The sequence below is a fragment of the Quercus robur genome, chromosome 5 (genome assembly GCF_932294415.1).
Source record: "Quercus robur chromosome 5, dhQueRobu3.1, whole genome shotgun sequence".
Taxonomy (NCBI): Eukaryota; Viridiplantae; Streptophyta; class Magnoliopsida; order Fagales; family Fagaceae; genus Quercus; species Quercus robur.
In genome coordinates this window covers 20,761,912-20,834,000 of record NC_065538.1, presented here as the reverse complement: position 1 = coordinate 20,834,000, position 72,089 = coordinate 20,761,912, and the positions used below count along the sequence as shown (strand labels likewise).

General features: G+C 33.5%; 2 protein-coding genes, 1 long non-coding RNA gene and 1 pseudogene across 3 annotated transcripts in view; 1 reads left to right on the top strand and 3 right to left on the bottom strand.

Annotated features, from left to right (window-relative positions):
• LOC126725469 (uncharacterized) overlaps positions 1-8,150 on the bottom strand; it is a 12,290-nt gene extending 4,140 nt beyond the window's left edge. Inside the window, exons 1-13 of the mRNA XM_050430228.1 lie at positions 7,669-8,150; positions 4,147-4,534; positions 3,867-4,044; positions 3,587-3,726; positions 2,263-3,496; positions 2,056-2,156; positions 1,767-1,911; positions 1,382-1,450; positions 1,122-1,167; positions 865-1,035; positions 656-789; positions 440-519; positions 166-301 (exon numbers count right to left, since the gene is read on the bottom strand). Coding sequence (XP_050286185.1) covers positions 166-301; positions 440-519; positions 656-789; positions 865-1,035; positions 1,122-1,167; positions 1,382-1,450; positions 1,767-1,911; positions 2,056-2,156; positions 2,263-3,496; positions 3,587-3,726; positions 3,867-4,044; positions 4,147-4,534; positions 7,669-7,780 — 2,934 coding nt within the window. The 5' untranslated portion in view covers positions 7,781-8,150. The remainder of the gene's footprint in view (positions 1-165; positions 302-439; positions 520-655; positions 790-864; positions 1,036-1,121; positions 1,168-1,381; positions 1,451-1,766; positions 1,912-2,055; positions 2,157-2,262; positions 3,497-3,586; positions 3,727-3,866; positions 4,045-4,146; positions 4,535-7,668) is intronic.
• Positions 8,151-20,475: 12,325 nt separating this feature from the next.
• On the top strand, positions 20,476-54,049 carry LOC126727965 (proline-rich receptor-like protein kinase PERK1; annotated as a pseudogene).
• A 3,490-nt stretch (positions 54,050-57,539) lies between these two features.
• Positions 57,540-58,325, bottom strand: LOC126727964 (uncharacterized). Its single transcript, XM_050433860.1, has one exon. It carries the CDS (start codon positions 58,323-58,325, stop codon positions 57,540-57,542), a length of 786 nt encoding a protein of 261 aa, XP_050289817.1.
• Positions 58,326-60,087: 1,762 nt separating this feature from the next.
• LOC126729030 (uncharacterized) lies at positions 60,088-62,981 on the bottom strand. Its single transcript, XR_007656461.1, has 4 exons — positions 62,828-62,981; positions 62,193-62,263; positions 61,974-62,044; positions 60,088-60,372 (listed from the first exon to the last, which is right to left on the bottom strand). It is a non-coding gene; the product is annotated as an uncharacterized LOC126729030 (long non-coding RNA).
• Positions 62,982-72,089: the final 9,108 nt, after the last annotated feature.

The following is a 72,089-nucleotide window of genomic DNA, read 5'->3' as shown; positions in this document are numbered from 1 at the left end:
CTAAAATGAAAGTTTTGAATGGAAAGGGTTCAGATGAAAGCAACCTCAAACTTTAAGGGTCAAAACTATACTTTAGTATAAATTTAAAGACAAGAAACAATAATAAACATAAATACAAATTTTTTTTGAAAAAACTCTAGAGAGCAAAGCAGCTTCAAAGGTTACCTGCTCAACCCGCCTGATCCCTGAAGCAATCACTGATCCCTTACGCAGAAGCTGGATTTTCTCTATTAACCAATCATCAAAGGCATCACCCATTCCTAGTTGTAATATCTGTTTGGCCACCCAAAAAGCCTTCCGTCTGTAAGGCACAGCAGATAAGCATTCAGCAGAAGTAGTTAATCAATCAGATCAAGACGTGATTCTATTAAGCTGAAAATCAATAATATGTTATGCCAAGTTGTAAGGACATTAAATAACAAATATATTTATTTAATACCTGATCCATCCACCATCATGGACCTGGAGGATGACGTCTACCAAATCTAATATGGGGACACTCAAATTTGGTGGTACCCACTGCAAGGAAGAAATGCGCATTGTGAACTTAAAATAACAATTCCAAAAATAATAATAAATTTTGTTAAAGAAGGCATAACCCAGCACATCACTGAATTATGCTCCACATCAGTTCCAAAGCAAAGATTAGGGTTACCTCTGTAGGAAGCGTAGGATCAGTAGCAGCATCAAGATGCGACTCAGATGCCTCTTCCAAACTATCACCATCTCTTCCTCTTGCAGTGTTCCCCAAGTTCGCAAGGGAAGCTGTACAGTTTTGCGTCCTAGAATCTGAATCACAGCAAAAATTGTCAAATGAATTTCTAAATTCTTAACTAAGCTTTTCCAGAGGAGAATAAGAGATACCTTTTTCGTTTGATCTTAACCCATCAGCCACAAAATTATTCTTAATTTGAAATGCAGACTCCTTGCTTTCAGTGCTCAAATGTTCTCTCCTCAAAGATAAGTGATCGGTTACAGGCCCAAGAAAATTTGGAATCATTTTAGCCTTTCCAGATGGCTTATCCTCAAGGTCAACTAAAAAATTCCAGAGATATGGAAAGATAGGATGAGTCATAGGAAGAAAAAACAATACAATGTAAAACTCAACATTTAAAATATACCTGACAAAGTTTCGATGACGGAAAAGGAATTCGAGAATAGATAAGTCTGCAAGATATATATATATATTTTTATAAGTAAACAAAACTAATTAAGAGCACAAAAGGGCACAATCCATGTACATGGGAAGTATACAAGAGATACACCAAAATCAATAAAATTTAAAAAAAGATTAAGAAATTTAAACAGTTTAGAAACAAAAGAAAAGAAAAGAAAGAAAAGAAAAAAAAAATACAGTCAAAGAGAGAATAAAATAAAGAACCTGAGAGTCAACACTGAGAAAGTCCCAAACTTCAATTGAGCCAGAAATTGTTGGAAGCTGCATAAGGTTCTGAAATACAACAAGAAATAAGGTTATTGAGTGATATGAAGCAGACAAGGACATTAACAGCCAGCATGGTACGAAAAAATGGTTTATAAAGAATAAACCATTTACATTGCCAGTCCACTCATAACACAATTGAAATCAGGGATACTTAATTAAACACATTGAACTAGAGGAGCTGACAATAAACATAATCCCAACGAGTGCATTAAAAAAAAAATTATTACATGCTACTGACAACACAAGTAAAATAGATAGTACTTCTAAAGAGGTTGACATTCATACTCCAAATAATGAGAAAAAGTGAGATTCAATCTTTGACCTTTAAATATTTGTCAAGCAATTTACACCGTTCTTGAATGACAGGTACATCTAAACCTGTTGATAGAAAATGCTTCGGTGGCAAATGAAGATCATACTCTGGAAACTCTTTTAGACGCCGATGTAGCTCCTCAAAGTGACGAAACCTATTTAAAAGAAAAGCAATAAATCTCACTTACAGAAGCCATAAGTTATACAAAATATCTTAAACAACAGGTTTGACATGTTGGGAAATCACAGAACACATCAATGAAGGCTAAAAAGAAAGTTTACGGCATAATCCTTGGCACCTTCTTTTGATTGACCAACTATTGTTATTTACATCTGTAACAGATACTGAATAAACAGCAAATTGTTTTGAGCCACTCTTCACAATATTTGCACCCAATACCTGCAACATTAAATGAGCATACATCCTTTAGATATATCAGCAAATCAGAAAACAAAAAATTAAGCATATTGAAACAAGACAAATTCCAGAGCTTTATGGTAAGTACCTCACATCTCAACTTAAAAAATGAATTCACCGCCAATGAATTTTGCAGGGATTTAACAGCCGAATTATGACTCTCTGGTATAGAAAAGAAGGACGCAGATGAAGAAGCAGCTGCTCCACTGTGAATTCTACCCAAATTTTCAATCTCAGATTCCTCACTGGAGTCCTCAACATTCGCATGTTCTTTTGCAGAATTAAGTATATCCTGTCCGTCACCAGACAAGAAGCTTGATCTCTCAACCTCCTGCCAAATTGGTGTCTTCTGACTGCTTGATCTAGATCTTTTACGGCCAGATGGGGGTTTGACTAACCTTCGATAGTTAACATGTCCTTTACTGGTCTTCTTTGCAGTACGGCCTTCAAAATTTTCAAGTGGATGATGAATGTGAGAAATAGCCTGATTTCTTTTACTTCTACCATCCCAAACTTTAGTACCTGGAGAACCAAGGCCAGTTACATTGTTAATTTCATCATCTTCAGAAGTATAAGAAGTGCTGCTCCCTGAGTCAACCTCCAAAGGTGTGAGGTTGTGCTCATCATCTTCTTCATATGAAGCAAATGAAGAGCGATTTGATACGTTCCGATTTGTAGGGTGGAATGAGTTCTCAGCAGAAAGTTGATCAGTACATTCAGAGTGAACAGTACTACTCTCAAAGTGATTATTCTTTGTTACAGTGTTTTCTTTGGGCTTGGATATTGCCTTTGAATGATCCACTTTAACTGACTTTCCAGGTGAAGAATTCTGTGGTACTTGCTCAATTACCCGATTTTCACCTTCCTTCTTTTTGTAGTTTCTCCCTTTTGCCCACATGTTCTCAAAATGTTCTGGAGCAAGGGCTTGAGTCTTTCTGCGAGAAATCAGATCTAACATGTCACCCCATTCTCCTCCTGGGCGCTGGCTTTGAATGCCTGTTTCTTCACTAGTTTGGGAGTTGAAGGGCAATGAGTTCCATGAACGGGTTGATCGAGGATCAACAGAAAGCAGTGGATCTTTGGAAAGATTTCCATTCACATGATCTGTTACAGATGTATTGGCAGCAGTTCTAGACTGATTGGTTTTTAACTGCACAAGTTCAACACCAGTAACAGTAGGATCTAAGAACCTAGAAAAATGATCAGATGGAATCCTTGAAGACTCTTCTGGCTTGGATTGAGATGCCCCTTGTGCCGTGGAAACCCCTTTATTAGCTTTGGTCATTTTAAGGACTAAGACTTCAATTCTTTCATTAATAAATCTGCAAACAAAGAAATTGAAGAAAAAAAATGAAAGCTGAAACACATAGCAAAACAAAAAAAGTGAAGCAAGTAGGGAAGCAATTTTATACTTTGGACTAGCAAGGTTGAGGACAGGTCGCATTACTGCAGAAGCAAGAAGTTCCCTGCCTATATAACGAAAGAAAAGGCACTGCAGATCTTCAGGCTTGAATGTCAAAGGAATAAGACCATCCATTAGATGCTGCAAAACCTGGAAACAAAAGGTACAAAAAGCACTGTAACCACATTTGAAGGCAGATGAAGTCAAGAAACGATACAACCTTTTTAGGTAAGACCTACAAATTCACTGACTTTTGCATAATTTGAAGACGAAGGAAGAAAGTAAACAACCTTGTGCTCAGCTTCAGCTGAAAATAGAGCAGGGTGCAATTTGTCCTCGTTAGCCAGGATACGTCTTAGATGCACATCTCGTTCCTCAATTGTTAGTGGTCCTGAATGTTGTCTTTCAATCTTTGCTTGATTGGCTCGAAAAAGCTCCAAGTGGGTGCAAGTTAGATTAACAAGATCCCTGCATCATACAGAGAAAATTAGTTCCTCAGTTAATCAGCTTCTAAATTAAAGCAGTTGAAAATTAAAAAGAAATGGTGTGGGGCATCTTGGGGACTAAAACCTTGTCAGAAGATCAATTAAATTTATATTTCTCATGCGCCCTGAAATTTCCCCAAGAGCACCATTCATGATGTTCAGCAGTTCCTCCGGACCTTCTTTATCAGGTGTCAAGCGAGAGTACCAGAGATCTGTAATCCACTCAGAAACTAGATGTCTTGTAAAGTGATCTATTGCATCCTCAACAACAGGAGAATTCACTTTCCTTCTCCACTCAGACTTTTCAACAATTTTAGGACGTTCAGGAGGTTTCTTATGAGGAGTATTAGAGGATGGTTTGCTGTTGTATGCTGCAGCTTTTCTCCGCATGTCAAAATCTAAAGATAAATAACGAAGGCCGATGATTAAGGAGGCAGCAGCAGGCAAGTTGATCCATACTGAGGAGCTTGTCACTGACAATAGAACAACAACAATAAGTAGCATATTGAGACAAAAGAAAACAAGAACAAGTATGCACACATGAAAGCTTTATCTCCCAAATGACTGAGACACTTGAGAAGCATTTTAAGCATACAAATCCCCAGTACTGGTCTAATTCCTTGAGGCTGCAAATCAAGAAATAAACTTCCCAGCATGATGTTGCAGAAAATTTTTCACCAAGCTTGGCACCAAACAAACTCTTTTACTAATGCAAGTTCGATAAATAGAGAAGGAAAAAAAAAAAAAAAAAAAAAATCTCGAATCCAAAAGGACTCGAGCCCCTTTTTTTTTTTTATTTTTTTTTTTAAAGTGTCATTTAAACCAATAAGTAATAGCAGAGAAGTGTGAGAAAAGTTTAAAAAATGAACAAAATGATAACATAAAAACTGAAAAATACTTACTGTTTACTTGGGCTATGCCCCTCATTTCTATTAAGTGGGCGTTTGGATTGCGTCTGGTGCAGACGCGTTTTGCGTTTCAGCCGTTTTTTTTAACCAGCGCCTATTGCACTATTCATGGGACATGAACAGTGCAAATAGGAAAATGAACAGTGTTTTTGGTGTGAACAGTAATCCGGAAATTTTTTTTTTTTTGTTTTCAGTTTTCAGCAAAATAAGCGGTATCCAAACACACCCTAAGTATCAATGAAATATTATTTTACTCTTAATGAAAACTGAACAAAATATTTACATAACCATGAAATTATTATCCCCAAGAAACCTTCAAACACATTCACAAATGTGATGCATTTCTGTCCAGTTGTTATAAACATAAAGTACAAATTTTTGCAAATATATATGAATGAAACATGATAAATCTACCCAACCTTCATGGTGAAACAACCATTAAGAGTGATGGAACCATAATGAGAACAGTAAATCAATCTCAACAGTTGTCATTAAAATAATCAGAACCCTTATGGCAATGAGTGAATATTGAAATAAACTTAAAACATAAAATAAAAACAAGAAAAGAAAAGTAAAATCAGATAAGACAACAAAAACCATATAAAATCTGATAAGTTTATATTAGTGCGTGGAAGGAAGCATTGAGTATATGTTTTCTTCAAATGGAAAATGAAATGGGTTCAATCAAAGAAACAAACTGGGATTTTACACAAATATTAGCTAAAAGCCTAATACAATACACATCTATGGAAAGACATCATATAAAAACAACCAATTATCCAATTTAAAATTTTAAAAAGTTCACCATACATAGATCGATTGAATTAAACACCAAAACTTGAAATATCCATTAAGATTTCCCTAACGTGACCACCTATATCACCAACAGTGAAGTTAATACTTGCAGCACAATAGCAAGATTCCTTTGTTCTTCAATGTAGTAAAAGCCATCCTGCTATACAAAGAAGACGAAGAGCTTCTAAGAAGGCCAGTTGGGATTCTAAAGGCTAAGTTGTACTTTTTGGCATAAAAAGAAGAAGAAGATGTTGGTCCGAATTAGACGAGGGAATAAGAAAGTAAACTAATGCATCTTAAGATATCCGTCCTCATCCACAGATCCACATTTCTATTCAAAGACAAATTGTGTGGTTACCAACAGGGCTGAACCTCACAACATAAAATTATTTCTTACTGAAATTCTCAGAAAAAATAAACAAATAAAAATTTGGGTGTCCCATAGAAAAGCCTTTTTGAAGATGATTGCATAGCAAGGATTGAAAGATGGTGAACTTTTGGAGGGGCAATAGGATGTCCCTAATAAAGACTGTAAACCCTCACCCAAAACCCTATCACAAGCAAATCCATCTCTAATTGCAATTAATGATATTCACAACTCATGAACCTGTAAATCATTAGTTAGAGCAGACTAAAGTCCACTAACTGCTTTGTCACTTGGACCCTTACAACATAAAAATGTTTTCTTACTGAAATTCTTAAGAAAAAATAAAAAAGCAAAATTTGGGTGTCCCATAGAGAAGGCCTTTTTGAAGATGATTGAATAACAAGGATTGAAAGATAGTGAACTTTTGGAGAGGCAAAAGGCTATCCCTAAAGACCATAACCCCTCACCCAAAACCCTATCACAAGCAAATCCATCTCTAATTGCAATTAACAATAGTCACTACTCACAACCCTGTAAATCATTAGTTAGAGCAGACTAAACTCCACTAACTGCTTTGTCACTTGGACCTCAACTTAATAAACATTAAGGAAATGAGTATAAATGTCAGCGTGCCAACAACACATATCAAGCACACAATAACACTAACAATGAGTTCCTCGCAACTTGAAGATATTTTTTTGGGTATTTAGGCATGTGAAGTACACATGATGCTGATGATTTCAAAGGCAAGACAGATTAAATGGACTCCTAACCAAGATGCATCCATAACCCCACACCTTACACTGCCTATTCCTTATTTGATAGAATGTGTCCATAACTCCACAAATTACATTTCAAAACTTCAATACCATGTCCGACTAAATGAACTCAAGGTACATCAATAAAAACTTCAAACCGACAGACTCCTTATCATGGGTTCTCTATACCTCCAAAAGCCGTATCAGAAATTACAAAGATTAACGGCCATGCTTCAGCACCTCAACACAACATCATAAATAAACACGACAGAAATGGTAGAAAGCAATCCTTCAAACAGTTATAACTAATGAGTCTAGAGTAGTCGTGAATTCTATGGCTTTTTCTATACCTTTCTTCATGTGCAAACAAGCTGATCACCTCCTCCAACAGGAAATGAAGGAAACAATGAGTCTTAAAACACGATTCAAAGCCAGCATTGACGGGTTCTAATGAAGAAAAGTAATTCATCTAGAACAAACCCAATAATGTGATGTTTCCACACATTAAGCAAACCAAAAATGCAATACCCAAAAAACCCATTACCACACTGATCAAAGACTGTTCAAAACAATTGTCTAGAGCTAAAATCAACAACTACCCAAGTAACCAATTACAATCAAAACAACAACCAATCTAAATTCTCACTAAATAAACATAAACAAGTAACTATAATTGAACTTAAAAACATATAGAATAAATAAATAAATAAATAACAAAAACGTAAATCACAAGTAAAATCGAAATTAAAAAAAAAAAAAAAAAAAAACGTAAAACATACACGACATGAGGTAGGACAATCCGACCACGCATATGATGAGAACAACAACTCGCTTCTTGGCTTCCTCGGCGAGGTCACGAATATTCACATGTTGCCTCTGCTGCGTGCTCATTTTCTTCGCAGCGTCTTCCAATTCCAATCTCACTCATTCACAATCGCACAAACCCTCAAAAGACTCATATTTCCAACAACAAAAACAAATGTATTTTGTTTTTAATTGACCCAAGAAAAAAATATTGGGAAATCAAATCCAAAGATGAATCATGTAATGCTAGGGAAAACAATTTCCCGAGAATTGTGGGAAAATGGAGAGTTCAACGAACACGATCAGAGAAAGGGGTAGAAATGGAAAGAAAAAAAAGACGGGGAATTACAAATCCAATAGAGATTCAACGCAAGGACCGTTAGGTTTTGGGTTTTGGGTGTGCGTGCTTGCGTTGCGTTTTGCGTGTGAGTGCTTTGCTTAGCTCTCTCTCTCTCTCTCTCTCTCTCATGCGCACACATACCCACACTTTCTGTCACTTTCACTTATAACACTTTTCTTTCTTTCTTTTTTCTTTCTGGGTGTGTTGGATAATTTGGGGGTTGTGGGATTTCTCATCTGCCAAGTCATTGCAGGTTGTAATATGTTGCAGAAAATTTTGTTTTTATTTTTTATTTTTATTTTTGCTTTTTATTTTATACTTATTTTACAATTTGTTTTGGAAATGCAATTAATACATATATTTAACAAATTATTATAAATATTAATTTTTTTAAGATTAGATAATTTGTATATATGCATAATATAATTCGAATTTTTTATAATCTAATTAGATTTGTTAGAGAAGCTCAACACTAATTAATTTAATCATAATTTATTTAGTGTTGGGTTGTTTTATGAACAAAGAGGGTGAATTCTAATAAGTTTTTTCAGCATTGTTTGTAACTCTAAAAATTAAAGTAATATATATATATATAACAAAGAAAATGTAAGTTTGGGGGATTCGAACTCTAGTTATCTCCATTCGAAATATTAGAAAGTACGAATTGAGATACAAAACTCTAGACTCATTTTATATTAGTGTTAATTAGTCACTAAACCATAAAATGCATGGGAAAGTTCCAAAAATATATTTATATACGATACCTAGTTAATATGTAGTGATAAATAAGAAGTTAAATTAATGAAGTTGTAGAAAATGACATACCTAATTTAAGTAGTCACTAACCCGCGCAATGTCTGAAAAATTTTGCAATTTCATAGTGAAATATTAAAGAATCACATTTTTGTCTGATACAAACATTTGATTAGTCAATCAGACTCTTATCATTTGTGTCACTCATATAGGGAGGAAAACTGTTGTGCGGATCTCCTTGCAAAAGAAGGTTATCATGCAGTTGGTTCATTTGTTTGTTTGTTTGTTTTTTTTTTTTTTTTGTTTTTGTTTTTGTTTTTGTTTTTGTTTTCCTCTTAGTTTTGTTCTAAGCCAATTTGAGGCTATTCTCGACCTATCACAAGCTAATACATCATACTACCAAGTCCACAAAGTACGGCCAATTACAAAACGTCATGTACTACAACTAGTTTCTACCATCACCATTTAGGGACCAACAGAAATTTGCCAAGTGTCATGAAATAAAAACATAAAAAAGCAAGCAAAATGCCAATCACACATTAGTACGTGTAAGCAATGACACATGCCACACATCAGCACGTGTAAGCAATGACATCCGACGTGTGTAAGTGATAACATAAGTGATCCAATCAATTGTTGACATGTGTCACCTTGAAAATCTAGACATTTTTGCCAATCAAATGATGCTACGTGTCTTGGAGAAAAAGTTTTAAAACTCCTTCAATCAGACTGTGACATATGTCACCAATCAGACTTTGCCACGTGATGCTCACCCATCCCCAGACTCCTATAAATAGAAGCCTTCCTAAGATATTTCTACACACACCAAGACATCTTGGGAGATATCTTGGAAGACACCAAGGCATCCATGCCACAAGTAGGATCAAAGAAGATTTAGAAGTATAGAAACTCTGTTGGAATCAAGCCCTGAAGCCTCCAGGAACTTCAAGGACTTCAACCTCGAATATGAAGAACATTCAAAGTAGAATCATCCAAACTACTTGCCTAGATCTTAAAGTTTGTTGGAATTAAGCCCAAAAACCTTCAGAAACTTCAAGAAACCACATATCAAAGAAGCTCTACGGATTCAAGCCCCAAAAGCTCCAAAGAACTTCTACCACAAACCTTCGAATACGAAGAACATTCAAAGAGAAATCATCCAAATTATCTTCCTAAATCTCAAAATTCACTGGAATTAAACTTAAAAGCCTCTAGAAACTCCAAGAAACCACAAATTGGTGAAACTCTACAGATTCAAGCCTCCAAAGCTTTGAAGAATTTCCACCACAAACTTTCGAAGACGAAGAACGCATGAAGAACATGAAGAACGTAAAGAACAAAGGATTTCTGACAAGCTTATAGCCAGAGATTCGTTGTAATTATGTTTCAAAGATCTTCAATCCATTCCTTAAACAAATTGAAGGATATTTGATGTTTGAGTCAAAATCACATTACCACAATTCCAATTAACAAGTCTATCAATGAGATTGAATTAGAGAATCACTCTTTTGTAATCACAGAGAATTGTACCACACATTCATCAATACAAATTCATATTTGTGAAACTATTTTACTTGTTTGATTTATTTCAAACTCAAAATTTAGTCGTCCATGGTACGATTGTTTAATCAATGTTAGGGTTAATTACATAAATTCACCCTAAACTTTGGTTGTATATGCAATTTCAACTACAAACCACAAAATTTCTTATAATTATCACCCTAATTATGGCAATCCTTGCAAATATCACACCATTGTCCTATTTGTGGGTTAACTTTAATAGTTTGCGTGCATGTGATCATAAACCGTGCAAATGGAAACCAAAAAAAAAAAAAAAAAAAAACTCATTTACAATTAAATTTAATTAAATGATCCTCCCTCTCCCCTCTCCCCAATATGAAATTATACCCAAAATCCTTCAAAAATTTTCTCCAAAAAACCCCCACACTCACAAATGATCGACACATTGACGAGATGAAATCCGAAGGAGCACCCGATTCGAAATAAAATTGCTATGATTTTTAATGAGAGATTTTCTGAGGCTAAGTCCATGGAGCAGAGGCTTGAGTTGCATCTTGTATTTTTCTCTGTGAATAGTGAAATTCCTGCAACTCAATGGACGCAGGCAAATTGCCAAACCATGTAAATATTGTCTTGTGTGATTATTTTCTTTAATGCATATCTTTTCTCTATTTTTGCATTTCACAAATTTGAGAATTTCATGTATATTTCCTAGAATAACAAACTGAGCATCTTTGCATGATAACAAATTATTAGATTGCAATAGCAAAATAAATAGAACATTACACTTCAATAAACGATAGAGGTATGAAATGATTTTTTATTTTATTTTTTATTTTATATTGTGTTTTCAAAATATAAGAGTGGGTTTGTTACATCCTGTTACATAAGTAGTACATCATGGTTAGCAAATTGAGATCATTACATTTTTATGCAATAGTGTTCGTTAATTAAACATGCTTGTGTTGTTTGTAGTAGGGATTTCATGTTTCCAATGGTGAAACATTACACTGTTCTCGCCTCTAGATTTTGTGTTTGCCTCCGGATTTCTTCTTGTCTTTTTGTGACATCTCATTTGGTGTGTGGATCGGTTATTGGTATGGTGTTTATCGGAGAAAAAAATTTGAGGGGACTATATTTTCATATTGGGGAGAGGGGAGGCAAGAATGGGGTCGTTTAAGTAAATTTAATTGCGAATTAAGTATTTTTCTCATTTAAGGGTCTATGATCACAAATACTATTAAAGTTAACCCCAAAATAAAGATTGGGTTCTATTTGAAAAGATTGTTATAATTGGGTTGGTAATTGCAAGATTTTATAGTTTAAGATACAAAGTACAAGTAATCTCAAAATTTGGGGTGAATTTCTATGATTAGCCCTTTGTTATTATGTTTCATATAAACAAGAAAAAAGAAAATTGTTAGGATGACATTGGAAAACCTCTAGTGAGTACAACAGACATTACACATGTGAATGATTGTGAAAGATATGTGTTTTTTTTTTTTTTTTGAGAGGAATTAGTTAGTTAAGTTAGCATTGAAATTCTAGTGTACTAACAGGTTTAAGATCACATAGCATTCTTCCAACCAACATTGACTCTGTAACATAGGTTCTCTACACCTCTAAAGATACAGAAGACATTACACATTTCATTAGTTAGGTGGCAAACAATGCCATGTCCTGGCAACTCACTGCAACATATCTTTTTAATTATTTTTTAAAAAAAACCACAATTGAAATTTCTCGTACAAATATAATTTATTTAAGTTTTTTTTCCCCAATAAACCTCTATTGGTCCTTCTTAATCACACCTCCAAAAGTTTCTCTAAAAAGATCCGTTCTTGTAGGCTTGGGCTACAAGAGATGAGAATAAGATTTATTAGGGGTGTCAATGTTCGACCCAACCCGCGAACTCGACACGAACCCAACACGGTTTTTTTCGGGTTAGGGTTGGGCCTTAATGGGTTTGGGTCATAAATGGGTCGACCCGAAAGCGACACGATAAGAAACGTGTCATAAGCGGGTCAACCCGCGTAACCCGCAATAGACACGTTTGACACGCCAATTTATTTGTGTCAAACCCAAAATGACCTACTTAACACAACCCGTTTAACTCGTATAACAAATAAATAATTATTTTATTTTAGATTTTTCAAATACCTTTTATATCCAACATATATTTTAAATTTAAAAAGAAAAGTAAGTAATTACAAATGAGAAAGGTAATCTTATTTGTTTCATTAGTTATTATTACTCTTACATTATTATTATTTAGTTCTTGTCAAACTGTTGAGGCATGATTATATTTTGTAACTACTAATACTTTTTTTTTTTTTTTGGCATAGAACTTGTACAAATGAAATTGGATGAGCTTGTGCAAGATGTTATGAACTTGGACATCAACAAAGAATCTATGGATAATAATCGTGGTCATAGTCAGGATTAGTCTACTATTTGCTCAAATTCTTTCAATATTGATACTTAGCATTTGGCGAGTTCCAAGGATATTATATTTTTGTTGAACTATGTTATTTTATTTTTGTTAAACTATGTTATTTTGAATTTGGGTTGAAGTGTTGCACTTCTTTTGGAGTGTAAAGAACTTATTTCTAGATGAATGTTATATTTTTATTGAACTATATTATTTTGAATGTGGGTCGAAGACATAAAGTGTATGCACTGGTTTTTGGGATGTAAAAAATAATAAATTATAGATGGATGTTATATTTAATATTATGCAGGTTGAAATGGGTTGTGTTACATTCGTGTCAACCCAACACGATTCGTTTATTAAATGTGTCAAATGGGTTGGGTCAGGTCAACCCGCCTTATTAACAGGTCGGGTTAGGGTTGAAGGATCTTGACACGATTATTAAATGGGTCGGGTTAGGGTTGGGCCATTTAGTCTAATACCCCTATCTCGACACGACACGAACCCGACACGTTAACCCGAATTGACATCCCTAAGATTTATTTATATTTTTTTAAAAAAGGGCATAGACTAGAGATTGCTTAGATTATTTTGTTAACTAGGACTAGGATACCCAGGGGACCTTTGCGGAAAAAACAAAAGTTGGTCCTCACAAAATCCAATCATTCCCTAAAATTAAATATATTTTTTTTTTTCCCAATCAGACATATATGATAATCCTAAAACTAATACATTATTATTATATTATAAAAGCCATGGCAGTCTATAACATTATACAAAAACAGAATATTCAATATCTATTCTATAAAAAGAAAATTTCTCATATATCCTGACATATTCCTTACATCAATTTTGTGCCAAAGCACTAGCCATTCAATTGAAGTAAAGAAACAAAGATATATATATATATATATATATATATATACCAATTTTTGTTTGTTAATGTAATTGTATCTATCCCCATGAAATGGAGAAACTAGAGGAGAAATCAAATTGAATAATTTCTCATTCTGCTTTTTTGCTTTCAAAGAATTGAATTATTTATCTTTAATTGAGCTGGTTGACTGACTTCCATGCTAACATTTTAGTTGTTAAAGCAGGGATTGATGACATTGAAAACTAACTAAAACCGGGTAGGCAAATCAAATTAGAGACAAACCACAGGTGGGTAAAGTGTAATTATCCCTTATTTTTCTCTTGTGAGTAGTGACTCTTTTTTCGGTCTATTTACAGAGAGGAACAGGGGACCCTACTCTACTCTTTTGCATTTGCTCGTGAGAAATATTACATTTTCCAATATTTTTATAATAAATTTTAAGTGATAAACTATTATTGGTAGATAAAAAGGAAAAAAAGTAGTGATAGATTTATATTATAATTAGTAATAATTTATCACTTAAAATTTGTTGTGAAAATGTCGTGTATGTATCATTACTCCTCATAGTTATATCAAGATCATTTGTCGAGTACTATATTATAGCCTTATAGGGACGGCCTTTGGCTGGCTTTAGCCGACCCTCTTAAAAAAAGATAAATCTTATACGAATTATCTAGTTCTATTATGTTGTATGAATTATGTGGTTCTTTTATATTTAACTAAAAAAATGTGGATCTTTTATGTTGGCAAGGACTTAAAGCTAACAAGGACTTAAAAAGATAATTAATTAAAAGTTTGAAACAATGAGTCTTTCATTTTCATATATATATATATATATATATATATGTGGGGGGGGCCGGTTAATCAATAATTATTAAAACCATGTTAACTAAGCCTGAGGCCCATCTGAGGACGTAAAACTGTCCGAGGAGGCCCATATCAGGTTATAAGGGTAACCAAATGAAAAGAAGAGTAGATATCACGTGAGATGAATTCAGTATTCATCCGAGGTCAAAATCCTTCTCGGCAATATGTGTCCAAGGACGACCTGAATGCCATATTGTTACAAACACACTTCAGAACTACATTACCACTAAAGGTGGGACATGGGACCAAGGGTAAGAAAGAAAAAGGTAAACAAATATCTTTAACAACAGCTGCCTCCGCATTAATTGCCTCTCAACCAACTCTCTGGCCGCATTAATGTGGAGGTGATGCTTGAACAGTGATGAAGCAGCTTTACAGTTGCTGGTTGGAGGTTCCAGAAGGTGTTGGATGGGACATGAAGGGATCCCACGAACCCAACCTACACGTGTATGGTGAAGATGACACCAAGAGGGCAGTATATAACATGAAAGAATGCATTGAGAAAAAGAAGGATCGGGACTTCTAAACAAGTAGTACTTAGAAGAAAACCTTAAGAAAGAAAGAACTTAACTGGTTTCAAGGAGAAATTGATCGTTATATTAGTGTTAATTTATCTATAAACGTTAAGTTTAATCGTTTTTCTTTAGGAGTTAATCTAGTTCTTTGACATCCACGCTCTACAAATTTATTGTTTGGACCTTTAACGTTCGAACCCAATATGAATTTGGGATCGTTACAAATTGAGTCCTTACAATATATATATATATATATATTTATTTATATCTGGACTGAGCCTGACATGTATGTCACATTTATGATATATTCATTAGATGGTTCTCCATATTTAACAAATTATTTTATCCGCATGGGGCCTAAGGGCTATAGCGTTAATTATGACCATTACTGGAGATTGTTATCTTCACGCAAGCATAAACATCTGATTTTTTTTAGTAATTATGGTGTATAAAAACACATAGTGGGCTCACAAATTGTGAATGGTTGTGATTGATTACCACTCACAAGAATTTTCACATCTTGTAGAATCCCTTCAATCCTATGAGTCTGACCTACCCAAGTCTAGCAAATTCAAATCTATGGTTTTAAAGTCTATAGATCATTAAGATGATTGTGGATTTAATGATGAGATCTCTTGTACAGAGATTGCTTATCTTGCTTAGAAATTTAGAAATTTTCTAAGAAACAATAATAGAAGGACAAGAAATCGAAAAAATGCTGACCCTAAGAATGTGAAGAAGAATAAAATAACTAAAAACAATGTATCTGAAAAATAAAAAGATAACATTGTTCAATCTTCTAACAAGTCTTTAGGCCAATAGTGTTTTGGTTGTCAAGGGTATGGTCATCTTAGGTTAGAATGTCCCACATATTTGAGGTCAAAGGGTAAAGCTATGACTATTACTCTTAGTGATGATGAAGGAATTGATCACGAGTGTGAAAGTGATCAAGTAGGAAATTTTATGGCTTTCATTGCTATAACTGTAGTAGGTGAAACTGAGACTGTTGATGAGAACCCTACTGATGAGGAACTCTTTGAAAACGATAACTTGTAAGAGTCATACAACAAACTTTGTAAGATTGCAGCAAAAGATGCCATGAATGTTGACCTAGGTTTGAAAAAGATAGAAACTCTTGAACATGAAAAGAAAAATCTTTTGGTCAAACTGTTTGATGCCAATGAACTTATAATTACTGTTAAGATTGAGAATATGTCTTTTGTCACGCCCCGAACCCAAGTAAAAGCTAGGTACGTGACAATAGCTACACACTTTAAAAGTTTACACCCTACAAGTGTGAAAGACCTTCTTAATAACTAAAAATTATCCTCAAAGAAATTTCATCAATAAATCCAAAAACATCTTCAATAATACAATTCTCAAAAGATCTCCAAATGATAATCTTCCAACATCACAAAGAAAAATAGACTAAATCTTTTAAGACTAAAAGTCTAAACAAAAGATAAATTTAAACATAAAAGTCCAAATTTGATTTCAATGATTCCTAAACTTCACTCATGCACATCCCAACGGAAGTCTAAACACATGCTACTCTTCCTAATCAGAATCTGAAAGGGGAAAGAGGGGGGGGGGGGGGTGAGTTGATAATTGAATAAGTAACCAAATACGAAACTAGTTGAAACAAGTAAATAGATTGACAAAATAATATAGATTTATGAGATCAAAAGTTTTCTCATATGTAAAAAGTTATCACATATGTCAAAAGTTATAATATGCTATGGATTTTCAAAAATATACTAAAGATATTTCATAAACTTAAAATAATTCATAAATCCAAACATATTCACATTCTCAACAATCTTATACAATTATGACTATGGTTACGCTATATCTTAGTGACTAGGCATTAGATTTAGAAGAAACTAGTTCCGTGCTAATGTATATTCCCCATTAGTTGGATCTAGAAACACGATAGGCTCGTGATGTCCAGATTGAACTAGTTTCGATACCAATGAATAACCCCCATTGGCTGGGTATCAGAGTTCAAAACATAGTCATATTGTCCAAAATCATATATATCAATTTAGAGTTTAAACAAAAATATATCTTATTCAAATACATATATGTAAAATTATATATTTAGTAATCAAATATATTTGTGATAATTCTTTATTCTTTACTTTAAATTAGTAATACAATTGAAGTAAAATTGTAATAAGTATAAATAATTTTCAGTGATTAAAATATAGTAGTATAAGCAAAATAAAACCAATTAGGATAAAGTTACTTACCTCGACTAAGTCACCATAAAAGAACTTCTCCCTTATACTTCCTCTAAAATCCTTAGATATTACCTCAAGTGTGCAGTCAATCCTTCTCTACTTGAGTATTTTGGATAGTCTCATTTCTCAAAATATCTGTCATTATACGTTGACTTAATTAGCTTATATATAGCTAAGGTTTCAACCTTATTTTCTAAAACTCCCTTAGTAATATTAATTATAAAATTGACCCCACAAAAGATTTACTTAAATACCCCACCTTTTTAAGTCTTTTCTTTTTTGGGGTATTACATCTTTGATTGAAAAAGTTAAAAGTTTAGAATCTGAATTATTTGCTACTAGAGAACAACTTGATAGAGCTTCTTCTTCTAAACTTGATATCATATTGAATGTTCAAAAATCTTCATATGATAAGACAGGGTTAGGGTTTGTTGAGAGTGGTTCATCTTCTGTTGTGAGCCCCACAAAGTTTGTTCCTGCTATATCTATGCCTAAACCTGATGTTTGGGTACCTAAGAAAGAGGTTCTAGCTACTAGGAAGATTAAGATAGATCTTAGTGAAATAAAACCCAAGAAACTTACTCAATCTGGAGGTAAGAAACAACTCAAGCCTCAGTGTTTTTGTCACTTCTATGGTGGAGCTGGGCATACTTGCCCAAATTGCTTCATGTTGCAAGCAACCAAGTAAGCAACTAAACAAAAAGTATCTGTGTCAAAAGCACAAGAGTAGTCATTCACGTTGCAGAAAAGTGTAGAAAGCTTTACTGCACAGCAGAAGGTTTTATTGCACAGCAGAAAACTTTATTGCGTAGTAGAAAGTTTTACTACACAGTAGAAGGTTTTACTGCACAGCAGAAAGTTTTATTGCACAGCAAAAAGTTTTACTTCACAACAGAAGGTTTTACTGCACAACAAAAAAGTTAGTCCTACGGCAGAAACTGGAGAAAAGTTCATTCTGTAGCAGAAACAGAGGATAAGCCCAATTTTCAGCATCTTCCCTTGGACTTTGGACTCAACATTTGCGCACAAACTGGTAGCAGCAGAATGGTACTTTGGAGCCCATTTTGTGGAGCGCTAGGCCCAACTTCCTTCTTAGAAAAAGCCTAGACTAAGCGTTGTCCAATAACATCAAGACACGTGTCTAAGGTACAAAAAACGTAAAAGAATTCTTGACAAAATAGACATGAAATCATTCTCTCTCTCTCTCTCTCTCTCCCTCTTTTTCTCCCTAATTAACTTATCATTTTTTTACCTTCATAAAATAAAATGCATAATGGAATATACATAAATAACCTCTTGTAACAGATGCTTTGAGAGCAATTGCATCAATTTGGCCAAATTTTTCTGTCTATTTTAGACTAAGAACCTACTTTTTCTATTTTATATTACCACTTTTCCAAAGAACCCGCATCAGTTCATCTATTTTACAATATATTTTATTTAAATAATATATTTTTTTATTATTTTATTAATATCTATCTTTTCAAATATCTTTTTCATCTTAACCTCATCTCAACCGTGTCTCTCCCTCTCTTTCTCAATTCTTCTCTGCCTCTAAGACCCCTTAACTCTCTTCCTCTCTCATGTCTCAAACCAACACGTCTAGTGCACTCTAAACTCCCCTCCTCTCTCATATAAACTCAGCAAATTTGGGTAGCAGCAGGGTAGATCTGTGGCAGCAACATCAATGTAGATCCGGTGGTAGCAACAGCGGCAGATCCGGTGGGTTTGGCTTGATTTTAAGTTGGGTTAATTTCTGATGGTTTGGTTTGATTTTCTATTGATTTTGGGTCAATTTTGTGGTGGATTATCAATTGTTGACATGGGTTGCATTGGTGGTGGTGGTTGGGTATTTCTCTTCCTCTTCTTTTATTCTTCTTTTGTTGGATTTTTGTGTCCGTTGGGATGTTGTGTTTCTTTTGCTGGGTTGCTGTGTGTTGGGCTTTGTAAAACCTAGTTGTGCTTGATCCAGATTATGACCTGACTCGAAATAATATTTTTACAATTTTTAATGAGAGATTTTTTGAGGTTTAGTTCATGGAGCGGATCAAAAGGGGTGAAGAAGATAAAGAGAATGTAAATTCACAGGTAGATCAGAGTATACCCGTAGCTGAAGTCCATAGATCTTCCAGGATCACTAGACCTCCACAGCATTATTCACCTACTCTAAATTATCTCCTGTTGATTTATGGTGGTGAGCTAGAGTTTTATATTACTTGGTATATGTTAAGGCTTATAAAAGTGATATATATAAAATTTAATTTATATAAATTATTGGATTTGTATACATTTTATAACTTCTAAAATTATTTTTATAATCTCTGTGAAAATTTTAATTTATTGAAAAAAAAAGCTTGATTTAAAAGTTAAAACAAAATTAATTATGATTAATATAATTAAAGGATAATTACGCCTAACTTCAAGAAATAAAATGGTTTTCTTGAATTATATAAAATTGAATTAATGAATTTTCAAATATATGAGAAAATAATATTTGTGTGTACATGTATGTGTGAGATCTTTTGGATTTAAAAATATTAATAAATAAAAAAAAGTAATTTAAAATTTTCCAAAAAAATTATGTATTTTCCTTTTAGAGAAGACTAATTATATTAAAATCATACCATGAAAGACTATAAATATAATAGCAATGATAAAAATGAAAATGAATGTTTATCTATACTATATATGAGAGGATTTTTCTCTTTGGACTGAACTTTTATGTGGTTTAAAAATACTTATAAATTTTAGATTTAATAGGAAAAAAAACTTAAAAACAACCCGGTAAAAATATATTTCTAATTCCATTTAAAATGTTTACAAAATAAAATACTCTCCTACTAATCCATGTTTTCAAAACAAACTTATCCATTTTTTTTTTTTTTTTAAAGGGAAAAGTATGACACTAAACCAAAAAAAAAAAAAAAAAAAAAAACCTTATTGCATGTTCTATATCAATTAGAAACTTTTTAACTTGATCTTCATCGCTTGAAATATCTGATCCTTATCTTTCTAATCTTTCAAATATCTGATGTAAATCTTTAATTTAATTTTAATACTTGGCTCATATAGCATATGTATTCTTATGAAACAGCCGCTTCTTCGTCATTATGTTTTGGTTGTGCCACTACCACCGAACTCATGGAACACATTATATAATTATTCAATTTTCTAGATGATGCCAATCTTTTAATTAATTTTCCAGTGACCCATGCCAACTTTTTTTTTTTTAATCATGGTTTCTCCAGATGACGAGTGGCAACATATTCTTCAATCGGCAATATCCGGTGGACCTTTTAGTAATTCTGGTTCCCTATATACACTTTCATACGAAGAACTAGCCAAAGCAACTGATTGTTTCTCCTAAATCCACTTCCTTGGTGAAGGTGGCTATGGTTCTGTCCATAAAGGAGTCCTTCCAGAAGGGAAAAAAGGTTGCAATCAAGCAGCTGAGATTAGACAGTAAACAGGGGGAGAAAGAATTTATGGCAGACGTTGAGATCATTAGTCATGTCCATCACAAAAACCTTGTGTCACTGGGTGTATACTGCAGTTCTGAGGAACGTAAAATACTTGTTTATGAGTTTGTCCCGAATTGTACCTTGCATTTGCATCTACATGGTAAGTCCTTCAGTGATTAAATTTTATTGTTTCATCTAAATAATTTGGAATTTTCTTTTCCTTTGTTGAGATAGTTGTTTATAGTTCATGCCTTTTTCTCTTTTGACTGGGAACATGATAACATTTCATTGAGAAAAATTCTTAGTTGTACACGCTTGCTTAATCTATAATGTAAGATTTACCTTGCGAGTATAATGCAAATCTATAATTTCCATTTCATTAAGATATCAAGACAAAAGACTGTTATCAACATATCAAATTGAAGAACTAATTGCACAATACAATCCGTGTGAAAGTTTGAAAAACTACATATTAAACTGTTAAAAATGTATAATGGTTTGCCTTAGTACATGTGTATTGTACAAGTATAACAACTGATCTACAGGAAACCTATAAGTATTTATAATAGGCTAAACCCTGGACTAATTACAGTGAATAGACTTGTTGCCCATTTTGTTTAAGTGTTTGAGGTTGTAATTTTTAATTTTTTGACAACACTAATTTTTTACTTAAAAGAATGTTGGACTTATAATGATTTGGCTCCCAAAGATGAAATCATAATTCTATCACTAATTGAAGGAAAGGAGAAACCAATTATAGATTGGCCAACTAGAATGAAAATTGCTCTAGGCTCTGCGAATGGCTTGGCATATCTGCATGAAGATTGTGAGTTTCCTTTATGTACTATGTATCTTTACATTAAAAACTTTAATATTATTTCTCGGTTATATGTTTACTTTATTCTGAGCTAAATTTGTCTTTAATTAGGTCATCCTCAAATCATACATCGTGACATAAAGGCAGCAAATATTCTTCTTGATGATAAGTTTGTCGTGAAGGTAGGGTTTCATAAGAGAATTGACATGATTCTTTATGAAGTTTCAAATACGTATACTACGTATACTTGTGTGAGATATGTGTATTTTTGACTCGTTACTCCATCTATATTTGTGATCAAACTTTCAAATATATAGATTTAGATCCGTAGAGAATAGTTTTAGCTCAAAATGAGCGAAACAAGTTGCCATTGATGTGTGGGAAATTGAAAAGCTACAAGAAAGAGAGAGCAAGTGGCGGTAAAGAAGAAGAGAATTCTCAACCTCAATAAGAATCTTAAAAACTGATTCTTATTAACAACAATAAGCTAAGTTACTCCCTCTCTTTCTGAATCTCGGGTGACTTACCCATTGCCTGCCAAGCAACACTCACACCCATTGATGTAAGGAGATGATGTACTATTCAAATTTTTTATTTTTATTTATTTATTTTTAAAACTTGTAATTAAATATTAGTTCTAATATCTTAGCTATATTTAGTCATATAAAATTTTTGTAAATAGTTTGTGCTTCTAGCATTACTTTAAAAAAAAAAATCAGGAAATTATTTTTGGGTAAATATGCTATTACAATGTAAATTAATTGTTGTTGTTGTTGTTGTTTTTTGTTTTTTTTTTTTTTTTTTTTTTTTTTTACATTTATTGTTTATTTACACTTTACATTGTAGATTAAATAAATGTGTACAAGATTGTACATATTTGCATGAATAGTATACAATATTAAATACTATTCATAGAAATATGTACAATTTTGTACACTTGACATGAACATTACAACGTAAATTTATAATTATAAAAAATAAATAAGAAGTAACAACTACCACAACATTTATTTAACATGTCTAACAAACTTCTTTCGACAATTATTCACATTCTTAAAACATTTAGCACATGTCTAATTAAGGGATAGCTTTGCTTGAGGAGTAGAATTCAGTCACATCAACTCGCCCACGTGTGTAATACTTAGTCAAGCAGTTTTTTCAAATATTTACACTATTTGGAGAGTGAAAAGTTATTTTTGCATTTTGCCTAGTTTTTTTTTTATATATACTTTCTAACAGACTTTCTATCATTTTCTATCATCATTTAAATATTATTTTTTCATTATATTTTATTATTATTTTTCCAAAATTGGATACATTTATCAACCAACAAATACCCAAAACTCTTCTCCATTTTTATCCATCTACAACATTCAAATCTCTTTTGCTCAGATTTTTACCAACCAACAGGATCCAATTTCTTTTGCTTAAATTTTATCATCCAACAATACCCAAAAATTTAGTTTTAAGGAAACCCAAATCTTAAGCTAGAGAGAGAGAAAAGAAAGATGGTACTGGGTGGTTTCGGGTCTGACAAAGAGGAGAGAGATGGTTTAGTAGCTTTGAGTTCGGTAGAGAGAGAAGAGATCAAGCCACCTCCAGCTGCCATGCCTTTCTTTTGGCTCTTAGCCTGCATCGATAGGTTCAATTGGGCGCTCATGTTCATTAACTCACTCACGGCTGCAGCTCACAACACCCCCTCGTCGTCTACCTCCACTACTTTGCCAAGATTGTCCATGTTCTCAGCCTATAGCCTCGACATACAATGACGAAGAGAGAGGGAGAGAGCGAAGAGCTCAGCCAGTGATACAGAGAGAGTGAAGAAAAAAAAAACTGAATAAAAAAAATAGGTGTTTCAATATTTATTCCATTAAATTTGTTTAAAGAAACGACAAGGCTCTCCACACAAAGAGAGTGACTGCAACTACTCTAATTATTTTATTTTATTTTTATTTTTATTTTTATTTTTTGCATTTTGGAGAGGTTGTTGGAGCTAGTTTTTATTTTTTGCATGTTGGAGATGCTCTAATTGACTTAGCGGCTTGTGGCAATTCAAGCCATGCCCTGCTACGCAACATTCTATTATACCATAAATCAAAAATATACTTGGATCTTTTGTTCAGGTTGCAGATTTTGGGCTCGCTAAGTTTTCATCAGATACTAAAAGTTATGTCTCCACTGCCGTAAAGGGAACTTGGCGGTAAGTCCATTATTTCTCTGCGTTCTTTAGATAAAGCTGAGGTGTGGCCCCAATTAAAGTCTAGTTTTGAAGCAGTATAACAAATGCTAAAATGCAATGACGGCTTGGCTACTGCGTTTCCTTTTAAACTTTTGTATTAGTTGTTATTATACGTCTTTGTAATAATTTTGTATTCAAATGCAGTTACCTGGATCCAGCGTATCTTAGAAGTGAAAAGCTCACTGATAAAGCAGATATCTTCTCCTTTGGGGTTGTACTTTTGGAATTGATTACTGGACGAGTACCTAAGCGTGATACTGAACTCTTGTATCAGTGGGTGTGTATACCAATTTTAAGCAATAGGCCTTAATATATAGTTCCATATATATATTTGCGGATGACATTATATCATCATAGAACGTACTCTGCTTTTTTTTTTTTTTTGGGTGGGGGGTGGCGGGGGAATTCGTTGTTACAATAATTATATATATATATATATATATAAACTTTTAAGATAATACTAAAAAATATTGAAGAAATTTATTTATTATATTGTTGATTTAGCACATAATATTTATTACGATGTCAATTTGCATGTAAAGCTTTTGTAGTAAAATTTATAATATTTTTAAAATTTTAAATCATTTTATTTGGAATTCATAAATCTTTGATGGTGGATGGGGGTTATTATTCTTTCATGCATGCATGAGTGCATTTTTCTTGCTTGCCTGTTTGAGGCTTCCCTCACTCCCCACTTGTATATCTCTTTGTGAAAAAAATTCATTGGCTCATAATTAAACAACAAATATTGGGTTGTTTGTATGTAATATGTATGCGTGCATGTGTGCATTTGTATCGTGGATCTTGTAAGCCTCTTTGTGATCAGAAAATTATTGGCCCATAATTTAACAGCAAATATGGCTCTTCAAAGAACTGATCTTGGAAAGAATATAGGTTACCAACTACAAATAGTTGTATAGTAAATTGTTGTGTGGAAATGTTTAATATATATATATATATATATATATGATAGTTGATATATATCCTTTCATATATGCGTTGGAGATTTTTTTTTTTTTTTTTTGTAAACAAAAATAGGAGTTAACTAGGTTACATCAACCCTCAGGCAGGGCACTCAGGTTAAATCCCATTATTTTTGGATGCAGCCAACCCTTATGGATGCCCACCAACGAATTATGTCTGAGATGTTATTTACACGTTATTTGTTCTTTGTTGTAAACTCAGAATTTTCATTTTTAATAAAGTGTTCTAAATTTAAACACAAGGAAATTCTACGGGTATCCTTATCTAGTTTAGGCTGTCATAACTTCTATATTTTTCTTACCCTATTAAAGGTTGGAGAATTCTTAATAGCAAGGCTTTAGCGACATGGGAAAAATAACATTTGCTGTAATGCAATTTTAGGCGAAGCCTTTGGTCAAACAAGCTTTGGAAAATGGCAACTTTCGTGCTCTTATTGATCCAAGGTTGCAGAATGAATACAATCCTAGTGAAATGCGTCGAATGGTTGCCTGTGCTGCTGCTTGCGTGTGTAATTCAGCCTCGAATAGGCCAAAAATGAGTCAGGTAATTCTACCAATTTCTAATGCTGAAACAATTTTGGTTCTCTTTGTCTAATCAATAAAATCAAAAATTATAGATAAGCCTCTTGATATTTCTGTCTATGAACTGTAAAACCCATCATCATGTTTAGAAATTTATATCCATGTTTTTTTTTTTTTTTTCAAAAAAAAGAAGGTATTTTATTAGAATTTATATAAAGAGAAAGAGGAAGCAGAAGTATGTAAAACTTAATGTGATTTAACCTAATAGCCTATGTTTATAGTGGAAACTGGAAAGACTTAAGTAGGGCTGTAAATGAGTTGAGCTTTGCCGAGTAGTGCATGTTCAAGCTTGGCTCATCGATAAAATTAAAAAGCTCAAGCATGGCTTGAGCTTGAGACAAGCCTAAAATATTGTTTGAGCTTGAGCTTGAGGAAAAGCCAAAAAGTTTGAGCTTGACTTGGCTTGACTTGATTCATTAGTCAAGCCAAGCTCGATCTTAATATCAAACTCAGACTTGAGATCCAACAAAATTATCTTATATGCTTAAATCTCCCAAAATCAAGTAAAGAAAAATAAGAAAGTGTCATACTCATTTTATCATGCTTCTAGTCCGACCTATGATTAGCCGTTGTTCATATTGCAACTTGACAAAATTAAATTCATCCATTCATCCTTTATTGTCTATAGCTTCATCAATTGTTTAAAATATAATTTTTACATCCACATTAGATGATAAAGAACTAGAAAAAGACTTGTTTATAACTATTGTGAATGAGAAATGATTAACATGTTTTATAACTTTACATTAGATAATGGATAAGGAAGGACCATATGTGGCTCACTTATAATTTTTTCGAAAAAGGTAACTAAGTCTAAAGTGGTGCTTGATCAATTTAGAGGGAAGTGAAAAATTAAGGTAAAGGGTAGTGGTCCAATATGAGACATTTTATTATTAAGATATGTGTAATGAGTTAGAAAACACATATCAAGTCCATAAATGAGTTTATACTTAACTTGTTTTATATCGAGCCTTATAGCTCGCGAGCTTGTTCATGAACAATAGTTTTGCTTGGGCTCAGCTTGTTTACTAAACAAGCCTAAAACTAAGGATAAACAAACAAACATGAATGAGCTTTCACTACAAGAAAATGTATTTTTAGTGACGAAAAAATTCGTCACTAAAAGTCCTGTTTTTTGTCACTAAGAACCTTTAGTGACGAAATTGGACTTTTAGTGACGAAATTCGTTTCGTCGCTGTAGTCCCGTCGCTAAAAGTCCTGGCGACGAAAAATTTCGTCACTAAAAGTCCAATTTGTTTTTTTTAAAAAAAAACTTTTAGCGATGAAAATATTTCGTCACTAAAACCATTTCAGTTTATTAAATCATATTTAGTGACGAAAATATTCGTCACTAAAACTTTTTTTGGGTACATATAGTGACGAAAATATTCGTCACTAAAACTATTTTTAGGAAAATTCATACACATAGCGACAAAAATTTTCGTCACTAAAACCATTTCTTACAAGATTCCCCTACATTTAGTGACGAAATATTTCGTCACTAAAAAATTTTTTTGTTGCTATATTTGTGACGAAAAATTCGTCACTAAAACTAATTTTTGTTTTTATTATTTTCATGGAATTGATATTAACCTGTAACCTGTCATTACATTATTAAAACCTCACATTTGTTTAACACATTTATTCCAATAACACATTTATAAAAAATTAATCCATACATTCCACAAGTTAAAATTAAAATAAGTATCCAATTTAAACTTCTTCCATACAATAATTGTTTGCAACACATACAATAATTGTTTGCAACACATACAATAACTTAAGATGTTTTATAACAATAAAAAAAATGTTGCATAATATAATTAAAACCAACGGAAGATGTCCTCATATATCTTCAAATAATGCCTAAAGGAAATCCCCTAAAGCCACCAATAAGATATCTGCACAAATATAAATCTTTAGTTAAATATAAATCTTTAGTCAAATATAATTCTACTAAAGATTGAATAACCTATCACGTGACAAATATTAGTTTCAAATGATACATAAAAAATGAAGTGTTTTAACTTAAAGATAAAGTACTAACCAATAAGTGATTTAGCTTGAAGATGAACCACCTCCATAGGTAAAAGTGTCATCATAACCCTTACTCTTCAAAAAATTAAGAATATTCTTTTGGACCTCATCTTGCTTAGCTCGCACCTCTTGCTCCTTAGCTCGCTCCTCTTCATCCCTAGCTCTTGCCTCTTTGAGCTCAATTATCTCACTTTCTAACCGATGAATATACTCCACCGAACTAGATGAGGCAGTGGTTACTAGAGAAGAGGAAGGTCTCATGCCAAGTCCTTTTACAATATCGGATTTCTTCTTAAAAACCAAGTTTGAGATCTCCTCTTGTGTAAGGGGAGTTGCATTAGGATCTTGACAATGATCCTCTTGCACTTTGAGAATAGTTTCCTACCATTTGAAAGAGAAAAAAACAAGCAATCACAACATTAATAATACATATGTTATAACTTTACAAACATGATAAAGATAGAATAATAGGGATGGAATGATACACATACATATTTCGCTTCATCCTCAGGCTGTATCCACCTATTTGTATTTGGATTGAAATGAACATCTTTGTAAATTTTTGCCAATTCAGGAACTTGACCGCCATTATTATTTGTCTAATTAATTAACATTCAAGTGTTAGTTATTTATAGTTAATTAATCACAACATGTAATACACTAAGGTTTAAGAAAATGAAAAAACACACACCTCCTCATCAACCCTAACAGCAAGTGCCTTTGACCCGCATCTATGTTTGCCTGAAGTTTTGCTCTATTTTCAGAGTTAATTCTTGATTTTTCCTAATAAAGAACATTCAAGATATTTATTAGTTCATGAATAAAACAGTATACATTTACTTCATCTAAGTATTAATCTAATCATTTGACAACATAATATAGTAAATATTGGATAAATAATTTACCAGCCAGTCCTTATTGGTCCATCTCCCTTCAATGAGTTCAGTCCACTGCTTAAGTGTGGCATTCTTTGGCGGGTGGCTTTTTGCATAGTTAGCACCATGAGATTGTACGAGTTTTTTATAAGTCTGATACAACTTGTTAGAGCTGCAACTCAATAATCTTCCACATTTTGTATTTCTATACCACGTGTTGTTCCACGGGTATTTCTGCTAGTAGATCCTATTTAAACATTATCAATGTTAAAAAATTATACATTCCATGTACATTAAGTATAATATCAATAGTAAAGATAGGGTGTAGTTGTAATTAAGTATGTTTTATGTAATTACCAGTCGTGTTAGTTAATGCGTCGGTAGCCTCCGCACTAGAAGAACTTTGGACGAGAGGATTTACTTCAGGAGATGTTTACGTAGATTGAACCGTAGATTGGACCACCGGGATAGATGCCTCACCTCGTGAGCGTGTAAGTCGTCCTGGTGCCATCTGTAACTAACAAACATATATATAATTTAACAACAAAGTCATTACAAATAATGGAACAACAAAGTTATTATCTATTGTACCTTATGAAACATCTATTGTACCTTATGAAACATCTATTGTACCTTATGGATTAAAGAATTAGATGACTCATCATCATTGTCATCGTCACCAATAGGTGGTACATAATCATCATCTACCACAACACTAGTTATACTTCTTTTCCTTTTTGCACAATTGGACTGAGCAGAATCCTTTAGAGAAGTTGAGATGTGCTTCAATCCCAAAGCATCAATTCTCTCTTGGTTTTGCCTCATTCTATCCAATCTTGCCATCTCATAACTCGGTATATTATGAGTGTATTTGGCCTTTTTAGGCATTTTTTGAAACTATGTATTGACATGAAAGATAAGTACAATTGCTACTAACTTAACGTCATAATCCATACCATTATCCATACCAAGCAATTCAAAAATGCAAAATTTGAACACAATTGCTACTAACTCAACACAACAAATGACCACATCAATATCCATATCAAGTTCAAGATAAGTACAAAACATCTCAATAACAATTACTACTAACTTTACATATCATAGTTCACACCATTCTCCATATCAAGCAATTCACAAGTGCTAAATTTGAACACAATTGCTACTAACTCAACACAACAAATAACCACATCAATATCCATATCAAGTTCAAGATAAGCACAAAACATCTCAATAACAATTACTACTTAGATAAGCATAAAACTTTAAGACAAGCAAACAACATTTAAGACAATTGTTATGAACTTTACATATCATAATCTATATCAAGATCAACATCAGGTATGTCATGCTCTTCATTTTGATTAGCGTCTCTTGAAGTTCCACCTTCAAGAACAACCTCAGTTTCAACATCACCCATACAATACTCAATAATATTGTCATCAACATTGATAGTGACAACATCAACAATTGCTTCTTGTTGGAATGCGTCACTATCTTCTGTATTATCATTGGATTCTCCACCCCCGACTTCCGGGACATCAAACACTCCCTTATGTTGGATGCATTGCACAATTTTCCAAGGGTCACACAATTTGGTATTTTGAAGGTAGAAAATTTGTTTCGCTTGACTAGGAAGTATAAAGAGGTCATTTTGATACCACCGACTTGTAACATCAATGCTTGTGCAGTGTGCATCGGTTCTTATCGTTCTCCTTCGACCATTGGTACCAGTATTGTACCATTCACACTGGAACAAAACAACTTTATGGCGAAACATATACTCTAATTCCCAAATTTTGCACACATGACCATAGAAGTTGTGCGTTTCTCCCTCATGGTCCCCTTCGGTACATACACCACTGTTTTGGGTTACACGACGATTGTCTAGGTCCTTTGTATGGAACTTTACACCATTGACCATACAAACTGTGTACTCCTTCACATGCGGTTTAGGACCATTTGCTAATAACCATAACTGTTTAATAGCTTCTGATGACTCGTTAACTTTCAATCTATTCATCTATAATGACATACAAGTGATATTAATTAGTAATAAGCAATGACGGATAAATTTAATCTCATAAATTTATTAGTGTGTGATTAAATTTCAAATATCTTACATGTTCTCTGAACCAATTGGGAAACTCTTGTCGTTGGATTTGAGTTATGGCTTCTCCAGTAGGATTATGCAATGTACTTTTATGTTCGCTGTTAAAAATAAAGTGATTTACTTTCAGCTAAGTATTGTAGATAATATTCAAAATTTGATTAAACAATATATGCATATGAAATCACATACTTTAAATAAGGCTCTAGCTCAGGACTATTGTACAACAAGTACCAATGACCAGTGTCAAGCAATGCACGAGACAAGTCGCCATCATTCTGCCTACCACTTGTAGGTCGGGCAGTCTGTGAAAAAATTATCAATCCTTCTCTAGATTCACCAAAATCTTCATTTCTTTCTCTTCGGTTATGTACAGTTTCGATCCCATCAATATACAAAGACCAGTTGTTAATACATTCTTTAAGAATGTAAGCCTCTGCAATCGAACCTTTTGGTCGAGCTTGGTTGGAAATGTATCTTTTCAATTTTTCAAGGTATCTACGAGGAAAAAATACACACAATATGTGATTTTATACCACATGGGAAAGATACAATTGTTGAATGCATCAAATGATCTAATTACCTTTCAATTGGATACATCCACCGATATTGTACCGGGCCTCCTAGAATTGCTTCTCGAGGCAAATGAATAGCAAGGTGGACCATAACATCAAAGAATGCTGGAGGAAAGAACCTCTCAAGCTTGCATAGTATAAGAACTATACGTTCTTCTAGTTTCTCTAATTCACTCCGTTTTAGGGTTCTTGAGCATAAGTCTTGGAAGAAGTTGCCCAACTCAAACAATACAATACTAATGTCCTTATCTTCAAACCCTTGCAACCCAATTGGAAGAATTCGTTGTAGTAGCACATGACAGTCGTGGCTTTTCAAACTAGATAATCTACCATTTTTTGCATTCATTGACCTTGATATGTTGGCTGCATAGCCATCTGGATACTTGACTGATTTCAAAAAGTCATAAAAACCATCCCTTTCATTGGGGCTTAATGAAAAGAAAGCCCGAGGCTTGTCATATGATCCATCAGGACATTGTTTCAAATGCAACGTGTGCTTGAAGTTCATATTTTGCAAGTCTATCCGTGCCTTGTCAGTGTCCTTGTTTTTCCTCTCAATGCCCAACAAAGTACCATAAGTATTCTCACTAATGTTCTTCTCCACATGCATAACATCAATGTTGTGCTTAAGCTTCTTATTTTTCCAATATGGAAGCTTATACAAAATACTTACCTTTGACCAATTTGGCTCCCCAATGAGTTGTCTCTTCTTGTTACTTGGATGCTTTCCTAAAATTATATTTGTCATTCTATCTAGCTGCTCTTGTATCTTTCCCACTTGTAACTCTAAAGATCTCTTCCGTTTCTCTGGTAAACCATTATGCAACCGACTATGTCTCCAACGATGTTTCATAGACAAATAAGCTCGATGGTTAATGAATCCAATTTTACTTTCCAAACCTTCTGAATATGGTTCATCATTGCAAGTGTAACAAGAATGATAACCCTTTGTCCTCCACCCGGACACGTTACCAAATCCAGGATAATCATGTATTGTCCACAACAAAATTGCACGCATCTGGAAATGCTCTTTACTATAAGCATCATAAGTTTCTACACCTTCTTCCCACAACTCCTTCAACTCATCAACCAATGGTTTCAAGTAAATATCAATTTCATTTCCCGGTTGATGAGGACCAGGAATAAGCAAAGACAACATAAAATATGGCTCTTTCATAACCAGCCAAGGCGGTAGGTTATAGGGGATAAGTATGACAGGTCACATACTATAGTTGTTGTTCATATTCCCAAAAGAGTTAAATCCATCTGTAGCTAACCCCAACCTTACATTGCGAGGTTCGAGGGCAAAATCAGGATATTGCAAATGAAACTCCTTCCACTCCTCACTATCAGCTGGATGCCTCATTATCCCATCATCCACACGTTTGTCTATATACCATCTCATGTCCTTAGCTCTTTGACTTGACATGTATAATCTCCTCAGTCTCGGTGTCAACGGGAAGTAACGCAATATCTTATGAGAAATCTTTTTACCTTGGGCACGTGTATCCTTGTACCTAGGCGCCTCACACACCGGACATTTATCAAGGTTTTCATTTTTCTTCCAAAATAGTGCACAATCATTTTTGCATGCATCTATATGCTCGTATGACATGCCCAAGTTACGTAATATCTTCTTTGCTTCATAAGTTGACCTTGGAACCAAGTTACCTTTCGGTAAAACCTTTGTCAACAATTCTAGTATCATATCAAGTTTCTTATTACTCAAGTTGGTCATTACCTTTACATTCAACATCTCAATAACAAACTTCAAGATACTATAATCAGTGCAACTCGGATACAACTCACGCTTTGCATCTTCCTCAAGTTTGTCAAAATGATGCACCTCCTCATCTTCGATTACATTTCTCGGTTCCCCTCTAATTCGGTCACCTACCAAGGCATCGATACCATCCATATGATCACCATCCGACATTTCATTATCATGAATGTTCTCGTTCAATACACGAGATTCTCAATGATTATGCCAATTAATGTAAGATTGCATAATCCCACGATGAAGCAAATGGATACGCACAGTATGAAGAGATTGTCGATAGCAATTCACACAGTGAATACACGGACACAGAATATTACCACTCAAGTCCACAACTGCCTTTGCAAAATTAATAAATGCATTGACCCCTTCAATATATGGACGACTTAATCTGCCATCAGGTGTCTTACCCATTGTCATCCAACTTTTATCCATGTTTGACTACAATTGCAAGATGAATGCTATTTTAGCAAAATAAGGACAACTCATGCATAATGTATTCTAACATCTAAGTCTATAAGCTACTTAGGTAAAATAAGAATAACAAACTAACAATTCACAAGAAAACCAAACACAAACATCACAGCTATAATGCTTATAAGTATTGAAATCTACTATTCATTACATCTAATCAACAATACCCAATCATGATTCAAAAGAATGTAAAACACTCCCAATATGTATTTAAACCACCTTATAACACCATGCAAGCTACCCGCTTGTTCCAACACAACATACCACCACAAATCCAATTTCCAACATCACAAATATAGAATTTTACAAGTATTTAAATCAAATAAAATAATATTCATCACATCTAATCAACAATACTTATTCAAACCAACAATCCACAAGAAAACCAAACATAAACATCATAACTATAATGCTTACAAGTATTGAAATCTACTATTCATCACATCTAATCAACAATACCCAATCATAATTCAAAAGAATGTAAAACACTCCCAATATGTATTTAAACCACCTTATAACACCATGCAAGCTACCCGCTTGTTCCAACACAACATACCACCACAAATCCAATTTCCAACATCACAAATATAGAATTTTACAAGTATTTAAATCAAATAAAATACTATTCATCACATCTAATCAACAATACTCATTCAAACCAACAATCCACAAGAAAACCAAACATAAACATCATAACTATAATACTTACAAGTATTGAAATCTACTATTCATCACATCTAATCAACAATACCCAATCATAATTCAAAAGAATGTAAAACACTCACAATATGTATTTAAACCACCTTATAACACCATGCAAGCCACCCACTTGCTCCAACACAACATACCACCACAAATCCAATTTCCAACATCACAAATATAGAGTTTTACAAATATTTAAATCAAATAAAATACTATTCATCACATCTAATTAACAATATTCATTCAAACCAACAATCCACAAGAAAACCAAACACAAACATCACAACTATAATGCTTACAAATATTGAAATCTACTATTCATCACATCTAATCAACAATACCCAATCATAATTCAAAAGAATGTAAAACACTCCCAATATGTATTTAAACCACCTTATAACACCATGCAAGCCATCCGCTTGCTCCAACACAACATACCACCACAAATTCAATTTCCAACATCACAAATATAGAGTTTTACAAATATTCAAATAAAATAAAATACTATTCATCACATCTAATCAACAATATTCATTCAAACCAACAATCCACAAGAAAACCAAACACAAACATCACAACTATAATGCTTACAAGTATTGAAATCTACTATTCATCACATCTAATCAACAATACCCAATCATAATTCAAAAGAATGTAAAACACTCCCAATATGTATTTAAACCATCTTATAACACCATGCAAGCCACTTGCTCGCTCCAACAAAACATATCACCACAAATCCAATTTCCAATATCACAAATATAAAATTTTATAGGTATTTAAATCAAATAAAATACTATTCATTACATCTAATCAACAATACTCATTCAAACCAATAATCCACAAGAAAACCAAATACAAACATCACAACTATGATGCTTACAAGTATTAAATTCTACTATTCATTACATCTAATCAACAATACCCAATCATAATTCAAAAGAATGTAAAACACTCCCAATATGTATTTAAACCACCTTATAACACCATGCAAGCCACCCGCTTGCTCCAACACAACATACCACCACAATCCAATTTCCAATATCACAAATATAAAATTTTATAAGTTTTTAACTAAAATTTACTTATTTTGCTTAAGCTAAACTTACAACTTTCAGAAAAAGAAATCCAAAGTTATTGCAAATAATGTGTATTTAGCCTGCAAAAGAAAACTTAAATTTATAAGTCCTTCAATCTTGAAAATGATACAACTACTAGAAACAATAAGAAAGAAAAAATTATACCTGTGAAAATTAATGAAGAAGAGTTAGGAGCTTAACCAAATGGGACATGTTACAGAGTATGTTAATGGTACCAGTTGTACCACCAACCAAGAGAAATATTTGCGCATAATAAAGTATGAAGACTGAACACAACATCACCATAATTATAATACAAATCACAAGCATCCACATAATAAAAAAGAACCTAACCAAAGAGGCACACACAAGCAAATCTACTGCCTAGCCCTCTATTTGGTTGAGATGAAAGCCTTTTACAAGATAATATACCAAACAATTGTCCATTGTTCATTTAGTTTCCTAAATTACAAGACATACAGCTCAACTACAACATATCATAGCAAATAGAGGGCTATGTAAAATTTCGAAATTTACATTTTCCAAGTACTAATAGCAATAAATAGAAAATAGTGCCAGAAACTTCTCACAATTAAAGGGTAACTTTTACCTATCAACAAGCCTTGACTTTTCTCTATACAAAATGAGGATTCCCCAAACATCCTAACATCTTGAACCAAAAAAGGAACCCCAAATTTGCTGCAAAACATGGAATTTTGAAGAAAAGCAATGCTCAGAAACCAAAAAAACTAGTTAGGGATGAAATATAATATAATCTATATGCTCCTCTTTCTCCTCTTAAAAGTCTTATAAAATAGGAAGACTATTCAGGTATGAAACTTACATAGGTGATACAAACAGCCCAAAAGCAAAGATGTTCCCTGCAACAAATAAATGTGTATATTAACATATCATAATTTTAAGACATTAACCATTATATTCCAATTTCTTTATGATTAGAGCAACAAAATAATTAATCTCATAAAATCCAATCTTTCATAACTATCTTGAATGTTGTAGTTAAGAGCCAATTAAAATTTTGATGGTTACCTACCCCTCCACACACACAAATCTTTGATGGTTCCAAATTTGTTAGAATAAAAGCATATCTGTTTCCTTTTCTAAAATGCACTGCTTCTCTTATTCCCATATTCATTTGTAAATATACTTAAATTTCTAGCCTAATTCTTGGGAATAATATTGACATTAAACAAGCCCCAGAGCCCAAATTTCCTAAAGGAGTGTCTAAACATGACTCCCCTCAGCACTTGCCAAAAGTGCATATGAAAGCAACCCTAGTGCAGCATGTATTTGAAGTGAAACTATAGTAAAACTTGTATATCAAATGAAACGTTCCTTATGTACCAATGCTCAGAAACCAAAAAAGAAAAGCAATAAATAAATATAATTTCAGGAGTCTCTTACTTGAAGTAGTTAAAAAAAAAAAAAATTGAATCAGTGAAGGGAAGGCGAAGGGTCACCGATTGGAAGTGGAAGCTGAAGGGTCGCTGGGAGCTGAATCAGCAAAGGGAAGGCGAACAGTCAATGTGGGTGGAAGCCGAAGGGCCGTGGGAGCTGAATTGGCGAAGGGAAGCCGAAGCGTTGGTGTGGCTGGGAGCCGAAACGTTGCTGGGGTTTGATCGGCGACGACGATCAAGCAAAAGCGACGATGGCAAAAGCGACGCAAGCAAGCAGCAAAAGCAACGACGGCAAGCAGCAAAAGCGACGACGGCAAGCAGCAAAAGTGACGACGGCAGGCAAAAGCGGCGACGGCGAGCAAAAGCGATGATGGCAAGCAAAAGCGACGACGAGCAAGCAAATAAGACGGCGAACCGATTCGGCGGCGACGGCAAGCATAAGCGACGGCGAGCAAAAGCAAAGGCGACGGCGAGCAAAAGCAAAGGCGACGGCGAGCAAAAGCAAAGGCGACGGCGAGCAAAAGCAAAAGCAACGATTCGGCAGCGACGGCGAGCCTAATCGACGGCCGAATCGGTGATATGCGGATGGGCTATGAGGGAAAGAGAGAGTGAGGGAAAGAGAGAAAAAAATCAGAAAAAGGAAAAAGTGAAAAAAAAAAAAAAAAAAGGCCTGAAGATTATATGTATAAAACTTTTAGTAACAAACTCGATTCGTTACTATTGGATACCTTTAGCGACGAACTGGGATTCGTCACTGATAACGAACCTATACTTATCAGTTTATTTTTAGCGACGACTTAATTTCATTGCTATATGTTATGTTCAGCGACGAAATTATTTTCGTCACTAATAGTGTTCTCACTAACACCTATAGCGACGAAAATTTTTGTCGCAAAAAACTGAAACTTCTAGCGACGAAAATATTCGTCGCTGTAGCTGAATTTGTTTTGGTACCGAAAATTTTCACTTGGCGCCTGAGTCATATTATGTAAAACGTTTAGTGACGAACTCGGATTCGTTGCTATATGTTATTTTCAGCGATGAACATTTTCGTTGCAAAAAATTAAACTTTTAGCGACGAAACGGTTCGTCGCTGTAGCTGAATTTAGTTTGGCACCAAAAATTTTTCACTTGGCGCCTGAGTGATATTCGTATAAAACTTTTAGTGAGGAACTCAGATTCGTCGCTGTTGGCTACCTTTAGCGACGAACTGGGATTCGTTGCTGATAATATACTAATATATATGTTTTTATTTTTAGCGATGACTTATATTCGTCACTATATGTTATATACAGCGACGAAATATTTTTCGTCACTAATAGTGTTCTCACTAACACATTTATTGACGAAATATTTCGTCGCAAAAAACTTAATCCTATAGCGACGAAAATTTTCGTCACTGTAGCTGAATTTAGTTTCGCGCCATCATTTTTTGCTTGGCGCCTGAGTTCAACACAACATATAGCGACGGAATCCAATTTTCGTCGCTAAATATTACTAATTTTTTTATAAATAGCGAAGAAATTTAAATTTCGTCGCTATATAGTACTTTTTTGCAAGGAAAAAATTTTCCTCACTAAAATTCGTCACTGAAACTACATTTTGTTGTAGTGTTTTTATCAAGCCGAGCTTGAGTTGTTTATGAACGGCTTGGTTCATTCCCAAAATCAAGTAAACAAAAATAAGGAAATAGCATACTTATTTTATCATGCTTCTAGTCCAACCTATGATTAGCCATTGTTCATATTGCAACTTGACAAAATTATATTCATCCATTCATCATTTATTGTCTATAGCTTCATCAATTGTTTAAAATATAATTTTTACATCCACATTAGATGATAAAGAACTAGAAAAAGACTGTTTGTAACTATTGTAAATGAGAAAGGATTAACATGTTTTATAACTTTACATTAGGTAATGGATAAGGAAGGAGCATATGTGGCCCACTTATAAATATTTTTAAAAAGGTAACTAAAGTCTAAAGTGGTGCTTGATCAATTTTGAGGGAAGTGAAAAATTAAGGTAAAGGGTAGTGGTCCAATATGAGACATTTTATTATTAAGATATGTGTAATGAGTTAAAAACACATATTAAGCCTATAAATGAGTTTATACTTGACTTGTTTTGTATTGAGCCTTATAACTCGCGAGCTTGTTCATAAATAAATAGTTTGCTTGGGCTCGGCTTGTTTACTAAACAAGCCTAAAACTAAGACTCAAGTTTGGCTTGTTTATAAACAAACAAACATGAATGAGCTTTTTATTGAGCCGAGCTCGATTTTTTTATGAACGGCTTGGTTCATTTATAGCCCTAGACTTAAGTAGCTTATTTTTACTGCATTATATTGTGTTAGGAAATTTAGAACTTGGTTGATAGAATTAACAAGTTTTAAACTCAAGTTGTTAATTAGATATATTATGAATAATTCTTGGTTAAACAAACAAACATTAATATAATGTCAAAATCATGCACAACGGAATAGTAAATAAAACAAGATATGATGACTCAAGAAAACTAATGAAACAAATTAGTTTCACAATAAAGAACTTGGGGACAAACCTTCCCAAAATGCAATCCACTATAATAAAGAGAAGTTTCATATTTATTACAAAACCTTTGTCCCTAGACTCAACAATCCTAGTAGATGAACTTACAGCAGAAACCTCTATTGCTTTAGAACCTCTGAACTCTTCAATATATGAATTCTCCACCCACAATCACACTTGGAACCTCCAACTGACTTAAGGAACCTCTTGAAAGTTTTCCTCATAGTAGCAAGTCTGTGGTGGTTGCTATGACTTCAGCTTCTTCATCAATGGAATCTTCAGATCTACTTTGAAATTCTTTGGTTTGGTGAAATAGAGAAAACTTGGTTACAAAAACCTAGCTACATAAATGGAGTACTTCTCTCTCTTAAAAACCCTCTAATAGATGGCTTATGATGTCCTTTAAATACTTGTTCAAACGGATCTCAATTTGGGCTTTAAACGAATAAGTTATATGCTTTTTCAAGTTGCTTATTTTTGCTGATCTGCAAAGCTCGATCTATCAAGAGGTATTGAGATTTCTATCGAGAACAAAATCTTAATCTATTGTGCTGTTATCAAGAAGACAGTAAGTTTCAACTTCTATCGAGAGGTATTAAGCTGCTATTGAGGTACATGCTGAAAAAGTACTGAAAAAGTGTTTTTCTTGAACTTTTCTTAAGCAAACTTTGTGTTTTCAACATGATCTTTAATTACAACTTTAAGAAACATCAAAACCCAATAAAAGACACATAATTTGGCATAGATGACAATACCAAAACACATGACCCTAACAATCTTCCCATTTGTCAATCCATGACAAAACCTCAAGTACAAAAGTAAGCCCAATACAATAATAACTTGAATACAATAAATGAAACCATATTCAAATACACTAGCCTATCTAAAAACAACTAGTCCTGAGAAACTATACCACGAACTAGGATTGACTGTTTTGATTGGCCTCATACTAGTCTTTCTTAAAAGCACTTAACAAACATGTTATGCGCACCATATGGAAAACAAGGACAGATAATAAACAAGTAAATTGCGTTTTGTTATAAGATATGCCAATTACATAGAAATATGAACCTAACAAATTGTACGTTATAATGAACCCATTCGGTATATATATATATACACACACGCACACATGGTTGCTTTCCTTGCATTTCAAATAATTTTACTATAAGTATGATTTAGATTATTCTATCGTATTTATAAAAAATAATAATAATAAAAAGATTATTTTACTTGCAACACAAGGTACATTGAATTCAGATTAATTACAATGGATTTGAGCTTTTTTCCTCAACATCATTGACATCCACCCTCAAACTTATGGTGGAACCTTGAAAACTCCTTAAGTTTTTAATATGGAATTGTGAACAAAAACGTGACTATGAAGGATTAGATAGGGAGCACTATGTATAGTGGAACGATGACAATTAACAACAGATGGAGGTCAAAAGACAACTACTATGAGCAAGGGCAGCTATGATGGCCGATGGCTACGCCAATAGTTTGTGGGGACACCAATAGAGGAAGTGGCTGGAGAATGGCAGATAGCCACTGGTGATTCCGGCTATTAGTAACGAACAGTGTTCAGAGGACGACAACCAGAGGAGAGTGACAATGTTTGCTGGAAAAGATTGATGGAGGATATCATGGTGGGAATTGGAAGACATTGGCTAAAGAGTGTCTAGGTGAGGTCTGTAAATGAGTTTGCAACCTTTGGGGAACTAGATATGGGAATTGACTCTAATACCATAGAAGAATTGAAGTTAGGATATAACTTTGTTGCCATGTTTAAACTATTGAACCATAAGTTTGTACCATATTAGTATATATAAAGAGAGGAGATTCAAAGAGAAAACAAAAGCAAATTAAAATTAATATGGTTTAGCATGACGACCTCCATACATAGCAGAAAGACCATGAATGGCAACATCTATACCATCTTGAAGTATTTGTTACAATGAGCCAATTGGGGGTATTTATAGAGAGATTAATCCTAACCTAATCGTAAACTAAGCCAAAGGTTACTTTCCTCAATCGCGTTACAAGTAGGTCCTAGAACATTGAATCTAAACCAACTATGATAGTTTTTAGACCCCTTAAAACCACAATCAGATTAACCTAAGTAATTAGCCAAGTGATTACTTAGTCAAATTAACAAATCTAGGTTAACACAAATATATCATATCAATGTATAGTAGCGGAAAATAAAAAATACAACGATATGATAACCCAAGAAAACCAAACTGGTAAAAACCTGAGGAGGATTTAACTTAGCTATTCTCAAGGTAAAAAGCAAATCCACTTGAAAGAATCGAAGTTTTACAATACCACTAACATCCTATTACTATCCACCAATAGAAACTTACTGACATGACCACGTGCAAGCTCCGAAACCACGGACTCCTTCTTTCTTTGGCCTTTGCAAAACACAAACACCCATGTTTGTGACTTTGAGATCCCACTCAAAGGTTTAGCAACACAAACTCTCCTGTTTGTTACTCCAAGACCACCCTTGAAGGTTTAGATCATCAACACCTTTGATGACTAGAGAAGGCAACAACTTCTACAACACCGGTAGAAGACATAAGAGAGCTTTTGGGTACAAAACCCTAAATCTACACAAGAGAAACAAGATGCACTCTAATCTCTCTAAAAAAATCTCAAAACCCCACCTAGGGTTAGCTTATATTGTCCTTAAAATACTGGAAAAAACGGCTCACGATTTGGGCTTCAAACGAATAAGTTATGGCCTTTTTACGTTTGTTGATTTTGCTGATATGCGATTTTGGATCGATCGAAAATCCCTAGCATCAATTGAGTATCAATCGAACCAACCAGCTTGTAACTCATTTGTTTTTATCCTGAACTTGAGTTTTTTGTCTTGGGCTTCAATGTAAACCATTCTAAACTAATAAGACTTAGTTTTTGTTATATTTTGTCATGGTTTGCCAATATTACAAACTCAAAACCTAACAATCTCCCCCTTTGACAATCTGTGACAAAACACACATACAACATAATGCCCATATACAATAAAATGCCCAAATACATCACACATCCCAATCTAAGACTTCTAACCTAGAAGTTGTAAGAAGAGGTAGAAGGTTTTGATCAGAATGTACCTGTCTTTCCTGAAACACTCAGCAAACACATCACCACATGTGTGGAAAGAAAGACATATAAACAATAATATGAAACAGAATATAAAAACAAAAATAAATTCTAACTCTCCCCCAAAGTTAGATACATCAAAAAGTTTTTATGTTCTCCTCCTTTCAAAAACAAATTCAACTCCCCCTAAACAAAACAAATAGGATTCCTACATTTCATTTATTTCTCCCCCTTTTTGTCACGTATTGACAAAAACAACTCAATAAAGAGTAAACATATGCAATAAAGGATAAGAGAAAATAGAGAATCAAGGGAACACAAAACAATTCAACTCTATAGAAAATAAAGACAACCCCCCTGCTAAGAGTTGATAGTTTTTAGACTTCTTAAAACACAATTGATTTAACCTAGGTAATTAGCCAAGTTGTTACTTAGTCCAATTTAACAAATTTAGGTTATCACAATTACAAAGATCATATCATGCACAGCAGCGGAAAAATGAATAACACAAGATATGATCACCCAGGAAACCAAACCGATAAAAACCTGGGGAGGATTTGACCTAGCTATCCTTAAGGTAAACTTGAATCCACTATCTTGAAAGAATTGAAGTTCATACAATAAGACTTACAAGCCCCCACGCTCGACTTCTTATTGCTACCAACCAGTAGAACTTACTGACACAACCACGTGCAAGTTTCAAATCCATGGACTCCTTCTTTCTTGGATTCACCACTAGATACAAGCACACTCGCTTGTGTTTTCTTTAAGCTTCAATGGTAGCAATTGAGTTGATCATCAAGGTGTAGATAAAATCTTCTCCTTGAAAAATCTAAGTTTGTGTAAAGGAAAGCTCCTCTAGATCTCACAAGAGATTTACACAAACCGCAATATGAGCAACACTAAAACGTAGCTAGGGTTTGCCTTTTATACTTAGGACAAATTAGAAAACCCTAAAAAGTTTTAAACAACTAAGGCTGAGTTGGAAATCTGCAGAAAAAAAACATTATGCCCGAGATTCGATTGATCGAGCCTAAGTTTCGATCGATCGAGCCAGGCCGAAATGCATAATTCTTTCTGCATTAGCTCGATTCCAACTTTACATAAAATACACAACTTTGAGCAAGACTAAAACACTTCTAAACACATTGTTTCATGGTTTGCCAACAATACATATTAGAGTTCTAAATACATAAAATCCTAAGTCTTTAGAACCTAACAAACTCCCCCTTTTGTAATCCGTGACAAAACACAACAAGAAGTTCAAAGTTTAAAAAATAAAAGCCCTTTACAAAAAATAATGTTCATAAAACAAATTCAATTCTAACTACTATCCATCAGTTGCAAGTGTAGACAGCAGCTCAATTGAATCAACCTGTATTTTTCCTGAAACACTAAACAAAATGCATAATCGCATGTGTGGAAAAAATACAAGTAAACAAATAAAATTCTTGATTTCAAACAACACACAATAGAGACATATATCAATGAATATCTCATAAATATGAATCAATAAACAGTTTGAAATAAGAAACAATATAAGGTAACAAAAAAAAATACTCCCTCTAACATGAATATCCCATTAAAAATATGGTAAGAGCTAAAAAGATAAAATACAATGTGAAGCACCTAGATACAATTTAAACTCCACAAGCTCCAACCAACAAAATATTCTCCTCTTGAAAAAAAAAACACTACAAAGTACTCCCCCTTTTTGTGACGGAATGCCAAAGGGCAAACAAAATCCATTATCAAAAGAGAGGTAGTCTAAACTATGCCAACTCCGCACACAAGGCATAGATCTCATCGAGCACGTCCACCAAAATCTGTCCATGAGTCACCTGAACGGTCAAGACATGATCCAACGTATGTCGAATGTCTGAATCATCCGAAGTAGTCGGTGGAGGAACATTAGCACTAGCAACAGCACCACCAGACGTCTCAGCATCATCAGCACCTGTAGAAGAGGGTGGAGGGGGGACAGCACTAGATGACGCACCTCTAGAACGCGAAAGAGCAACTCTCAAGTGAGCAGCCCTCTGTCAAAGAAAGGTGGCACCTATGGGAGCAACGACATGAATAGGCTCACCAGAAGGGAAACCATCTAGACCCAAAAAGAGCAAAATCCTATGAATGAAAATAGGATGAATAAGCGCATGCCCTACGGCAGAACTCCTATGAACCTCGTTCAAAGAACGAAAGAATAGATGAGGGAAACTGATAGACGCAACAGAAATGAATGCATACAAAAACACACATCGCTTTAGAGGGATGGTGTGGAAATGAGAAATAGGCCACAACGAATGACACGCTATCCTAAAGAAAAGATAGGCAGTCTTAGTAAGCTCATCAGACGTGATCCGAGGATCAGAACCCCATTAGATAGATGACCCAGTGATGTAAGACATGACTACATCTAAGGAAGGAGACTCATTATAGGGATAATCAGGCTCCCGAACAACCAGAACCCCAAGAGCCTCAGCCACTACCCGAGGGGTAATGGTAAACTCAACACCTCGTATCTAACTCCTAAAAAGGGTGTTGGAATCATAGACGTGGCAAGAGAGGTTCGAGAAGAACTCTCTAATCAGGGCGGTCAGGGGTGGATGATCTATCTCTAAGAGAGGTAACCAACCTCTAGACTCAAAGTTAGCCCTAATGGTCGGATCAATCTCATCTAAAACCACAGCACGCTCAGCCCAAATCTTACGCTTACTGTTCAAAGTCTCAAAGGCCTCTCTGCTTCTATCATTCCTAAACACCTCACTCCTAGAGGGAGACTTAGAGGAAGTGGAAAGGGTCCTATGGGCTCTAGTTTTCCTAGGCATGGTGCTAGGATAAGGACCACAACACAAACCAAAGAAAAAAAATACCAAGAGCAGACTGCAAGTTAGCACAGGAAAAAAATATAGAACAAAATCTATATGATGCATGAACAATTTAAAATGGCATGATGCATGTCCTAATGCAGTACAATTAAGTTCAATAAAGTTCAAATCAACAAAATTGGCTTGAGCATAGAGTTTTAACACAAAAACCCCAAAATTTTGAAAAAACCACTTGATCAATTTGAAAGAATTTGACTAATTGATCATCATACAAGATAGATTTCAGAAAATAATGACCAATTACATCAAATCAACAAGCCAATTTCATCAATTTAACCAAATTTGAACAAAATCCCCAATTTGGGTTAAATACAAGCCCTAGAATTTTCATTTTTTCACAAAGCCCCAAATTGATCAAATTAACCAGCATATATCATGAATATAACAGTATAGGAGCAAAACCCAATGATCAATTTCAGAAAAAGAGGATTGATTCAACAAAAAGCCCAATAGTGAAAAGTTCCAAAAATTCCCTTAAAATGCATGAGTTTATGCATGAAAACAAGAAAATAAATGCAAAAGGAAGGGCATAAGGGTTTACCGGCCTTGGGAGACAAAAACCTTGCAAAAAATTTGATCGAAAACGACAAAAAATCCTTAGTGGAGCCTTGCAAGTCAGAGAGAGAGAGAAAGGAAAGTTTGAAAAAGTAAGTTTGAAACAGTCCAATCTGAGTTTTAAAAAAACTTGATTCACGAGTTTTGATCGATCGAAAAATAGCTTCGATCAATCGAAACAGACAGAGACTTAACAAAACAATTTAAAAAAATTTTGATTGATCGAAAAATAGAATGGATCAATCGAAATGGGCAGAGGCTCACTAAATTTTAGGAAAAACATAGTTTTTGAAAAAAATTCAGAAACAACTCAAAGTATTGAAATTGAAGAATCAAAATGCAAGAGTATGTGATGATGTGATTTTCAAAAACAAGAATTTAAGCCCAAAATTCCCAAAATCAAAATTTCTTGCATTCTCCATAAATTTTCAAGCATCAAATTGGTTTTGCACAAAATTCAAGGTATTTGCAAAACTTGGTTGGTTAGACCAGAAACACACATAATAACATGTACAAAGTTTAGCAAAGAGTAACTTGTGTAGTGTGTGCAACTAGCAAAAGCTTGAGATACATGTGAGGTGATATGTGAATAGCAATTAATCACAAAGTCTACAAAATTCATCACAAAGAATTTAAAAGAGACTATCACCTAAAGAGTTACATCATATAACTCCCACATCTCCTAGATCATAAGCTTGCAATCATGTAAGTTTTTTGAATTTATGCCTCATAATATACACACCAATTTTAAGTCATGTGATTTTGGCATTAAGCCTAATAGTACACACCGATTTTAAGTATTAAACAATTTAAACCGAGGCTTCACCTTATGTTCTTTTTGTGTACGTGCTACACTTTCTCGAGCACGAAATCTTATGATATGCACTAAGGTGTTCATGATTGGCTAGTAAACAGTGGTGAGATGGTTATTTATGCCTTTCTTTAAAAGTTCAAGTCCGACAATCAAATACATGTGACTTCAAGATTAAGACAAAGTAATCAAAAACCATTAACATCTTTCACACACAACATGCACTACAAAGCTTCAACTAGGAAATTGCAAAAAGTAAGCTCATTAAAGCTAAATAAGGTACAAACGACATGTTATGTGAAAATAAATTGACCAACCTTGTTCTCAAAAACCAAGAAGAATAGTACAAAAACACACTTTGCTTCCTTTTTCTTTCCTTTTTCCCTTTTTTTTAATTAAAAAAAACACCTAGAATGAAATGTATGAATGTTATGCAATGCAAATTCTAGAAAACACAAAAAAACAAAAACAATGGTCACAAAGGGTAGACCAATGAAGCACAAAGATCATGTCAGAAAGACTCAGTTAGTTCGAGTCTTTTGCATCCAAAACCTTTTAGATGCACCACGAGCATTGGAGTTCTTATTCACATGGGAATGATTATCAACTCCAAGATTGACAACCTCACTCACAGGAGGTTTGACAGTTTCACTCACAATCTGACTCATAGAAGGTTCAGGAGACAATGAAAGGACAAAATTTGTTGAATGGGGAGCAGACACAAAGATGCTTTCAACATAACCTAAACTAGATTTGTCAGAAGGAGACTTTTGAACACTTAACATTTGATCAAGTTTAGAACTAGCAGATCTAGCAACAGATAAATCAAGTTCCAAAGATTTAACTTTATCAAGTAAAAGCATACTCTCAGTTTTCACATTGTTCAAAAGTTCATTAGCATCAAACAGTTTTACAAGCAAATTCTTCCTATCAAGCTTAAGAGATTCAATTTTCTTCAGGCCAAGTTCAACATTAATAGCATCCTTTGTAGCAACTTTGCAAAGTTTATTATAGACCTCTTGAAGATCTGCATCCTCAGAGAGTTCCCCATCAGAAGGGTTCTCTTCAACATATATGCTCTCATTGACTACAGTGGTAGTAGTGAAAGTAATGAAGTTTCCATCCTTATCACAATCAGACTCATTATCAGAAACTTCACCATCACTAAGGGTTACAGCCATAGCCTTACCCTTAGACTTCAAATAGGTAGGACATTCAGATTTCATGTGACCATACCCTTGACATCCAAAACACTGAGAACCCAAGGAATTATTAGAAGATTGACCTACTTTTTCTCTAGGTTTATCATTATTGTTAACCTTAGTGGGATCATGCTTCCTAAAGTTTCTAGGTTCAGCAGTGTTTGTACCTCTTGCCTTTCTGTTACTATTCTTGAGAAAGTTTCTAAAGTTCTTGGCAAGGTAAGCAATCTTTGTAGCAAAGAGCTCATCATCAAATCCACCACCTTCAACATCATCAATTGACTTAAGAGCCATTGATTTGGATTTGGTAGTTTTGGGTAGATCCAACTCATAAGATTGAAGAGATCCTACAAGTTCATCAATAGGGATGGAGTCCACATCCTTGATTTCAGTAATGGCAGTCACCTTGGGTCTAAAGTCTTCAGTTAAAGATCTAAGAATCTTCTTAACAATTTTAGGTTGATCATAGATATCACCCAAGTTAAAAGAAGAATTAACAATATCATTCAATTTAGCATAGAATTCATCAAAGATTCATCATCAGACATCCTAATGCTTTCAAATTAAGAAGTCAATTGCTACAATTTATTGATTTTGACAGCCTTTATTCCTTCATGCACAGTCTGGAGGATATTCCAAGCAGTATAAGCAACCTCAACATTAGAGATTCTCTTAAATTCCTCTATAGAAACAGAGTTAAAGATAGCATTCATAGCCTTGCTATTGAACGTAGCTGCTTCTTTTTGAGAAATTTCCCACTCACTAATAGCAGTTGTGGGCTTCTCCCATCCGTATTCTCTCTCATCAATCTATTTCAGGAATGCTTTCATCCTTACTTTCCAATAAGCATAGTTATTCCCATCAAAGTGAGGAGGAATAACTCGAGAGTGTCTGTGTTCCATGACAACAGGGGTCAAGGATCAGCTCAGTGATCAAAAGATTAACAACAAGAGAGCAACCTGCTCTGATACCACTTGATAGTTTTTAAACCCCTTAAAATACAATTGATTTAACCTAGGTAATTAGCTAAGTTGTTACTTAGTCCAATTTAACAAATCTAGGTTATCACAATCACAAAGATCATATCATGCACAGCAGTGGAAAAATAAATAATACAAGATATGATCACCTAGGAAACCAAACCAGTAAAAACCTGGAGAGAATTTGACCTAGCTATCTTCAAGGTAAACTTGAATCCACTATCTTGAAAGAATCGAAATTCATACAATAAGACTTACAAGCCCTCACGCTCGACCTCTTATTGCTACCAACTAATAGAACTTACTGACACGACCACATGCAAGTTTCGAATCTATGAACTCCTTCTTTCTTGGATTCACCATCAGGTACAAGCACATCCGCTTGTGTTTTCTTTAAGCTTCAATGGCAACAACCGAGTTGATCATCAAGGTGTAGATAAAATCTTTTCCTTGAAAATCCTAAGTTTGTGTAAAGGAAAGCTCCTCTAGATCTCACAAGAGATTTACACAAATCGCAATATGAGCAACACTAAAACGTGGCTAGAGTTTTCCTTTTATACTTAGGACAAATTAGAAAACCCTAAAACGTTTTAAACAACTAGGGCTGAGTTGGAAATTTGCAGAAAAAAACATTCTACCCGAGATTCAATCGATCGAGAGCCAGGCCGAAATGCATAATTTTTTTTGTATTAGCTCGATTCCAACTTTACATAAAATACACAACTTTGAGCAAGACTAAAACACTTCTAAACACATTGTTTTGATCATGGTTTGCCAACAATACACATTGGAGTTCTAAATACATAAAATCCTAAGTCTTTAGAACCTAACAAGAGCAATAACTCCCCCATGAAACAACAAGGGTTAAAAAATGGCTTCTCCCCCTATAAAAATAGGAAAAACAAAACAAATTTTGGGAAAAACAGTTTTGGGGAAAATTTAGGAGGTGGGGATAAATAAAAACACACACACCAAATTGAAAAACTAAGTTGAGGATACATATGAAGAAAAATATTCTCTCTTTTGATAAATGCAAACATGACACTATGTGACCCATAAACAGTTGCATGAGTAGAGAAAATATTTGTACATTGATTATTCATAATATCTCTTAAGAAAAAATATTTTCTATAGTTCACACATAAAAATAGCATATACTAAAAGGTACATAACTCAAAAATTAATTAATCAATTTTTAAAACAAGTTGAGTACCCAATTTAGCAAAGTGTATGCATGTTATGTGTGAAACAATGAGAGATATGACTGCAAAACTGCAAGATGGATACAGAAAATCAATGCAATGCATGTGAATCCTAAACATAAATGATGCATGAAATAAAATTGGTCAAATACTTAAAAACTTAAAATTTTCAATTTCGATCGATCGAATGTCAATCGAGTCAGGCAGATTCAAACCAAAAATTTTATCGCAATTTCGATCGGTCAAGAGACAGATTTGATCGATCGACAATCTGGAAAAATCAATTTTTTGAAAAACGGAGCATTTTAATGTAGAAACTCCTTAAAGCACCATATTTCATGAATGAAATGCATGAGTATGAGATTAAATTTTTTTCAAAAACACATGAATTTAACCCAAATCTTCCAAAAACAAGATTTTCAATCAATTTGTCCTCAAATCTCAAACTTTAAACACATTTTGCATCAAAATCAAGGAACTTTAATCTTTGATGGCCACAACAAGATCACACACAATATAATGTACCAAGTTTAGCAAAGAGTAACTTGTGTAGTGTGTGCAACTAGCAAAAGCTTGAAAAACAGTGAGGTGATATGTAAATAGAAGTCAATCATAATTTCTACAAAATTCATCACATAGAATTTGAAAGAGACTATCACCAAAAGAGTCACATCATATAACTCCTACATCTCCTAGAAAACAAGCTTGCAATCATGTAAGTTTCTTGATTTGCCTCATAATATACACACCAATTTTATTTGAGCAGAAACTTATTAAGTCCAATAATGTACACATTAATTTTAACATTTAAACCGATGCTACACTTTATATTCTTTTTGTGCATATGCTACACTTTCTCGAGCACAAAATCTTACGATATGAACTAAGGTGTTCATGATTGGCTAGTAAATAGTGGTGAAATGGTTATTTATGCCTTTCTCAAAAGGTTCAAGTCCGATAGTCAAAGACATGTAACTTCAAGATCAAGACAAAGTGATCAAAAACTATAAACATCTTCTACACAACATGCACTACAAAGCTCAAATTAGTAAAGTGCAATAAAAGAAGCTCATCCAAGCTAAACAAGGTACATAAACATGTTATGTGAAGATAATATGGTCAATCTTTGATTATAAATCCAAGATGTGAAATACAAAACACAAAAAACTTTTTGGTTTTTAAACTATTTATGACCAAAAATAAAAAACACACATTATTCTAATGAACAATGCAAATGCAATGCATGACAGTGCTTAACTAAGCTATAGAGGGTACACAAACAAGAAATATCAATTTCTTAATTAACCCTTGAGTACATGTACAAACTAGTATATACTCACACAAAATCAGAAAAAGCTTAGCACTTATAACACATACTATTCAAGTTTCTCCACAATGTCAAGCATGTGCTAAATCAAGAGAGAGATATCATAATTCATGTAATCCTCAAGAAAAATAAAACTAGACACAAAATAAAATATTTTTGTCTTTTTGAAATTTTTCAATGTTTTTGGATTTTATTTTTAATAAAAAAACAACCAAAACAAAACAACCAAAAACAGAAACAAAACATGTCCACAAAAAATTGAAAAAATTAAATCAGAGACAAGTCAACAACACTCACCTTAGAGAATCTTTTCTCACCCATATAGTACGAGTCTTCGGCTTTGTAGGTGAAAATCCAGGTGAAGCAGAGTGTATTTGAGGGATTACGCCAATCTTCTGAGAAAGACTAAAATCCTGCAAATTCCTTTCACAAGCCAACAAGATTAAATTTTTCAAAAGCATATGAAACAATTTATTTGGACTTATGGCAGGAGAAATATCATCACAAAATGTCAAGCATGTGCTAAATCAAGAGAGAGATATCATAATTCATGTAATCCTCAAGAAAAATAAAACTAGACACAACATAAAATATTTTTGTCTTTTTGAAATTTTTCAATGTTTTTGGATTTTTTTTTTAATAAAAAAACAACCTGAAAACAAAACAACAAAAAATAGAAACAAAACATGTCCACAAACAATTGAAAAAATTAAATCAGGGATAAGTCAGCAACACTCACGTTAGAGAATCTTTTCTCACCCATATAGTACAAGTCTTCGGCTTTGTAGGTGAAAATCCTGCAAATTCCTTTCACAAGCCAACAAGCTTAAATTTTTCAAAAGCATATGAAACAATTTATTTGGACTTATGGCAGGAGAAATATCATCACAAATCCTAGACTGAAACACAGAATGCTTAAATTTCAGTTTATGACAATTAGGACGAATATGACCACGGACACCACAAAAGTGGCAAACAGGAACAAATTTAGGAACATTAATATTCCTAGTGGGGTTACCGGTCACAGGCTTTGGTTCTTACCTCAACAAAGAACAATTTGGTCTAATATGACCAACAATACCACAAAGGTGACAAGTAGGCGCAAAAACAGATTTATTGTGCTCTCTAACAGTAGGTTTAGACCTAGGTTTAGAAACTTCAGCGTCTACATCAGAGTTTTTACCTTTGTCTAACCTAGAGAAATAAGCATTTTCTTTGTTATTCCTCTTAAAAAGAGGGATATAAACTTTCTCAGTTTTAGGCTTAAGAGAAACAGAAACACTTCTGTTATCAACAGCAGGCTTGGTACTAGTCAAATTTGCAATTTTAGCTTTAGATTCAACTAACTCTTGTTCCAAGCTTTTCATCTTCTCATCTTGAGAGGAAATTTGATTTCTCAAAAATTCATTCTTTTTATTAGATTCATCTAATCTAACAATCAATTCTTCTTTTTCAAGATTAGCCAATTTTAACTCTTTCTTGAATTTCTTAGCAATTTTCATATATTTCAATAATTTCTTACGAAGAGTTTCATAGGCATCAATAAAATCAATGAAAGCATGAGCAAAAACATGATCAGAAAGACACTTCAAATTATCCATGATAACAGGGGTCAATGATCAGCTCTTAGATCAAAAGATCTAAAACAAAAGAGCAACCCGCTCTGATACCACTTGATAGTTTTTAGACCCCTTAAAACCACAATCAGATTAACCTAGGTAATTAGCCAAGTGATTACTTAGTCAAATTAACAAATCTAGGTTAACACAAATATATCATATCAATGTATAGCAGCGAAAAATAAAATACACAACAATATGATAACTTAGGAAAACCAAACCGGTAAAAAACCTGGGGAGGATTTAACCTAGCTATCCTCAAGGTAAAAAGCAAATCCACTAGAAAGAATTGAAGTTTTACAATAGGACTTAGACCACTAACATCCTATTGCTACCCACCAGTAGAAACTTACTGACACGACCACGTGCAAGCTTCGAAACCATGGACTCCTTCTTTCTTTGGCCTTTGCAAAACACAAACACCCACGTTTGTGACTTTGAGATTCCACTCAAAGGTTTAGCAACACAAACTCTCCTGTTTGTGACTCTAAGACCACCCTTGAAGGTTTAGATCATCAGCATCTTTGATGACTAGAGAAGACAGCAACTTCTACAACACTGGTAGAAGACATAAGAGAGCTTATGGGTACAAAACCCTAGATCTACAAAAGAGGCACAAGATGCACTCTAATATCTCTAAAAAACTCTCAAAACTCCACTAAGGGTTAGCTTATAATGTCATTTAAATACTGGAAAAAACGGCTCGCGATTTGGGCTTCAAACGGATAAGTTATGGCATTTTTAAGTTTGCTGATTTTACTGATATGCGATTCTGGATCGATCGAAAATCCCTAGCATCAATCGAGTATCAATCGAACCAACCAGCTTGTAACTCATTTGTTTTTATCCCGAACTTGAGTTTTTTGTCTTGGGCTTCAATATAGACCATTCTAAACTAATAAGACTTAGTTTTTGTCATGTTTTGTCATGGTTTGCCAATATTACAAACTCAAAACCTAACAAACTACAACGGAACCAGACCTTGAGCCTTGATATTTATAACAATATTTAATCTAATTAAGTTTTTTTTTTTTTTTCAATATATATCATATATGCATAGCTTTGGCAGGTTTATTGAATTGCCATTTAACCTTCAGAATCTCCAGTACAGAAAATGAATTTTGATGCTCCAATTTGACTTTCAAAGCCTATATTGATTTTGAAACATATATCATTCTTTATGATGGTAAAACACAGATATTTCGAGCTTTGGAAGGAAATCTTTCTCTAGAAGATCTAAATGGGGGAATCAAACCTGGGGACAGTGGAGAATTTGGTTCCTATGGGAGAAAGAGTTATGATACCAACCAACGTAATGAGGACTTGAAGAAATACAATAAATTGTTACAGGAAGACCACAAGGAAGACACTAATGAGCAAAGCGAACCTAGTACAAATTATGTGTCTGCTCTGCAGACTGCACGTTGAAGAGGAATACTCGGGATAGGGCCATGCAGAGTGAAATTTTTTCTTGAGATAGAAAATGAAAACTGTCAAATCCACACAAAGTTTTAAATAAGTGATTTTTATAATGACCAAGATGGACTATCCATTCACTTATAATTTGGTCAATTTTTAGAGTTGCACTTTTAATTGAGCATCCATGATTGTTAGCAGATATTGTATGTGTCCACGTTCTCTTCTTTTTGTTTTTGGATATAGTTAATGTATGAATAAAATCTTTATAGTTGGATTTCTCTTATAAGAAAAGAATTACTGCATGCAGAGTTGAAGCTAGGGATGGAATCCTTATGTTATATGTATTATGATCTGGATTAGAGACAGAGCTAGGACTTAGAATTAGGGGCAGTGCAGTATATGGTGGTTTTGGCCTTTGAATTTGCTGTTTAGCCACTTAAGGATTTATTTTAGCATGAACTGTTGGATAATGACAAAATTATTTTGTTTAAAATTTTTTAAAAAGTTAGGCCGTTTGTTTTGGATAAATTTGGTTGATTTTGCTTAACTTTTTTATTATTATATTTTAGCTATTGGCAATTTTTGTTGATCGGCTAATTTTTTTGGGCTTGTATATTTTGTTATAGACTTTAGATTTATTATTATTTTTATAGCCTTTAAAATGAGGAAAATGCTTGAGTTACAAACGTTTTTATAAATTGTTGATATGGTTAGTAGTTATTGTTATTGTTATGTAAAAAAGTAATGTAAGCGATAGATTCAAATGAAAACTAATAAGAATTTGCTAGCTCAATAGTTTGAAAAACATTATTGTAGAAAAATTTGTGATCGTAGCATTATTCTGAAAATAATTAAAGATTATGGGGGGGGGGGGGGAAGATGTAATTTTTATAGAATAAAATTACTAAGATTAATACTTTTTTTATAACACTAAAATTAATACCTCCCTCTCTCTCTCTCTCTCTCTCTCTCTCTCTCTCTCTCTCTCTCTCTCTCTCTCTCTCTCTCTCTCTCTATATATATATATATATATATACACACACACACACACTATTATTTTCTTTAAAAATATTGGAGGAGGGCATTGCCCTCCATTGTCCAAGAGTTGCTCCGTCCTTGATCTGGATTGACAAAATCATGTTTCTCTTGCTATTAACTGGTAGTGTCACACTGTCCCTACGTGATTATTTTACGTGGTCTAACATCACCTAAAGAACATGCTAGAATTTTTAGGCCAAGTATAATTTGTTCTATTCAAACCTAGTGTGGACACTGCCACATGACGCCCCTTGGGAAGGTGTTAGGACATATGTGAATCATGTGAGGAACATATGTCAATGTAGAACTGGTTAATCCTTTGACAAAATGCACTTTAATTGTAATTGGGTAGATCTAGGATGTGTTTAATACTTCAAGGAACAAGAGTTCAAGTCTAAGTGTTAAAGTCATGTAAATCTGTCCAAGAATCAAGTGAAGAAGTGTTAGAAGCTCGACAGATAGCGTCTGTTAAGGTTTAAAAGGTAGCTTTTGCCTGATACTTGACAACTGCTCGATAGATACCCTATCTACCAAGATTTAAGAAAATCATATTTTCAGTTCTGATTTCACTCTAATTCGTGTATACATGTTTAGGCTTTCTTTTCTCACAATCCTAAACATATATAAGGATTATTTTAAGAGCCATCACAGTGGATGGAAGTGAGTGCAAGTGAGTGCAACTTGATGCAAAGGTTTTTCATAAGCATATTGTGATTATAGACAATTTGCCTTAATTTATCTTTCTCTTCAAAAAGCTGCTGCGTTTGTACGCCGGTAGAGTTTTGTAACAAAGGAGTTTTGTGATCTTTATCGTACAGATGAACTGAAAAACTTTGTAGCCAAAATCCTTCTCAAGTTGGTGGTTAGTCACGTACTTTGATTCGTGCATCGATTGGTTAGTCACGTACTAGGACCGGTGCATTGAAAATGAGAGATTGTCACTACATAACAAGTCCAATTGGGTATTGGGGTAAGAGTTCAACTGTAGGTTAGTATAAGGTACTGAGATTCCTTTACTTGTAACCATTTGTTGTGATAATAGTGGATTCTCGGGAGTGGTGACCTTAAAATCACCTGGTAGAGTTTTTGCCTTGGAAGTTTTCCCCATTCATAAACAAATTACCGTGTCAACTTATTTTCTGCTACATATTAACTTAGTTGGTGATTTGTTTGTGCTACCATATGTATTTCATGCAAATTGAATTAATTAATTAACTTGGCTAATTAATTGGTTAATTCATCACAATGGGTCAATACATTCTTGGCCTATCAGAAGGGTATTTAAAAAAAAATAAAATAAAACATGAAGATATCATTTTTGTTTTGATGTGCATGAATAAGGACTTAAGATGATGTGATCATTTGGCTATATAGCTACTTTAGCATTCTTCATAATAACAATTACGTAAATGTCAGATGGCATGCAAGCCTCTGGGTGAGGAAACTGCAGAGAAAACATCAATGTCAATACTTGAAAAACTTTCAAAGCATTCATGGCATAAAAAGGCATTGTTAACACTTGCGGCTTTTGTTGTGGACTATGGGGATTTTTGGTTCCTTGCTCTTCTTTACCCATCAGAAAAAAGAAGTAATAGAGCCAGAAATTTAAGTCAGGTGGGGAAGGATTAAAAAACAAGATTGAAACTAAAAATTTAATCTAAAAAAATTAATCAATATTAATAACAAAATAAATGAACAACCATATGCAAATGTAATTGTTATACAGAATCTAACATAAAATGTAAACTTTAATTTATTGTTTCACACCTAGCTTAATTTACTCAATTGCCCTCAACAGTTTTTCATACTTTGAAACTGCTGCTTGGTTTCTTCACACTCAATAGTCTTGAATATATCTTTTTCAATATATGTGACTAAGCAATCATTCATCCATTGATCTTTTATTTGATTGTGTAATCGATTTTAATTATGTTCATTGTTGAAAAAGCTCTTTCAACGGTAGTTGTTGCAACTGATAAGATCAATGCCAAGGTCACCAATGAGTAAACCAATGGATATGAAACACCCTCTTTCATTTCTACCATCTCTTTAGCAAGCTGTCCAATTCCCTTAAGTGCTGAAAAATCTTTACTTGACCGCATGTCATGGATGTATGTCTTAAGTTATCCAAGAAAGAAACTTGAACTGATGAAAAATCACTTGGATAAAACTGAGCAAGCTGAATCAATTTCTCCTTGTTGAATGCTGAAATAAGTTATCTGGGTTCAAACACGCAACACAAAGTAATAATTCATAATTTTCAAAATGACTATTAAGTTCTTGAAGTTGCATATCTATAACAGTATAAAAAAGCTCCACTTGATCATGATGTGAATTTTTCATGTTTTGAGTTTTTTGTCATGGCCAAGGTTGTTATAAATCATCCATATTAGGGATATCAATATTATTTTTTGCACAAAATGCAAAAACCTCCTCTAGCAAAGAGTTCCACCCATCATCTCTCATGACCTATAAACATTGCTTTGAAATATCAACCAACTTTAGAGCATTCACAATATCTTGATCTTTTCGTTGTAATGCCTGTGACAATTCATAACTTATGCTAAGCACACCTTTCATCAAATGTAAACTAAACACGAATTCAAATGTTTGGAGTAAACCAATTAAGATATTTGCTTCTGCCCTCTGATTAGAATCTAAACCATCTTCTATAATAGTTTCAATCGCATCAATTACAAAAGAAAACATGTGAATAAGATTAACAAGTGCACCATAATGAGAATTCCAGTGTGTATCTCCAGGTCTTTTTAGATTCATTTCTAGTTTCAAGCCACGACCAGTTGAAATTTCATTATTTTTTAGTTCTTCTATAACTTTAGCACTACGTTTTTCATTAAAAATATCACGACGTTTGCATGATGCTCCAACAATATTGAATACCTTTGCAACCAAGTTAAAAAAGGTTTCAATCTGGATGTGATTTTTTGCTACTGCAACTAAGGTTAGTTGAAGATGATGTACAAAGTAATGGACATAATAGGCAGACAGATTATCTTTCAGAATAAGAGTTTTTAGTCCATTTAATTCACCTTGCATGTTGCTTGCCCCGTTGTAGCCTTGTCCCCGCAATCTACTAATGCTTAAGCTATGTTTATTAAATATTTCCTTAATTGCACTCTTTAGTGTCACTGCTGCTATATTATTAACATGTGTAATGCCTAAAAAGTGCTCATTCACATGTCCCAATTTGTCTACACAACGCAAAGCAACTGCCAATTGTTCTTTAGTAGACATATCACGTGAATAATGAGTCTCCAATATCTTTAATAATAGCATTTATTGTCTAGCTACAACATTTGCTATTTCTTTTTGGATATCAGGAGAGGTCATTTGATGATTTTTAGGAGCATTTTCAAGGACTGCCTTATTAATTTCTTCATTGTGCTTTGCAAGAAACCGTAATAATTCAAGAAAATTTCCTTGATTATTGGAGTCTTTAGATTCATCATGGCCACGAAATGCTAATCCTTGCCGTTGTAGAAAAAAAATACAATCCATTGATGCATTCAAACGAGTTCGATATTCCCTTTTCTCAACATCCGATTGGTTGTTTATAATTGTTTGAATACTTTGTCTTTGTTTTAACAAAGCTTAACATTTTCTTTGAGCAATATTATGTGCACTGTTGTGATCCCCAACATGATTCTGTAATCTCTCTCTCTCTCTTTCTCTCTCTCTCTCTCTCTCTCTCTCTCTCTTCAATTTTTGAATCCTTCAGTGACAAATGAGTCTCCCCTTCCTTGATCACCAGTATCAGGTCAAAAAAGATAACAATATAGACAATATGCAACATCTTTCGTAATGCTATATTCAACCAACTACGATATTCTTTGAACCACAATGGATTAAATCGATGCTTTGTTTTGCCAAATTGACTTTGTGTAAAATCATGGTCAACTGGTTGACAAAATTTATTTTGTAGATAATGCCTTCTAATTTGATCTCTTTCATTAGGATGATAGTTAGAAATTTTTATTCTTAAACCAGGATTCGGGGGAAGATTTGCAACATCCTCTTCGATACGAGTTTGTTTAGGATTTGATCCGAACTCATTATTATGATCAGGATTCCCCATAATCTCAATTAACTACAATATATATGTCATATCATTAAAATAAAGAAAAATAATTACCAATTTATGATTAAGAATAATCAAATTAAGAGATCAATATAAATAAAAACAGACTATACATATAATTTGAATTATAAATTCATGGTTAAGAATAGTCAAATCAAGAGATCCATCTAAATATAAACAATTTAAAAATATAATTTGATTCTTCAAAAAATTAAATAAATAAATTAATTAAAGTAAAAGTATTAAGAGTATGCAATATACTTGTGAATATTTGAATATGATTTAAAGACTTTTAAAAACCCAGTTTGAATGTTTTTAAAAACTCCATAGAAACTCTAAGGTACAAACCGAAAGAGACTAGTATCAATTTTTTTTTTTCTTTTTGATGGGAGGCGTGCTTTGTTTACATTATATATACACTTTTTTTTTTCAAGAGTTCTATTAGGCTGTTGGCTCTAATTCCTATTCCGTGTAGGTGTAGTAGTAGGTTTTTTTTTTTTTTTTTTTTTAATCATTACCAGGTGGGACCCATAGTTTTATATTAGAGATGTAGTACGTTTTTGTTTTCAAAATTCCACTAGTCGTTAACCCGTGCGATGCACGGGAAAGCTATTGTGTATAAATTTAATGAAATAGAAATGTATGAAACACAAATTTAAGTTTAAATAAAATGAAGAATTAAATCTTTAATATCCTCAACTATCCATAAAATGTATGAAACACAAATTTAAAGAACTACTTAATCAATATTTCAAATAAATTGAGAAAAAAATACTTTAAAGTGTTTTTTGTATCTTCTTCCTTTATTGCTTCGTAATAGTCACTGAATATGTTATTTTGTTTTAATTTTAAAATTTAAACTATCAATTAGGGTCTTGCATCTAACTGATTAATAAAATAAAAATTATGCAATGGCAATGGTTGGAATCTTGCTTATAATAACCTAAGAAAAGAAGTGGCACAATTTTATGGGACTTCATACTACATTATTTGATTAATTTTGCTGAAGGTAGCATTATGTATGCAATTAATATACAATTTCTTAAATCATATGCCATGTACACCCAAATCCATGTATGTTCATTTGGTGTGCTCACTTCTATTCCTTTGCCTTTACCTTTACCTGATTTTGTGGACTTGCTAATAATCCTCCAACAAAAGCAAAACCGTTAGCACATTTATGTTAATGATCAGTTTAGAACCCTGCATTTATGGTTTTCACATTTTTGTTAGTTCCAAATGATAAACAAAAGTCATCTTTGATCTACTTGGGAACACTCATTTGCTATTTATCTTTACTGCATTACAGATATGACATGGCTTCAAACCGTTAGCAGTAGGAGTTGCATGTTCCAAAAAACACTCATTTGTGAGCTATAATAAAACTCATTCGATTGTGAACTATAGTAATTATCATTTGTGTGCTGCAAGTACTCTTACCAAACCACAAATTTACTCTATCTCAGCAAATAGAAAAAGAGGGTAAAGCAAGGAAAAAAGAAGAATGGTTCATGTGTGAGTGATTGATGTTAATTGACGTGGTCGTTTGTCTTTGTCTTATTTGTATAGACCTCAATGTACAGCTTTACGTGTTTGTTTGAATGGATGTAAGTGCTATATAATGTCTTAGTTGTAACCTTGATAGAGTAAACAATTCATTCAGCCCTAGAAAAACAATTGTCTATGTAAATTAAGTGAGGAATAGGCAAAATTAAAGAGCTTTTTTTGGGCTAAATGTTCAAATAATTCAAGCAAATTTAATAAAATTAAATAAAAAAGGGCCCACTGTTCTTCCAAAAATAAAATTATTGGTCCCACTATCATGAAATCATTTTTTGTTGAAGCCTAGACAAAATCCTTCCTATGAAACTTCAAATCCAACTAAACTGAAAATACTCAAAAAGAACACGAAATTAAAACTCAAGAAGAATATCAAAATTCAATGTTCAATACCAATGCCACCACAAAATGCCCTATCAAATCAGCAAAACTCTAATGTAATGAGACTTTACAATTGTAGACTCACAATTCATTTCCAATAATATATTGAAAAACACCAAGCCACCTTTAAATCACACTAAAAAAAATTTAAATACAAAAGCTGTTGCTCTTGGCCTAATAAGTGAAACTTTTAAATTACATTAACACTTTTCTTAAAATAAGTAGGTTGCCGAATTAAATAAATTCTACTCATTTTTCATATCATCATGACTTATGATTGATACATAACAAAAATTAGTCAATTACCAATAGCAACTAAAACCAAGAGTCACAAACCATAAAGTGGCTATAAACTAATGCAAGAGTAAGTAAGGCATTTTGTCAAACACATGGTGTGCACAAAATTTCAATGTCTTAGTTATTAACGTTTGTTATTATTAAAAAAAAAAAAAATTAAAACAGAAATACACATCCTATTGACAAATTGACAGTTCCTGTAATGCAACAAATAACACAACAAACAGGCAGAACAAACAAATTGAGGAGTATTAAATATATGGAACTACATAACTAATCAAATTCTGTCATGAATAATTTAAAGCCAGAAACCCAACTCTTCCATGGGTTTTTTATTCCTCACCAAAATGTCTAACATTTTTTTTATGTCGCCAAAGCAAATGTGGTGTAATTTGGAAAATTGACTAAAGTTGTCTAAATCAAAACATACAATGGAAAAACAATATTTCTATCAAATTAGTGGAAGGAACCAAAAAGACAGTAGCGTGACAGTAAAGAATAGATTGAGCAATAACAGTAGTGTGACAGTAAACAATGAAAGGGAACAATGAAAGAAATCAATTTACCGTAGTGATTTTGCTAGCAGACCAGTAGTGCAAGGCTACTCTGTTCTTTCTCCTTAACCTTCGTTGGGTTTCTTTTCGCAGAGAGAAAAGAGAAAGCATAAAACAGAAAAATGAAAAGAAGAAAACAAAAAGTCAACAATGTTAGTGAAGAAGAGATTGAGCAATAACAGTAGCGTGACAGTAAACAATGAAAGGGAATAATAAAAGAAATCAATTTACCATAGTGATTTTACTGGCAGACCGATGGTGCAAGGCTACTCTGTTCTTTCTTCTTAACCTTCAATGGGTTTCTTCTCACAGAGGGAAAAGAGAAAACAGCAAACGGAAAAACAATAAGAAGAAAACAAAAAGTCAGCAATGCATATAAACAATAAGTAATTACAAACCTATCTCACCGTCAATACCAATCCCAATATCTGACATATGAATCATACAAAATTCAAACCCATAGCTTTGTTTCCACTAAAATTTCAAATACACAATCCCAAAGAATCAGAATTTAAAATTCCCTATGAATTTCGAATTTGCATCAAGAATTAAAAGGCTTACAAATCAACGCCTACAGAGAAACTCACTAAAATCAAGTTTCTAAGTGGTAGCCACATGAATCCAAATAAGAATTCACAAAATTAAATCCAAAAAAAAAAAAAAACCCTAACAATACCCAACAACAGTATTTGCAAAAGAACTGAATAAAAAATAAAAATATTACTTAAGCAACAACAGTAATTCAGTTAAGGAATCAACAAAAAGAAGCAAAGCCAATGAACATTAAAAAACAAATATTTAGAAAGAGAAAGAGAAAGAGAAAGAGAGAGGGAAAGATTAGATACATGATATTAAGACCATCTCACCTGCTTAACTTGGCCTGCGACATTGGAGATTTTGTGATGGCTATGATGGGTAACGACTCAGTTATGGGTGGGAGAGATGGCTATGGTCATCAGGGATACAGAGAGAATGGCTTGGAGAGGCAGAGAGCACGGCTGCTTTTAGACTTTTAGGGTTTTTTGTTTGAGAGATAGTTGGCTTTTAATTTTATGTTTTTTTTTTTTTAATACTGTACTGACGTGGAATTATGTTTTTTTTAAATACTGTGCTGACGTGGAAATTTGTGGGAGCTTCAAAAGTTTCGGTTTTATATATATATATAGATTAGGTTGCCGTGTTCAAACTCCTATTCCATATAAGGCTTGTTCTTTTTTTGTTTTTTTTATAAAATCATTACTAGGTGGGGCCATTGGTTTTATATATTAGAGTTGTAGTAGGAGTAGAAGTCTATTGAGAAAAAGCTATCGTGAATTGATAAAAAGTTAGACAAGTTAGTATATATACAACCCAATAAAAAGAAAAGTTTTTTGTCTTTGTGTCAAGAGGGGCAAATAAGATATTTTAATTCAATATAATATTATTATTAGTGAAAATTTTGAAAGTTGAAGGAGGGCACCTTCCCCCCTCCCTCTACCCCTAGACAAAAGTGCCAAATTAGTGGATATCTTGAAGGGGATGCCTAACATCTACACAGACTCTTGGTTTCAGCATAGTGGAGAGATTGCTGAACTTAACAAACTGATCAATGCCACATTGGATGTTATTGAGCACATCTTAAAGTTGGAAGACCTAGCTGTTAAGCATGCTGAAGAGGATTTTCCGAAATTGCCAGAAGCAGCCCTGCACTATATCCCATTATATGTTTACTATGCTATCGACACTATCGCTGCTTGCACAACTTAAATGTATTGCCTCTTTAACGATAAGTAAGTCTTTTGCCACTGGAATTTTGTATATATGTTGAATTCATTTGAGTAGAATTGCACTACCATAGCGTATAATTTGGGTTTGACATAAAGTGAGTGTTCATCACTTTTCTTTTGCATCTCCTTCTTCTTCTCGTCTTCTTCTTCATCACTTCATCTTTCTCTTTTTCTGCTTCTTCTTCACTTCTTCTTCTTCTTTGCAATATGGGTTTCGATGATTCTTTATGGATTTGTATATGGGCAATATGACGAGTTTGGGTTTTAGATTTAGGATGAGTTTGACAAAGGAATAGAGTCAGGGAAGAGAGAGAATCGGTTGGGAGAGATGAAGAGAGAGAATTTGATAAGAGAGGTGAAGAGAGAGAAATATTTAAAAAATTAAATATGTTGGGTTATAGATTGACCCCGGTTAATTAATTTAATTACCTAAGTTTATTAATTAGGTCAAATTATATGCAAATCGTGGTGGCACCAATAAATTGCCAAATAAATTAATAAGCAATAAAAAATAAATAACACGGAGATTTGTTGACGAATGGAGAAAACCTCTCGTAAGGCAAAATCCCATCGGGTGAATTTTAGGTCTAAGAATCCACTAATCAAGAACAAGCGGTTACAAGTATAAGGAATCTCACCACTGCCCTGGACTATCTCAAAATACCAATTTTTAGTTGAATCTTTCCACCAATCTCCAATTGGACTTGTTCTTGTAGAAGACATTTTCGTATGCATGGATCCCAGTATGTGACTAACTCCAAGCAATTAAATGATTATTGTTGGTTGCAAAGTTTTTCACTTTAAAGCATGTTGAAGATCTGAAAGTACTTAGTTATAAAACCCTAAGACACAAACACAATAGCTTCTCAAAGAGTGTATGAGTTCTCAAATTGTGTTTCTGTGTCTTTGATGACTTTAAATTAAGTCTTTTATACGGTCTAGGGTTGTAGAGGACGAAACCCTAGCAATCCAAGTCATCATGGGCTGAAATTCAGATCTGAGAATTTTGAAATCGTAGATCTTGATAAATCGAGCTTGTGTCGAGCTTCTTCTTTAAATCTTGATAGATGCTAGTGTCGAGAAATCCTAAAACCATTTGTTGAGGGGAAAATTTTTGATGTTCCCAAATAGAATATGGGGTAGCCAAGCCGAAACTCGACGATGGGCTCTTGAAATAAAGCCCAAAGGCTTTTGGTATCGTGTAAGCCTGCCCAAGCAAGAGATGGAGGTTGCACCCTAATAAGAAGACAACAATAAAACACAATAAACACGTTACCGTTGTTAGTTTGTTATATTATTAGTCCTTTTACAGTATCATAGTTCAAATCAGTCCTCTAGTGGTATGGTATTATCTCCAGTAGTAGGGTAATTTTAGGTTAATAAGAGTATTTATATGGTAAAAATCATATGTTTTCCTTATTATTATTTAGTCAACATAAGAGAAAAACTTCCATAGTTTCCAAAACATTATGGCCTTCATCATAATAATACTAAACAAGGATTAAAGACTTTATAGTTACAAATACAAGAGGAAAAATATGATGGAATGAAGGGAGAGAGAGATCCCAGCTTAGTGCAGCAAGTATTAAACTAAGATTTTGATGATTATATGCGCATAAGGCATGAATGAGATAATGTGGGCTGTTCTGAGTGAGTAGGATGGGATTAGCATTGAGGTTAAGGCTTTAGTGAGCAGTGGGCTAAACGGGGATGAGTGGTGAGTTTAAGGAGAGCTAAACCACTAGTAAAATGGCAAATAGATCAGGAATTTCAGTGGGAGTCTGTCCCCCCTTGTGGGCTGAGATGCTTTTGCTTTTATAATGGAGTTTTAGAGAAGCATTAATTAACATGAATCCAAAAAAATGTAGGACTGATTTAGGGGAGCCAGATAGTTGCATTAATAACTTGGATTTGGCCTAAAAATGGGAGATTTGCTTTTGGGGCTGCCTTGTTTCTTGGGTAATGGTGGGATTTTGGAGTGTTTGGGGTAATCTTCCATTAAATGCTAAGATTGCTGAGATTGTGTTCAGTCATTGGGATTAAGGCAAGTATAAAAAACGAATCCTAATGTTGCAACTGAGATTTGGACTAGGAAGTAGAATTCAACACCCTAAGCCAAGTGTCAAAGTTTAGGCCCACTTCAGAGGGTTCCGCTGGAGATCCCTTTATGCCCTCTAAAACATATGTTCCCAAATTTTCCCCTTTAGGATTCATGAGCTTGGCTCATGAATCATGTCATGAACGTTTTTAACATTTATAGCATCAATTTGTTGAAGTTTGGATTATTTGGTTTCAGCTCCCGTTTCGCTGGAGGTGCAGTCTTAAGGAAGATGATGGAGTCTCATCATCCTTTGGACTTCAGCTGATATGACAACTCTTGGGCACTATTCACGTCAGGCAGAGGGTGGCAGAAAACTGATGGGACAGCCCCTAGTTCATTCAAAAAAGCTTGGTTCTCTTGTAGGGGTCCCTAATTGGTTCTTTAGTTAAGGATGAACAAGGGCTGGTTGCCCACTTTGAAGCCTCTTGCTGGGACCTTTTTGGTCTGGAACTTTGCTCCATTTTAGTACTTTTAGTTGGGCCACATGGCCCTTTTTTTGCTTGGGCTTGCTTCCTTCTCCACGAGATACTTGGGCCTACAAAATGGGCATTAAAGACGTGCTTTGCCATGGGTTTTAAATAACTTCTCATAATTTTTACTATGGATTACTTTGTAAATGATATTTTTCCTGGGGCTTTTTTAAATAATGTCCTCCAATATTTTTCTTGAGAATAATATTTATCATGGGTTTTAAATAAATATGGTAACAATCACTATAATGGAATAATGTGATGTTCTCATGAGTTTCTCTATAGATAATCATAATGGATATGTAGGATGAATAATTACCATGAGTTTTGGTAATAAAATATTATGAATGTTGTGATGTAAGATGGATAGTGAACATGAGATTATAATATGAAATAAATAAATGTCATTGGTTTAATAATCATATCTTTCCATAGGCTTTTATAAGATGTTCCCCATGCGTTTTGAGAGTAGATAATTCATAAATTCCATGAGCTTGTAATATTATGGTAATAGGTTTAAGGATCTAAAGTATTGTTCATTATGGGACTTTTAAGTGAAATAATTATGATATAGTATTTTGCCAAGCATTGATAACCTTGGGCTTTCGATAAATAGTGCCAAGTAGTTAGCTTGGGCTTTTAATAGTGCCAACGTAAGTTAGGCTTTTGATTTTGCCAATGAGAATTGGGCTTTGATATTGCCAATGAGAATTGGGTTTTAAATATTGCTAGCGAGAACTGGGTTTTAAATATTGCTAGCGAGAACTGGGCTTTGATATTGCCAATGAGAATTGGGTTTTGATATTGTTAATGTGAATTGGGTTTTGGATAAATAATTGCCATGGGTTTAAACCATGGGCTTTGATTATGTATTTGAATTCCATTGATAAAATTGTTTTGCCATGGATTTGAATTAATCACGGGCTTTTCAAATATTGCCAAGCATAAGTGTTCTTAGGTTTTAAATAGAATAGGATGTGTGTATTGGGTTCCTAGGGCCGGTTTTGGGCTTAGCTAAATAATGATAATAAAATTGGATAAAATATGAGTTCTTGGGCTTTTTGTGATAATTTATATCATAACTCAATTTAAGCGATGAGATATGAAACATTTGTTATTAACATAATAGTAGAGCAAAAAATATTTGGGAAAACCCAATAACTTATTAGTGGTATTTGAAAATAAATAGGTGGTACTCAAATAAAATTAGGTGTAAAAAAAAAAGTACACTAACATTCAGCCCCCCGAGTCACACATGATCAAGTTATTAGTAATACTATATTTTTTGAAAGAAAAATATTAGGATCACACGTGTGAGTTTTCTTTTGAAAAATGGTGGCCTATTATAGAGAATGAGATAGGAAAATATTTGTGGGCCAATGAGAATTATTCACGGAGGCCCAAATAATATATGGGTGATATTTTGGTATTTTTGGTGAATAAATAAAAGTGATTAAATGGGATTAGAGCATGTGGCATGAGTGAAAAAATTGTACCTCAACCTTTAGCCCCCTTAGTATGTGTGATCAGCTTGCCTTCAGTCACACATGTGAGTTTAAATGAGTCCATAAGCTTGTGTGGCATGGGTTGAAAGAGGGAGATGGTGAGCTTGAAAGAGAGAGCTTCTTCCTCTTTTCTAAGACTAAGAAAACTCTTTTATCTCTTTCCAAACTTCAACCATCTGCCTTTTCTGATTCAACTCTTCTCGATTGAGTTTTTCTTTTGCATTTGTAGTTGATAAAGAGAATTTAGCTATTGGTGGAATTGGAGCTGTTGGCAAGGTGATACGAGCCCTTCAATAGTAATTTGAGAAGGATAATCCAATTAGTGCACCTCTAAAGCGGGTGCTACAAAGAGATATTCTAGTGACGAAACTCCATGGGCTCTAGTTGCTACTGATATTTTTGTATCCAGCAATAAGAGCTTTTGTCAGCCCCCATTCGATTTATGGGTCTTTGTGGGCCCATTATTGATTGGCCTAATTGAATAAGCTGAAAGATTGATAATAAAATGTTTTATTGACCCCTTCATAAAGCCAATATCATTGGTGATGTGATATTGTTCCGCTATAAGATTGTATTCCATAATCTAATGCGCCACTGAAGTCTAGAGATGCTGAATTTGATAGTTGTTTGGTTCATGGAGGAGATATCCAGATGAGTGGATTAAGAGAATGACACTGTGGTGGAAGCCTTGAAGTCTAATCTAGTGAGAATTCCAGTCATGATGAATCTAGACCCTCTGATGATGGTTATTTAGATCAAACTGATACTTTTCTTAACCCAACTATTGGTTCCATAGGTCCAACTGTCATGATGAAGCAATTTAGGGGAAGACCATTGCCGGTAGGATGAAGATTTATGAACCTATGGAAGAGGTTTCTTCAAGAACTCCTTATCTTCTTACATCCCTTTTTATTTTATTATTATTATTTTTTTTTCATTCATGGCCTTGCAATTCTCTGCCCTTATTGTTCCAGCAGCTTGGTGATAATAACAAGACATAGCCGAGAAAGTATGATGATGGATTTGAGGATACGGATACATACTTAGGTAATTTTATGCCCCTTCCCTCTTTCTTATCATGAATATTTACTGTTGATGCATTTTCACTTCAGGTTTTGCCATTGAAGACATAATGGCAATTAACAAAAGCCTTACTCATTCTGTTACGGTTAGAGAGACTGCTTTTGAAGAGTTCCAACTGTGATTCTACCATATCTTCATGATGTTACTTAGAATAAAAATCTCCAAGTATGATCTGAAATTGCTCATACTGTTATGCCTTAATACTATTCATTTGCTCTTTTGTTGTTATCATTGGATATTTAACTATGGTCTCTTACTTCATGGTGGTGTACGGAGAATTTTTTGTCATTGCTCTGGAAAAGGTTGATTGTCAAGGGTATTTGGAGATATTGTAAAGAAACATTCCAGCTTCATGGTTGGATGCAAGATCGGTGTTGGTATGAGAGGATTGTTGTTCTAGCTGTAGGTTGCTATATCATACGTGTTGTGCAGTTGAATCATGTACTACTTGTGATGATGAAGATAGCTGATCCGAGGAGAATATTGCATTAATGATGGGTGAACTTTATCCTTTGATCAGAGGGATGATATCATATGTCTTTCAACAATGTTTCCCCTTTAGTGGAGATCTTTGGCAATGGCTTTGTTGGAGTAGATTCTTATATTTTCTTAGGTGTATCTTTTCAAAAATTTATTTTTGTGATGTATTGTAATGTAATGTAATCACTATGTAATGTGAAGTATGTTGTAAACCTATATAGCCGTAAATGTTGTATTATATGTGATGTTTTGAAAATTGGTTCTAGTCATGCATGTTGTGTTTTATAACTTGAAATCGGTTCAACCGTGTAGATTGTGTTTTATTCAGCCATAAGCTTCTTTTGTCAAGATATTTTGATTGTCAAAAAAATTTACAATTCTTAGGCTCAAAAAGTTAAAGTATGGTCATAAAGGTAATATCTATTTTTGAAATCACTTGCTAAACACATGACCATTTTATTTTTGAAGAGTCCCAATTTGAATATTTATAAGTTTTGAAACATGTTTTGATCATCGAAAAATTGATGTACTTAAGCCAAAATACAGTAATGGAAGTTATACATTTTATTTTGTATAACTTCACTTGTTTTTTGGATTAATTTTCATGTCTTTAATGATACCACTTAGGATGTAAACTTTACATACTTCTTGATACATTAAACCCAATTTAGATTTACCCAATTACAAGTAAAGTACGTTTTGTCAAAAGATAAGCCAATATATAGAAAATATGACCCTAACAAAATACAAAGCTATAGTAACCGTGTAAATATACACGGTTACTGTAGCAAAAATGAATATGAATAGTGATATACAAAGCCTAATGTGGGTAATTCTTTTTAGCAAAATTGTGTAAAACTTGCCACTTTTTCTATTTTGCATCTATTGATGCAATTGCTCTTACCAAATGAAATTATGTTTCTCTTGTGAGTAGTGACTCTTTTTTTGGGCCATTGAAAGGGGGGAACATGGACCATACTCTACCCTTTTGCATTTGCTCGTGAGAAATACTACATTCACAGTATTGTCATAACAAATTCTAAGTGATAGCTGTTATGAATGGAAAATAAAATAAAATAAGTAGTAAATTTATATTATAATTAGTAATAATTTGTCATTTAAGATTTGTTGTCGTGAATGTATCATTACTCATCATAGTCATATCAAGATAATTTGTGGAGTACTATATTATAGGGATGGCCGTTGGTTGGCTTTAGCCGTTTCTCTAAAAAGATACATCTTATATGAACTATGTGGTTCTATTATGATGGATGTATTACATGGTTCTTTTAGGTTGGCAAGGACTTAAAGCTAACAAGAACCAGTGGTGGCTCCAGGAATTTTGTTTAGGCGGTTATTAAGAAACTTAAATTAAAATTTTTTTAATAAAAAGAGAACTTGAATATATTAAGTTATCAACCAAAAAAAAAAGAAAAAGGAAGTTTTACAATTTCCTTCTACAAGTTCTCAAATTTTGAATTGTTACATGATAGTTCGTTATAAGTAATTTATCACCACTGTCGATAGTTATGATCATTTTGTTTTGTTAAGTTTGTCTAATATATATATATATATATATATATATATTTTTTTTTATGCAGTTGTTATTATCTATTAATTTGTCATTGTTTTTATAAAAATATTTTAAACTAAATGGATAAACTTAACTTATTGGTACTGTATTAATTATTGACACACACAACCATACTTATTTATACATAAAATAATACACCACGTGTCTACTTAACCAATCAAATGTTTGAACAATCACTAACTTTACAATTTTTCTTGTTGAATTTTTCTAACTTTATAACAAAAAGTTATTATAACATAATGCCAATACAAACATATAATAAACCCCCTCTATTTCCTAATTATTAAATTATATAAAGTTATATTATATTTATACTGTATACACAAGCATCCATACACATCATTATTCACACAAATAACATTATAACAAGAAGTAGTGCATACAATTAATATTAGACACACTCACACACATATAATATAAATTTATAATAAAAAAAGACACTTACAGTTTACAAACAGTTACTCGTACCTTTAGAATTGAAAATACTTATAGTAAGAGTGTGCAAAAATATTTTTAAAAATAAATTAAAGTATTAAACTAACAAAAAAATTATAAATATATATATATATATATATATATATATTTTGAAGTCAGGGGTTCATTTGAAGTTTGAACCCCCTGAACAAGAGCCCCCTAACAAGGATTTAAAGAAAATTAATTAAAAGTTTGAAATAATGAGCCTTCCATTTTAGGTGATACTGAGACTGACATGTACATCACATTTATCATATATTCATTAGATGTTTTTCCATATCTAACGAATTATTTTATCAGTAAGGGCTATAGCGTTAGTTATGACTATTACTGGAGAATTTTAGGGTCTATTTAGGGTCTGTTTGTATTCGCGTTTGCTGCGTTGCGTTTCACTTTCTACGTTTTTTCCATTTTTTTTTTTTTGGTTCACGCGTTTTCCCCCTCACAAGCGGTTACTGTTCATGTACTGTACATGAACAGTAGCCGCAACATTTGACCAGTTTTACGTGAACAGTGTATTCGTGCACTGTTCACGGACCCACAAATTTCATTTTTTATCAATTTTTTCATTAAAAATGGGTCCCACGATACTATTCACACATTTAAAAATTATTTTGTTACAGTGTTTTCAGTTTTCAGTTTTCAATTTCAGTAA

What these genes read in the sequence shown, in the direction of transcription:
- LOC126727964 (XM_050433860.1), bottom strand. Translation starts at nt 58,325, where the DNA reads ATGTCTACTAAAGAACAATTGGCAGTTGCTTTGCGTTGTGTAGACAAA.